The sequence below is a fragment of the Meles meles genome, chromosome X (genome assembly GCF_922984935.1).
Source record: "Meles meles chromosome X, mMelMel3.1 paternal haplotype, whole genome shotgun sequence".
Lineage (NCBI taxonomy): Eukaryota > Metazoa > Chordata > Mammalia > Carnivora > Mustelidae > Meles > Meles meles.
The window spans coordinates 127,923,670-127,992,573 of record NC_060087.1 but is presented as its reverse complement, the minus strand read 5'-3'; the positions used below and the strand labels follow the sequence as shown (position 1 = coordinate 127,992,573).

Sequence of the window (68,904 nt, the reverse complement as noted above, 5' to 3'; positions counted from 1 at the left end):
GGGGCCATGCCCTCTGCTGTCCCGAGTCCTTTCCTCTCTGACCTCCCCACACATCCCTGAGATCCACGGCCAAATGTGGGGGTGCGACTCAGGCAGACAGCTGCTCAAGGGCCTCCCTCAATGACTCTGTTCTGGGGTCCAGGTTCCCCTCACTTCTCCCTGAGGGTCCTCACCTTGACTCCAGCAGGTTCTGAGACTTCCCTGCTGCTGACCTGAGGTTGTGCCTCCCACCCCAACCCCAAGCCTCTCTGAGACGTGGATGTGGAATTCTGGACACGCCACTTACCTCCTCCTGCTCAGGGGCCTCCCAGGACCGATTCCCTTGGGTCTGGGGGCCCTCGGTCCTCCCTCTAGTGCTCACCTTGAATCCTGGCAGAACCCGGGCCCTCCCCTGCTGAACTGAAGCCCTGCTCCTTACACTAGGCCTCCTGACCCTCTGAGACCCAGAACCTGAAGTCCGGTCTCGCTACGCAGTCCCATGCCCCCCAGATACCCTCCTGGACTGACATTATGGCCCAACCCCTGTGAGGCCTCCTCTGTCCTCCTCAGAGTTCACACCTTGACTCGGATTACTGCTTGGGCCCTCTCTGCCCATCTGACCGAGGCCCTTCTCCTTCTACCAAGACCCCCAATCTTTCCAGAGACCAGGATGGGGCAATCCAACGGCACTGGGCTTGAGTCCCCTCCCCGCCCAGGGGGGCCTCCCTAGACTGACATCAGAGGGGGGCTTCTGCCAGGGTCTCCTCTGTCATCCCTCATGTTTCATGCCTGGTCTTTCCTCCCAGGCTCACCGGGACCAAACCCTCTGCCACCGGAGGGTGGCCCTGCTCCTTCCATCGGGCCCTCAGTCTCTCAGAGACCCGAATGCAGAAATCCCGATTCGCCCCGTGCTCCCATCCCCCTCAGGGACCTTCCCTGACTGACTCTGGGCTGGGCTCCAGAGTCCACCGTGAAGCCCAGCATGAAGCCCAGCATGACCTGTGCCCTCCCCTCTGCCCACCAGAGGGAGGCCCTTTTCCTTCTACCATAGTCCCCAGTCACTAGAGAAACCCGGATACGTGAGTCCCAGCCTAGGGGACAGGAGACCCCATCCCGTCCAGATGCCTTTCTAAACTGACCCTGGGGCCAGAATTCTGTGAGGTCCTCTCTGTCCTCCCTCAAGGTTCATACTGCGACTCCCACTCGCCCCTGAGCCCTCCCCCTGACGACCTGAGATGGGGTCCTTACACCAGGCCCTTCTTCACTCAGAGACCCGATGCAGAAGTCCGGACTCGCCACGTGCTCCCATCCCCCACCACGAACCTTCCCGGACTGACTCTGGGCTGGGCTCCAGGGTCCCTCAGTCCTCCCTCTGCACCCTCACCGTGAAGCAAAGCAGGACCTGCGCCGGCCCCGCTGCCGACCTGAGGGAGACCCTGCTCCTTCCGCTAAGGCCGCCAGTCCTCTGAGACTCAGAGGCGCCAGTCCCGCCACACTGGCCACGTGTCTCCATCCGCCCGGGGGGCCTTTCCAGACTGACCACGGGGTCCGACCTCGGTGACGTTCCTCTGTCCTGGCTCAGGGTTCATACCTTGATTCCCATTTGCACCTGATCCCTCCCCTCTGACGACCTGAGATGGGCTCCCTACACCAGGCCGTTCCTCACTCAGAGACCCGGATGCGGAAGTCCAGACTCGCCACGTGCTCCCATCCCCCACCACGGACCTTCCCTGACTGACTCTGGGCTGGGGTCCTGGGTTCCTCAATCCTCCTCCATCCTCACCATGAAACACAGCAGGACCTGCGCCCGCCCCTCTACCCCACCGAGGGACGTCCCACTCCTTCTGCCAAGGCCCCCAGTGTTTCTGAGACCCAGATGCGGCAGTCCCGCCCCAGGAGCTACGAGTCTCCATCCCGCTCAGGTGCCTTTCTAGACTGACACTAGGGCCCCATTGCTGTGAGGGCACCTCTGTCCTACCTCAGGGTTCAAACCTTGAATCACATTCGCGCCTGAGGCCTCCCCTCTGAGGACCTGAGATCGGCTCCTTACTCCAAGCCCTTCTTCACTCAGAGACCCGGATGCGGAAGTCCGGACTCGCCACGTGCTCCCATCCCCCACCACGGACCTTCCCGGACTGACTCTGGGCTGGGCTCCAGGGTCCCTCAGTCCTCTCTCCGCATCCTCACCGTGAAGCCCAGCAGGTCCTGCGCCCACCCCTCTGTCCACCTGAGGGAGGCCCTGCTCCTTCCGCTATGGCCCCCAGTGTCTCAGAGACCCAGAAGCGCCAGTCCCGACACACTGGCCACGTTTCTCCATCCCGCCCGGGGCCTGCCCGGACTGACCCTGTGTACGACCTCATATTCCACCCCTGTGTCCTGGGCTCCCGACTCCCTAGATCCTGACCCCGCTCGGGCCCGACCCGGTGCCCCCTGGACTCCCTGGGCCTCCCTCGGCCGCGGCCTTCCTGACCCGACTACCTTGCCCTTCCGCCAAGGTCCTCAGCCCCGTCGGACCCCCGAGGCTCCTCTCAGCCTACGCCCCCTGTGGCGACCCACCCCAGGGCCCCCCAGGGCCGGTCCGTGGCAGGGCCCGAGGGGCTGCACCAGCGCGGGGAAAGCTGGGCCCCACCAATCTCCCTCATTTGCCCACACCTGCTCCAGGGAGGGCCTGCACCCGTCCATCTGGGGACCCGTGTCCCCTGCCTTCGCCCCGGCGGGAATGGCTCAGCCGGACGGCGCTGCCCCAGGCCCGGGGTCTCTCGGGGCTGGCGCAAGGGGCCCCCTGGCTCCCGCGGGTTGCCCCAAACCACCCCCCCCCCCCCCCCACCGCTCGGGGCATCCTCAGGGGAGGGTCTACCTGCACGCCTTGCTGCCGCGCTCCTGCCCTCAGCTAACCTGAATCTGGCTTCCCACACACAGGGCCTCGCTTTTCTCATGCCTCAGAGGCGGAAGTCAGCGCTCGTCACATCCGGAACCCAGAGGAAGGGCTCCTCTAGGGCTGACAGCACCTCGGGCTGCGTGGTTCCCGGGTGGGTGAGGTGAGAGCAGGGGAGCGGGGAGGAGGGTCCCTCGGTCCCCCCTGGGCTCCTCGCATGCCCTCTGGCAGCGCTGGGTCCCCATTGACCGCAGACCTGAGCCCCAGCGGGATGGTTTGTGGGGCTTGTGCCGCACCTGCTCAAGGGGCCTGGGGTGTCTCAGGGCTGCTGGCAGGGACCCAGTGCGGTCATGGGACAGATGCCTGATGTGGACCTGCAGCGCCCGTGACCCTGGGGCAGGGTCGGAGGAGAAGCGCTCCTTCCAAGGGGTCCCTTCGCCAGCGGCCAGACTTCCGGAACAGTCTGAAGATTTAGTAAAAACATTTAGTGCCGAGGCTGAGCAGCTGCAGGAGGTTTGGGGTTCAGTCCCAGGGTTTTAGGGTTATCCACTGTTGCAGGGCCCGCTGCAGTGAGTTTTCCTTTCTCGTGCTCCTTCATTGGAAGAAACACACCGTCCGCCTCTACCCGGTGTGTGTACTACATATGTTTGTATAGACTGCGTGTACGTTGTATGTGTTTAGGTCCACATGCATGTATATATCACATATGTGTGGACATCGACAGACACGTGTGCACGTACGGTCTTGCTACAGATGCATTTTTATAGGTATGTATGTATATATGTGTAGACTGTGTGTATATGTCTTTTATGAAAGACTAACTTCTCATACTATATGTCGTTTGCTTTGATACTCACGTCTGTTTCTGGTCTAGTCTTTATATCCTCTTCCAGCAATTTTTTGAAAAGGCTGTCCTCACCTCGTAAGGTGATTTCAGATAGCTAAAGCCAAGAATCCAGACCCTTCTGCCTCTGTCAATGCCGTGTTCTCTGCTGTCCTGATAGTTCCCCAGAGCGACGGGCACGTATCCTCTGAGGTCCTGCATCAGATTTGTGCAAGGAAGCAGGGGCAGAAGTTGAAAACCATTCCCATTACCCATGCTTTCATTGGCATCCAGGCAGTCCACATTCCCTCCTGACATCCCGCTACTCCCCACGTCCTCGCCCCCGACAGCACACTGAAGTGTCACCCTAGGGCTTTCTCCTATTCTCTTGTTCAGGTATTGCTGTTCACATTGTATGTCTTTTAAAGGACTTACATTTTGTGGGGCGCCTGGGTGGCTCAGTGGGTTAAGCCTCTGCCTTCAGCTCAGGTCATGGTCTCAGGGTCCTGGGATCCAGCCCCACCTCGGGCTCTCTGCTGAGCAGGGAGCTCGCCTCCCCCCTCTTTCTGCCTGCCTCTCTGCCTACTTGTGGTCTCTCTCCCTCTCTCTGTCAAATAAATAAATAATATCTTTTTTAAAATTTAAAAAAAAAATAAGGGAGTTTACATTTTGTAGAACACATTTAGGTGCACAGAGACAGAGAGGCAAGTCCACAGATTTCCCACTGATCCACTGCCGCACACCTACGGAGACTCCCATAATATCCACATCCCCCCCCAGAGTGAAACAATGGTCATCCCTGAGGAAGGTCCTCATCATAGTCATCCAAAGCCCGCCATCCAAAGTACCAAAGTATCCCCATAGCCAAAGTACCACTAACGTTCTCATCTGGTTTTCGTTTGCTGTGGGTTTGCACTAAAGTGGGATGACATGTATCCATCAGGATAGTACCACACAGAGCATATTCACGACTCTGCCGATTCATTCCTCCCCACACAGCCCCGGGCAACCAGTGATCGCTTTCCTGTCTCCATAAATGTCCCTTTCTAGAACGTCCTGGAATTGGAAACATACAAAATGGAGCCTTTCCACGTCGACCATTTCACTTTGCAATAGGCATTTCAGGTTTCTCCATATCTTTTCATGGTTTGATAATTCATTATTGAAATTCATTATTTCTCCATATCATTATGGCTTGATAATTCACTATTCCATTATCTGCGTGTCCTAGAGTGTATCCATCAACCTACTAAAGACGTCTTCGTTGCATCTATATTTAGGAAATTATGAGAAAGGCAGTTATAAACATCAATGTGTAGGTTCTTGTGTGGACATAGTTTTCAACTTCTTTGGGGAAATACTCCTATGGCTGCTGGATGATACCGCAGAATACATCTATATGTGTAAGAAACAACGTCAGTGTCTTAAACCTGGTCCAACAATTTTCATCCCAGTAAGTAAGGATGAGATTTTCTGCTGCCCAACATCACCCCCAGCATTTGGTCTGTCACAAGAGAAGTGACTGTTGCTGAAAGGCGACAGTGGGAGAGTATATGTACAAGTGAGCTAGTTAAAGCATGAGAATACAAAAAAGGATAATCTCCACGCACATGTGTGCACACGTGCGCTCGCACACACACACGCACACACACACACACACACACACACACACACACAAAATCTCCATGCATATACCTTTATAACACAAACACTCTACAAGCTGGGACACCTTGCCTCCTTGTCTGTGCTCTGGACCGAAATCACAGGGCATTGGCCTCAAGATGGGTTGGAAAGGTTAAAGAAGAGAGCAGCCAGGGGCAGGGGTCTGGAACCGGAGAAAGAAAAGTGTGTGGGCTCTTGTTTCTGATGCCTCACTGGCCACCACTGTACAAATGCCAGAGGCACACACATGGGTGCTCCTGCCTTGGCTTGATTCTTCAGGAAAGGAGGGGAAGCGTCCTCTCTGCACAGACAAAGCCCTGCTCACTGGCTCCTTGATTCCCAGACATGTGCAGAGGTCTGCTCTCTGGAAGGCCCTGTGGGTGAGCCGAGAGGACACTAGGAGAAGCAGGACGTGTCCCAGCCACAGGAGACTGTGTCTAGCAGCCCCAGTCCTGTTGGGAAGGTGGGTAAGGGTACCCTGAGAGCTGCAGAAGAAGCAGAAGAAGGAAGAAGGGGTGCCGGTCCTGGGAAGAGCACTGCTCTGGACCGCCCCGGCCAGGCCAAGATGGCTGGGGTAAACAGAGGGGCCCTGTGATGGCTTCAGTGCTGTGGGTCCCCGGAAAGCTGGGTGGTGACAGTGCCCAGACTCCACACTATGCCTCCACATCAGGGAACAGTGTGTGTGTGTGGAGAGTCCAGAAGGGGAGGTGCACGAGCACAGGATCAGCGGGGGACTGGGACGGGACCCCAACCCTGCCTGCTAGAGTCCAAGGGGGGAGGCTAGGAAGCCCCCAGGGAACCCGCCACCCACTCCCAGTCTACGATCCCTCCCTTCCCCCACGAATCCCACTTGGGACCCATCGCCGCCCGAGGTGCTGTCAGCCCTAGGGGACCCCTTCCTCTGGGCTCCGGATGTGACGAGAGCCGACTTCCGCCTCCGAGGTCTGAGAAAAGCGAGGCCCTGTGTGTGGGAAACCGGATTCAGGTTGGCGGAGAGCAGGAGCCCAGGCCTGGCAGGAAGGCATGCAGGTAGACCCTCCTCTGAGGGTGTCCCGAGCGGGGGGCATGAGGGGGACGGGAACTCCGGGAGCCACGGGGCACCTGGTGGCGGCCCCGAGAGACCCGGAGCCAGAGCAGCACCGTCCGGCTGAGCGGTTCCCGCCGGGGCCAGGGCAGGGGACACGGGTCCCCAGAGGGACGGGCGCAGGCCCTCCCTGGAGCAGGTGTGGGCACCTGAGGGAGATCGGTGGGACCCAGCCTTCCCCGCGCTGGTGCAGCCCCTAGGGCCCTGCCACGGACAGGCCCTGGGGGACCCTGGGGTGGGTCGCCACAGGGGCCGTCGGCTGAGAGGAGCCTCGGGGGTCCGAGGGAACTGAGGACCTTGGTCGAAGGGCAAAGAAGTCGGGTCAGGAAGGCCGCGCCCCAGGGAGGCCCAGCGAGTCCGGGTGGGGGGGCACCGGGTCGGGCCCGAGTGGGGACAGGAGCTAGGGAGTCGGGAGCCCAGGACACAGGGATGGAAACTGAGGTCGGGCCCCAGGGTTACTCCGGGCAGAAGCCGGGCGGGATAGGGACACGTGGCGTGGCCAGTGCGGCGGGACTGGCGCGTCTGGTCCTCAGAGACACTGGGGGCCATAGTGGAAGGAGAAGGGCCTCCCTCAGGTGGGCAGAGGGGTGGGCGCAGGACCTGCTGGGTTTGAATGCTGAGGCAGGACAGAGGTGACCTCACAGCAATGGGGCCCTAGTGTCAGTCTAGAAAAGCACCTGTGCTGGATGGGGACTCGTAGCCCCTGGGGCGGAACTGGTGCATCCGGGTCTCAGAGACACTGAGGGCCTTGGCAGAAGGAGCGGGGTGTCCCTCAGAGGGGTAGAGGGGCGGGCACAGGTCCTGCTGTGTTTCATGGTGAGGATGGAGGAGGATTGAGGGACCAAGCATCCCAGCCCAGAGTCAGTCAGGGAAGGTCCGTGGTGGGGGATGGGAGCACGTGGCGAGTCCAGACTTCCGCATCCGGGTCTCTGAGTGACGAAGGGCCTGGTGTAAGGAGCGGATCTCAGGTCGTCAGAGGGGAGGCCTCAGGCGCGAATGTGACTCAAGGTTTGAACCCTGAGGCAGGACAGAGGTGACCTCACAGCATTCGGTTCCCAGGGTCAGGCTAGAAAAGCACCTGAGTGGGATGGGGACTCGTAGCTCCTGGGGTGGAACTGGCGCATCCGGGTCTCAGAGACACTGGGAGCCTTGGCAGAAGGAGCGGAGCGTCCGTCAGTGGGGTAGAGGGGCGGGCAGAGGTCCTGCTTGGTTTCATGGTGAGGATGGAGGAGGATTGAGGGACCCTGGACCCCAGCTCAGAGTCAGTCAGGGAAGGTCCGTGGTGGGGGATGGGAGCACGTGGCGAGTCTGGGCTTCCGCATCCGGGTCTCTGAGTGAAGAAGGGCTTGGTGTTAAGGAGCCGATCTCAGGTCGTCAGAGGGGAGGGCTCAGGGGCGAATGGGAGTCACGGTATGAACCCTGAGGGAGGACAGAGGGGACCTCATGGAGGTCGGATCCCAAGGCCAGTCCTGGAAAGCCCTCGGGTGGGATGTGGACACATCGCCAGGGTGGCGGGACTGGCGCATCCGGGCCTCAGAGACATTGGGGGCCTTAGTGGAAGGAGCAGGGCCTCCCTCAGGTGGGCAGAGAGCGGGCGCTGGTCCTGCCGGGCTTCACGGGGAGGATGCAGAGGGAGGACTGAGGGACGCTGGACCCCAGCCCAGAGTCAGTCCGGGAAGGTCCGTGGTAGGGGATGGGAGCACGTGGCGAGTCCGGACTTCCGCATCCGGGTCTCTGAGTGACGAAGGACCTGGTGTAAGGGACAGATCTCAGGTCATCAAAGGGGAGGTCTCAGGCGCGAATGGGATTCAAGGTATGAACCCTGAGGCAGGACAGGGGTGACCTCACATCATTTGGTTCCCAGGGTCAGGTTAGAAAAGCACCTGTGCGGGATGGGGACTCCTAGCCCCTCAGTTGGAACTGGCGCATCCAGGTCTCGGCAAAGACCAGGGGACTTGGAAGAAGGAACAAGTACTCCCTAGGTGGACAGAGGGGCGGGCGCAGGTCCTGCAGGGCCACAGTGAGGATGCAGAGGGAGGACTGAGGGACACTGGATCCCAGCGCAGAGCCAGTCAGGGAAGGTTTGTCGGTCGGGAGGGGGTCAGAATGGGAGTAGGCGGTGAGTCCAGACTTTGCATTCTCAAGTCAAAGACACTGGGGAACTTGCCAGTAGGAGCTGATGCTCAGAGACCAGATTTGGTCCCAGGAGGCCCCGGGACAGATGATCACATAGGGCGAGCCCGGACTTGGCACCAAGTCTCCCAGAGACGGGGGTCTGGGTGGACGCATCAGGCTTCAAGACCTCCCGGGCGGACCGCGGGCCTGCTGTGATGGAAAGTGAGGACCAGAGGGAGGACTGAGGCATCCTGGTCCCCAGCACCTTCAATTCGGAGAGGGAGCCACAGTGTAGGAGGAGCACATGTCTGTCCTGATGTTCACATCTGGGTGTGAGAGACTGCGGGTTGTGGTGAGAAGGAATGGGGTCTGGGGTGTGGAGGGCATGTGCGTGCGTGCGTGTGTGTGTGTGTGTGTGTAGCATGGGGTGGGGAGGAGGGTCACAGGTCCTTCTGGGAGTGAGGATGAGGATCCTGGGGGAGGACTGGCCGTACCAGGTCCTCCCTTCTCAGCAAAGAAGCCAGTGCCCCAGAGTCTGGCCTTGCCCTGTTGGCAGCCCAAGGAGGATCGGTCAGCGGTGGCCCAAAGTGGCAGGCATGCACACTTGTCTCATGGGCTGGAAGGTGGGGAGACCTCAGGGAGTGAGGTCTCGGGCTGAGGGGCATATGGCCTCTATCTCAGGTTGGGGGCTGAGGGAAGGGCAGATCATGGCAGGAAGGAGGATTAGCCTCCCCGGAGCCTGAGCGCATCCCCATCCCAGGACAAAGGGGTCGGTCCCCACTGGCAGCCCTTTGGGATCTTGCTGGAAGCTGACTTTGGGGGACGGACCCGCGGACATGGACGTGCTGCCTCCTTACCCTTCTCGGGGAGCTGTCAGGGAGGCGAGGGCCTTGCTGGGAGAGGCCAGAATCCGGTCATCTGAGGAAGCGCACCTGGGAGACACACAGGAGGCCCTGGTCCTGCCAAGAGTCAATGTGGGGACCCCCGAAGCAGGAGTGAGTCGCTCCCAACCCACCCCTTGGGACAAGGAGGGGATGGCCCAGAAATTGGGCCAGTTCTATCTGATAGCCATGGGATCTCTGGCCGGGTCTGTCAGGCTGAACCCCTCCTTGTCTCCAGATCCCTGGTGTCAGGGAGTGGAGGGCCTGTGCCTGACGGTCTGGACTCAGGTCAGTGGAGGAGGCAGGGGCCCTGGCCCTGGCCCTAGCAGGGGTGGAGGTGAGAAATGAGGAGATGCCTCCCACAGCAGGTCCCTAGGGCCCAGGCCCGCCCTCACACTTCAGTCAGCCACGGGAAGACGGGGGATCTGTGGGCAGACTGATTTCTCCTCGCTTTTCCTTCTGGCTTCTCCGTGAGATGAGGCCTCGACCCCAGGAGGGTGGCCTCCAGTCAGCACAGGGAGTTTTCCCAGGCCTTCCTGGAGTCAAGGTATAGACAGAGGGTCTCACCCATCCAGTATAGACGGAACCCCACGATTGGCCATCCCTGGAGATCCGTGACGAGCCCTGTAGACCTAGGGCAGGCCGGTCCAGATGTGGGCCCCCTCGCTTTCCTTCCGTGGAGGCTCAGGGCTGCGTGGTCTTGCTGGGACCCTTTGGCCTCTGGGCCAAGTGGGGGTGGGGCTTAGGTCCTGGCAGGGGGAAGAAGTCCCCTGAGAGGCCAAGGAGGGGACCGCCGAGCCTGGAGGAGTGGCAAACTCAGTGAGTCCGACCCAGCCCTCCTGTGTGCCCTGGGCCCCGGGGCTGTGCTCGAAGTCTGTACCCTGAGGTGCCTCCTTTTCTCCCCCAGGGGCGTCTAGAATGGGCTGTTGAGCCCTCGGTGTGAGGCAGGAGTCCGTGAGGTCATGGCGCAGGTGAGTGCCAGTGGTGAAGGGAAGGTGCTTACTCTGAGCCTGGAGCCAGGGCCTCGCCCCTCCCCACCCAGTGGGGGGCCCTGGGCACCCGTGGCCCCTTGTCAGCTTGGGACTTCCGGGCCTCTGCTGGCTGGGCTGCACCTGAGGAGCCGCCCACATGTGCCTTCAGGTTCAGCCCGACACCGACGCCATGCCCCTGGGTCAGAGGAGTGAGCTGTGGAAGCTGGAGGAAGACCGAGGACCGGGACCAGGCCAGGGCCTGGAGGAGGCACAGCAGTGCGGGGCTGGGGGTGTGGAGGCCCTACCTCCCTCCTCCGCCTCTGCCTCCTCCCAGTCCACCGTCCCTTCCCTCTCCTGCTCTGCCCTGTCTCTGGGCCCCCTGGAGGAGGAGTCTGCTGCTGGGACCCCGAGTCCTCCCCAGAGCCCTCAGAGGGCCTGCCCCTCGCCCGTGGCCGTGGCAGCCACTGCCTGGAGCCAGCCCGACCAGGGCTCCAGCAGCTCAGATGAGGAGGGGTCCAGCACCCAGGAGGAGTCCGAAGAAGCCGAGCCCTGGCTCTCAGACATACAGCAGGAGAAGGTGGCTGACCTGGTGGGGTTCCTGCTCCTCAAGCATCTGACCAAGGAGCCGACCAGCCTGGCGGAGATGCTGGAGATCGTCGGCGAGGAGGAGCGGGACGCCTTCCCAGGGATCCTGGGCCAGGCGTCCGAGTGCATGCGGCTGGTGTTCGGCGTGGAGGTGAAGGAGGTGGACCCCAGCGAGCACTCCTACGTCCTGGTCACCGTCCTGGGCCTCACCTGCGATGCGATGCTGAGCGGTGACCAGGGCCCGCCCAAGACCGGCCTCCTGGTGGTGCTCCTGGGGATGATCCTCCTGGCGGGCGACCGTGCCCCCGAGGAGGTGGTGTGGGAAGCGCTGGGGGTCATGGGGGTGTATGCCGGCGAGGAGCACATCATCTACGGGGAGCCCCGGGGGCTCCTGACCAACGTCTGGGTGCAGGAAGGGTACCTGGAGTACCGGCAGGTGCCCGGCAGTGACCCTGCCCGCTACGAGTTCCTGTGGGGTCCCAGGGCCCATGCGGAAACCAGCAGGTTGCAAGTGCTGGAGTATTTGCTGAGGGTCCATCCCAGGCTGCCGGTTTCCACCCTGGCCCCGTCTGAAGAGGCTGTGAGCGATGAGGAAGAGGGGGCCTGAGCCCCAGGGGCGGCTGTGGTGCAGTCCCGGCTCTGGCGGGGTCGGCAGCTTGTCCTGCGGGGTGCTGGGCGTGAAGTGAGGCCGTTTCTTGGTTCTTCCCTGTTTGTGTGTGTGTGTGTGTGTGTGTGTATATGTGCGTGGGTGAAGAGAGAGTCCTGCGAGTTCTAAGCAGTGCAGGGCCAGGGAGGTTTGGAGGAAAATGCAGGACAAAGAGCCTCCTTTGGGAGTGTGGGAGGCGGTTCCCTGCGGTGCCTCCCACCTGCAGAGCTGGTGTCCCTGGGGAGCTCTCCAGGGGCTTTCCTTTGGGTAGGAGGTTTCATTTGCTTCAGTGGCTGAGTGTCTGAGTGACACCCCCCATAGCGTTTGTCCTTACCCAGTTCAAGAGTTAGGAGTTTTGTCATGCCCCGGGCTGTCTGGGGGGCTCCGTTTGTTAAACGTCTGCCTTTAGCTCTGGTCAGGAGCTCAGGATCTTGCGATCTAACCCCACATTGGGCTCCCTGCTCAGTGGGGCCTGTTTCTCCCTCTCCCTCTCTGTGTGCTCTGTTTCTTGAATAAATAAAATATCTTTAAGCAAAAAGGATTTTTGCCATGTCCTAGAAACCAGCCTAGACACCTTGCCTCCTTTTTTGGACTCTGGAGCAAAATCTCAGGGCTTGGCCTCGGGATGAGTTGGGAAGGTGAAAGAATGGAATAGGAAGGGGAAGGGGGTCGGGAATGGGGAAAGATAAGTGTGTGGCTTCTTGCCTCTGACGCCCCGCTGGCTGTCATGGTGTAAATGCCAGAGGCACACAGACGGGCTCCTGCCCTGGCTTGGTTCGTCAAGAAAGGAGGAGAAGCGTCCTCTCAGCACAGAGGGAGGTCTGATCACTGGCTCCTTGATTCCCAGACATGGGCTGAGTTCTACTTTCGGGAAAGCCCTGTGGGTGAGCGGGGAGGAAGCGAGAAGCAGGACACATCCCAGCCATAGGGGACTGTGTGTAGCAGCTCCAGTCCTGGCAGGAAGGTGGGCAGGTGTGCCCTGAGAGCTGCAGATGAAGCGGAAGCAGAGTGAGGGGGTGCGGCCGCCGAGGCGAGCACTGCCCTGGAAATGTCCCTGACCCAGCCCGGGTGGCAGGGCTGTGCCTCGAGGGGCCCCATGATTGCTTCTGTGCTGTTGGGTGGTGACAGTGGCCCTTCTTGGGAATCGGGTGCATTTGGGGCGGGAGAGACATCTTAAATGGATAAATGCTGGGAGCAGTTTGCATTGGGCTGTGGAGAAGGCCGAGTGTCCTGTGGCCTGAAGGTACAGCGTGCCGGGCCCTGTCCCAGGGTATTTGAACACAGTGAAGGTTCAGTGGCTTTATTCCTACGGTCTCCACGAACGTTCTGTGGACGACAGCGGGGAATGTGCAAGTCCCGGACAGCCCTGTTCCCCCTGGACTGGGGGAGCCCTCGCTGCCTCCTCGGCCAGGAGAAATTCTCAGGGCTCCCCGGAGCTGTGCGTGGCCAGTCCTGAAGAGTGGCTGGGTGTTTGTGGGGAGAAATGAAAGAAGCTCAGAGGTCTGAATGGAAGAGAAGCTGAAAAGAGGCATCGAGGTGGTCTCTTCCTGTTCCTGGGGGACCTTTGGGTTACTTGCACCGAGCTGCTCTAGAACCCCTGCCCCACCCTCACTCATTTGGGCATGATCTGTCCTCCCGGAGGTGCACAGGCAGAGAGCACGGTGTGCTTCGCTTCTCTGACGTTCCACTCGAACCCCACGTCTGTGATCTGTCAGGGCAACGGAAAATTTATAGAGGGGAAAGTGGTGCGGGAGGTCACAATAGCACCGGACAGCTGTCCCAAGCACCGCAGACCCTCAGACACAAGCGTGTACGTGTTCCAGCCTCTTCCAAAGTGGGACAGGAGCAGAGACTCACGGGTTAAAGAGGATTCGGACTGAGCATCCGAGGAAAGCGAACATTCTCAGCTCACTGAGATTTTGGAGGTTATGGCCGTGGGAAGTGCAGAAAGGGGTCGGGAGTGAGTAGGGCGATCAGCCCCACTGAGACGTCGTGAACAACCATAGCCACCTACGTGAGTGTGCCAACTCGTGAAAATTAGATGCGGTCCCGCACTTGAAGCCCCTGCCCCTTGGTGTATGGGTACATCCAAAGGCGGAGACTTTCAAGGCAAATTTGACTTTCTCAGGAACCCCTCCCAGAAATGGGGTTTTGCCTCAGCAAAGTAGAAAAGCCGCTTTGGGCTGAGAACGTAGTGCGCACGCGTGAATCAGAGCAATGTCCAGTGCTCGGGCCCCTCTTGTGCTCCTCCTGTCCCCAGGCTAAGGGGGAAACTGCATGGCCAGTCGTCTCACGCTTAGGAAGGCTTTGGTGGCAGAATCCTGTTTGTCACAGGCATTCCTATCGATGGCGCCCCGGGGACCAAGGATCAGTTCTTTGCGATGACAGCACAGAACAGAGAGCACGCTGCGTCCTCCGCCAGACACTCATGTCAGACCCATGGTCCCTTATGTGTGTGTGTCATGCCCGACGTGTGGGCCTTACTGCTCTGTGCAGGGCGGGCGGCCTTCCCCACAGGAGCCCCCGCTCGGGAAACGGGCTGTAGGGATGCTTCCTGTCCTTGCACTGCCTGGTCCATGAGCCTGTCTCCACCGTCTGTCCCCTCGGGGCCGTCATGAGTCTCTTATGGGAGCCGGGCAGCCAGCTGCATGTGGGCCTTGTTGGAATTGGGGGGTCCTCCTCCTGGGGCCCGGCCTGCAGCCCCCATCCCAGGCCGTCCTGATCCTGGCCTCAGTCTGCCATGTCTGGGGTCTCGTCCTCCAGTCACCCCGCTGCCAAGCCCTCACTCCCTGGTCCTCTCACAGTCATCTTTCCTCGGGAGGCCCCAGCCATGAATCCCACTCAGCGTGCCCGTGATTCCGCTAGAGCTGACTCGACACCCTGGTGGCGAGTGTGCCCGGGGCCCGTGAATGACAGTCATCGCCCCGTGACTGTGTGAGACCGTGTACAATGCTGTGTTATTTTCGGAGATCTCCTGTGTAACCCCAGCTGCTTCATGAAGCTGGTGGCCTTGTGCAGGTGACTCTGCCGCTTTGCTTCCTGAGGCTGAGCCAGAGAGGGCGCGTGTCCCCGTCAGCCATCCCCAGAGCCTGCTGGGACCCTGGTGTCTGCAGTCGGGCCGCTGGAGCAGAGGAGAGACTTGCAGGCGACGGCGTGGTCACCGCGATGCTCCCCCACTCACCCCAGACCCCCCCAGTCTCAAATGAGGACTTAGAGAGCAGCCATGGAGGAGGGGGTTTGGGTTCCCAGGCGGCAGGCTGTACAGAGGTCTGGCCGCCGCAGGAGAGGTGGAAAGAGGAGCCCCCCGCCGGCTCCATCTGGACTGCCCTGGGCTGAGCCGGGAAAGGGCCAGGGGAGCACAGAGGAGGCTGAGGTGAGCTGGAGCCTGGGTGACCTCGTGAACTGGGTGCTCTTGGCCCAAGTCCCAGGAGTGTCGCCCGTGGGGCAGTCCAGGATGGAAGCAGGGATACTGCGTCCCCTACTTGGAGGGAACCGATTTGGAGGATGTGGGATGGTGTTTGATCCAGATCGTCCTGGACGGCTTTGCTGTCCCACTCGGGACTCGCCAACTCCACCACGAGCGTCCCTCAGGAAGGCATTTCAGGGGTGCCAGGCTCTCAATCGTGTCGACACTAAAACACGTCACGCAGGTCCCTGGCAACTGTGGCCAGGGCTGGGCAGGGCAGGGACCGGCCCCCTTGCTCGTTGGCCGGACGACGTGACGATCTCTAGATGGTCTGACCCGTTCCCAGGAGGGGCTGGTGTGAGGTGTCTCAACCATGGTCCTGCTCCTCTCAGAAGCCCTCGTTACGCAGGCACAGCCTTGCCTCCCTGAAACCCCGCGCCTCGCCAGGCGTCTGACCTTCAGGCTGGCTCCCACCTACCTACCATCCTCTGGGACAAATACCGCTGTCCCAGGTCCTGGCGCCTTCACGAGCAAGCCTGGGGCCTCTCTGCCTGTACCGGACCTGAGCTAGGGCTGAGTACAGGGCACCGGCTGGGCCAGTGGCGGGAGGCAGGGTGTGAGACCAAGGGACAGCCACAAGACTGTGTGAAGGGCAATGCTGCATTTCCCAAGCCCCCAGACAGAGGATCTGGGCAGAGGTCCCCCGGACACTCACCCTTGGGCAGGCCGTGACAGTCCTTAGACCCGTGGGAGGGTGTTTTGAACTGCTGGCCCACTGCGTGTCTGATGCGTAGTCTGCCCAGGGGAGTGAGTCCGCTGGACAGGTTTGGACCACCCAGTCGGCTGGGAGAGAAGGGGACGGGACTGGGAAGGGGCGCGGCAGAGCAGTGGCCGTGCCTGAACCCAGAGCAGCCTTCGGTGGGCCGCGGCTCCTCCATTGCGTGCGGGTGGGATCTTGTCCTCCCACGATGCCCCATCCCCCACTGAGTTGTCCTGTCTTCCTAGGACTCCTCCTGGCTTTGGGAGTTCCCAGACTTTGTTGTCGATGACCGTGAGCTTTTGGAGAGGTCCTGGTCAGACGCACTGTAGGACGTCCGTCAACTGGGGTTTGTCGGGTAGATTCCTCCGGCGGAGACCCGGCCACAGGTTTCGGAGAGGAAGGCCACAGAGTAAAGAGACGCTCACCCCATCCTCTGGAGGGTGTCTACGGACGAGAAGTACGGGTAGTCACTGTTGATGCTGACCCTGAGCATGCGGCCGAGGTAGCGGCTGTCAGGGTCCCCAGTGGAAAGGGACCCTTTCATTGGCCTGTTCCACATAGTGCTGTTGTGGGGAGGCCACTGTGCCCAGCCCCTCCCTCTGGGCAGAAGGACTGCGCTCCTCTTCTCCGGGGCAGCGCTATCTACTTTGGTAGCTTGGGACTCGCCTGCGGGAGCCTCGTCCACTCTCGTGCTTTTGTTCCTTCACCATCCCGTCCTGTATTTTTCTCACTAGGGACTCGAGGAGGTTTTATTCTATCGTTTGGGTCACATCCCAGTATTGCTCGATTTGGTCGCTCACATTGTTCTAGCGTTGGTCGTCTGAAGGGGTCTCCGTCAGCTTCCGAGTCCCTTTGAGGTACAGAGTGGTTTCTTTTCATTTTTATTAGATTTTATTTTTAACGTGTCCCTACTTTCTGGCACTTTGAGATGCCCCAGGCTCCTTGTGACATAATAAGATACCGGTTTCTATACTTCTGTATCTGTATCTCTCTATTTTGTCTCTCTCTCTCTCTCTCTCTCTCTCTCATACAGGTCTCTGGCTCCGGTTCCCGACACGGGGCTCCTGAATCCCTTGTAAATAGGGGTGCTGGGAGGATCGCTTCTCCTGACACAGGGTCTCTGATCCCGTGTTTGACATGGGGCTCCTAAATAAAACCCTTGTCATTTCCCGAGAGGTAAGAGCCCTAGGAGCATCTTTTGTTCGAACCACCAATCCTAGCTGAGCTCCTGGGTGGCCCTGGAGGGGGCGACAGCTCACCAGAGAGACCAAGCCATGATTAGAAGCTTGGAGTGTTCATCCCTTTCGCCCCATTCTGCAGAGCGGGGAGTCCCGGGGGCTGGACCTGGCGTTAGGAATCAGTCGTGCCTGATTGTGAGGAAGCCTCCAGAAAACAGCCCAGGGGCTGGGGGAGCTTCCCGGCGGGTGAACACACCAACATTCCGGGAGAGTGGTGCCACCCAAGTCCACGGGGACCGATGACGATCCTGTGCCCGCGTGCCTCCCAGACCTCCCCTGATGGATGCCTTCATCGGGCCGTTCCTACCCTTTAACAAGGTGATAAACACCAGTGTCTCCCTGAGTTCTGTGAGCTGTTGTAGCAGACTCTCGACTCCACGGTGGGAGGGCCAAGGGAACCCCCGATGTGTAGCCCACTCCGAGCTGTGGGTAACGTGAGGACCTGTGTGACGGGCATCTAAGGTGGGAGGCCGTCCCGCGGGACAGAGCCCTGACTGACCTCGAGGGATCCGGTGCTGTCTGCGGGTAGAGGGGGTCGGAAGAGGATCATTAATTGAGTCAGGACACCCAGCTGGTGCGGGAGACTGCTTGCGGTGGGGCCGGGGGGAGCCCCCGAAGTGTCAGAAATGCTGTGAGTGTGGTAGCCGTGTGGGACTAAAGGACAGACACGTAGCACGAAGACTGAGCTTTTGTTCGTCGCTCAGGCTGCACATTTCCGGCCCCTGTCCTGGCGTCATCCTTACGCCTAAGGAGCCCTGCTTCCTTTCCTTGAGGAAGGAATTTAGAAACCAAGATCGGCGTGCCCGCTGAGCTCGTGCTATCGGGCTATTATTAGGTATAGGCCCTCTCTGCAGACAGAGCGAGGAAACATCCAGGTGCGCTCACGCCCGTGTGCACGTGTGTCTACGAGCATTTCCGTGTGTAATCATCTGCTCTGTGGGGAGCTAAACGTGGCCTCACGCTCCTGAGTCCAACTCTCATCTAGTACCTCCTGGATCATTCTAGCCTCCTGCCCTCGTTTATAAGGAAACGTCCCTTTCCACAGGGAGAGAACGGCTCCGCCCCGTGGCCATCCCTTTGCCTAGCCGTTCGGGCGGACCTTGGTGTCACGAGTGTCAGGAGGTTAAGCTGGGGACAGGGCCTCGGGACACAGCTCTGAGAACTAGAACGCGGGGGTTAGGTCGTCCCCTGGGCCTTTCGTGCTACCGACGCCCTCGCTTCCAGAGCAGTGTAGGTAGCACCTTCCCAGGCCCCCCCTCCAGGAAGGGCGTTTCATGCATCTGTCATACACTTGCCAGAGCTGGACTCCCCGGACAGGCTGCATTCCTCCCTGGGATTCCACGGGCCGCTGTGTGACTCTGTGCCTGCGTGCACTTGGCATACAGGAAGGCACACTCTTGTGCTGTAAGTTCAGTGCGTTTGACAAATGCATCGTACCGTCCAGCCACGGCGCCGGGAGGACACAGAATGCTGTCCTACGTCCTACGACGTGCCCTGGCTCCACCTAACCGGTCCTTCCTCCCGTCTCCCGAGCCCGGGGCGATCGTCGACCTTTTGACCCAGTTCTCCAAGCTTGCCTTTCCCAGACGCCGTAGGTCTGGAATCAGACGGTAAGCAGCCTTTAACAAGGCCCCGCGGTAACTGGGATCCTCTGTCTTTTTCTCTCGGTGAGTCAAGCTATAGGTTGGTCACTTCTCTTCATCTTTTCCAAGAACCGACTTTTGTTGGCATCGATTTCCTCCACTGCTCGTCTTTTTCCTCGGCAGGATTTCATCTGTAAGTAGCCTCTACCCCCAGAGCGGGGCCGGAACTCACGGCTCCGAGATCACCAGTCACATACTCCAACGACTGAGCCGGCCGGGCCCCGGTTGTGTGTCTGTCCTCCACTTCGTCTCCTCCTCGCACTCTGTTCTCTCTCGTTGTCTTCCTTGTGCTGGCTCTGGGTTCCCTTGGCTCTTTGGCCGGGGTGCTGACGTTGCAGGTTAGGTGTTGGGGCTTTTGGCCTGTGGGTTGGTTGGTTTTCACGTGGGCGTTTCCCGCTGTGAGTTTCTCGGGGCTCTTTGGCCCCGTCCCATGAGCTCTGGCGCCGCGTCTCTAGGGCTCGGGCATGGGAAAGCATTTTCCAGTCTCCCTTTGTTTCCCGCTGTGATGCGGTGGTGATTGTTATGGCCCGAGCTGCCGAACTGCCGTCTGCCCCCTTTTCATAGGGGGCCCCCATGCTCCCAGCCCCTCAGAGTGGGACTGTTGCTGGAGACAGGGCCTTTCAAGTGGTGACAGAGTTCAAAGGAAGCCGGCGACAATGAGCTCCATTCAATATGGCTGGTGTCCTCGGCAAAGGAGTGGAGGAGGACGCAGCAAAGGAGACAGCAGGGCCGGGGTTGCCTGCTCGCACGGGTGACCGTGGCAAGAGGCAGCAAGAGGGCAGCCACCTGCACGCCCAGGAGAGAGGCTGTCAGAAGAGCCCACGCCTGGCAGCACCTTGATCTTGGACTCCCTGTCTTCAGAACCGGGAGGGAATCGGCGTCTGTTGTGCAAGCCACGCAGTCTGGGGTCTGTGGATATGGCAGGCGTGGCCGACGGACACGGTTCTCTGGGGATGCGCTGCCTGACCTCCATCTGTTTGCGAGTTTCCCGCCCCACGCCCCGGGAGGGAGGACGGCTCTCCTTCCGTTTTGGCCCGAGGACATACCTTGTTGGGGGTCGGCCCTTTCGGTTCTGGAGGGATGGGCTGTGGTCAGGCGCGTGGGCTTTCTGGAGAAAGTGCACCGGAGAAGGGTATTTAGTCTGTGCTTGGGGGGTTCCCGTAGCTGCCCTTAGATCCCCTGGTCTTCAAGGGCCGGGGAGTCTTCCTTCCTGAGCTGCGGCGGCCCATTCTCTCCTTCACTGAGAGCGGGCTGTGCCCGCCGGCTCGGGCCACTTCACGAAATGCAGCCTCCTGGGCGGCTTCCCCAGCGGGCATTCGGCTTCTCACTGTTCTGGAAGCTAGTCGTCCAAGACCCAGGGGTCGCAAAGTTTGGTTTCCGGTGACAGGGAGCCTCTCTTCCTGGCTTGGAGAAGGCCGTCTTCTCACTGTTCCCCCCCCCACCCCATGGCCTCTTTTGTGTTCCCCGGCGGGGCGGGTCAGAGAGAGAGAGAGGGACCTCCGCCGTGTCTTCCTCTTCTGACAAGGACACTAGGGCTATCAGGTGAGGGCTTACGACCCTTAGGACCCCGTTCACCCTTCATGAACCGCCTAAGGGCCCTTCCTCCACATAGGGCCACTGGGGGGTGCGGTCAGCGCGGCTCGGATGAATTTGGCAGCGGACACGCACTTGCGTCCTCCCACTGCTGGCGCCTCCACGGCGTGCCCGGGGGCCTCGTTCCATCTTGCGTGAAAACCGCGGCCCCCAAGAGAAGCCTGACAGCGGCTGACAGAAAGGCCTGGCCCCCTGGGGCGGTCATCGGGGCAACACGCCCGCCTGTCTCCTGATCAGGTGGCTGCTGAGGGGATCACTCGACGGTCGTCACCCCAGCAAAGGAGCGGTTTTTTATGAGTGCGGCCCCCACCAGCCAGGAGTGAGTGCACGGGGACCCTCGCTCCTACTTAGGGCCACAAGAGCTGGGCCACATTTCAGGAGCGCCCACGCGAGACTTGCACAGCACTGGCTTCGGCGCGGCGCTCCCGGTGGGTACCGGCTTCTGCCGGACCCGAGAGCGCCAGTGCGGGCACGGCCGTCTGCTGTCTGTGGAGAAGCCGAGAGGCTGAGGGCGTCAGCTCCAGGTGGCCGGACAGGAGGCCCCCCTTGGGGGCAGAATCAGAGGCCTGCTGTCCCCAGAAGCTCAAGTCCATCCGCGCTCCCACACGTGACACTCCGAAACCTACTCCCCATTCCCGCCTCCCCAGGGCATCCCACGTCCCTCCCGGCCCCTCACAGGCACGGGGGCAGGAACAGGGTCCCTGATAGGTGACAGACGGGGTGGTCAGTGAGGGGCACGGTGGTCCAGGCCCACATGCGCCTGAGCCGGCAAGAGCACACCCAGAGGTGGCCCGAGCGCCCCGAGTGGCTCCTGCCTCTCTCCCTGTGCTTGGGAAGAAGGAAAGGCTGAGTCCCCTGAGCGCGTGTCTCCTAATGGTCTGGAGAGAGGGTTTTCCTGGCCCCTCTTGTCCATGATGGCTGGAGGGGGTCTCAGTCGTGGGCGCGGGGGTGTAAGGACAGGCGAGCGTCCTGGCGCCGCCTCCCCATTCGTCAGGCTCTCCTGATAGAGAAGGCAGGAGACCGAGGAGGTGGGCTCCTGGCTGCCCCGTGCCCATCCACAGGGAGGCTCCCGGGAGGCTGGGGCTCCGTGACGAGATCCGTGAGGAGCCCCGTGGGTCCCAGCCTCATGGTGGCCTGGGTGCCCACTTCCCTAGCTGGACCCCTGCGCCCCCTCTGGTGTCAGAGGTCCTGGGGAAGTAGCGGGGCTCCCCAGGAGCAGATTGGACTTCCTCGCCAAGACCGCTCTTGGGGGAAAGAGGGCCCTGGGCCAGGTGGGTGAGGAGGGTGTGTAAAAGGTCCCAGGGCCGGACCGGGGGGCGGGGCAGCACAGTGGGCCCGGACCTCTGAGGGCCTGTGTGCGGGATCCATCAGCGACAACGCAGACCCGCTCTGCCCATTTCTGAGGTTCTGCCCCGGGCCGAGGGCTGGAACCCGGGGCCCGGGGCCTGTCTCTGCTTCTTGTCACCACGGCCGAGCCCCTGGTTGTGTTGCAGGTGCGGACGAGACTCTGACTGTGGCCTCTCGTCAGCCTTACCTGCCGGTCCGTAGAGCAGGATTCATTGCCGTGTCTTTGCTTGGAAAGGTTCACGCCAATCCCCGGCAGCTGTCCTCCACCGAGGGCTCTGTGCCGAAGCCCCGGCCAGTGTCCCTCACAGCAGGCTAAGCCCCTGGGCCCACGAGGCTGACACGGCTGGACACTTGCAAATGCAGCTTTGAGACGTAGCTGAAGAAGGGAGAATGTCAGAGGATGAACCTCGAACCTCGGCGATTTAGCCAAGAAGACAGAAACCCTTTCTTACTGTTACGTAATGCCCTTGTGAATGTATGATCTTTGGAGAAACCCTGTAGTTTTACCTGCTGATGCTGTCTTGTTGGAGAATAAATTTTGGATGTTTTTTTTTCCCTTTCCCCCACCAAAAACAAACAAACAAAAAGACAGAAACCCAGGGTTCCCTGGCCTGTGGGATTCAGTGGGCTCCCAAGAGCTGCCGGGCGCCCCCACCTGGCAATAGCGGCCCCCACCTGGCAATAGCGGCCTCCTGCTTGGGAGGCACCTGGTAGGCCTTGCACATGGCTTTCCTAAGGGTGGCATCCCTTCTGTCGTCATGGCGACCTGCACTCTGCACACTTTACCCTGAGCTGTCATCGGGTGCAGCTGACCTTTTCCGTGGCCTGTGTTTTGGGGAAGGGGAGGGGGAAGTCCTTCCTCAGAATCCTGCCTTGCAGAATGAGGTCCTGAGCCTCAGGGTGTCTAGTGGAAGCAGGAGGCCATTGGGGGAGAGTGAGGGGGGCACACTCGGGGCCAGAGTCTGTGCTCCTGGGAACTATGGGCATTGGGGGGGCGGGACCACCTTTGTGCGGGCGGAGGGGGGGGGATGTACGAGCCACTGCAGGCCGTTCTGCCGCATCCCTCAGGAGCATCCCCCCCCACCCCTGCCCCACTCCCCAGTAGGGACCACAGGAGTCTCTCCAGCCTTTGTCACGTGTCCCCTGTGAAGGGATCGCCCTGGTGTGAGGGGGAGCCCTGGGTGAGAACTGTTCTTCTTGGGCACTGGGCTGCGCTTTCGAATGCTTTCCTGGGGCACGAGGTCTCCGCTCTTGGCTCCTCTCTCAGAAAGCCCTGTCGCGGGTCACTGCTTCAAGTGCTGTCCCAGAAACACGCGATAGGCCATGCCCTCCTTTGGGCCTCCTACCGAGGAGGTCTCTATGGCACTGGGCATTCGTGTTTCCTATGGTGAGTCTTGTGACAGGCGTGACCACAATCCTCCCCAAGCCCTCAAGGGCACCCAGAAGAGGCCCAGCGTGTTTCCACGGGACACGTGCCCGAGGACCCACGACGACGGCGCTTCTGTTTCCTTGGGGTGGCCATTCAGGGGGTGAAGGGCTCCGGCTCCTCTCCCCTCTCAGCTCTGTCACCGCTTGGCCCCTTCTGCAAAGAAGGGACAGAGAGCAAGGGAGCCTAGCGGAGACGGTGGGGGCCCACTGAGGAGCAGACCTGACCGCAGCCCAGCATGGAGGAGGCTTGGGCAACGCTCCGCGGGAAGAGAGTCCACGGCCGCCAAAGTCACCCGGCTCTCCCACGTGGGTATCAAACGTCCCGACTCTCGAACTTGGCAGCACACTGCCCACGGCCCTCCTTAGGCCACCCTTACTGTTCAAACTGCCCTTCCACCTTCCCAGACGGCCTCACCTAGGATGGTATCCTGGGAACCAAAGTAAGAGCCAGGGCGCCCAGGGTGCTCGGTGGATGGAGCGTCTGACTTCGGGTCTGAGCTCGGGCCATGATCGCGGGCTCCTGGCCTCTGCCTGTGTCTGGCTCCCCGCTCAGAATGGAGTCCGCTTGAGCTTCCTTCCCCTCGCTCTGCCTCCCCTTCTGCTCCTTCCCCAGCTCTGGCTTGCTCTCCCTCTAAGAAATAAGACCTTAAAAGAAAAGAGAGTAACACGCAGCATGGCCTCTCCTGTTCCCCCCGAGCACCGGTTGCCTCCAAGACCTCTGTGGCCGCCTCGGCTCAGCCCCCGGGAAGCTTTCGTGCCCAGCTCCCTCCCGGGTGAGCTCAGAGTGCCGTCCCCTGGCCCAGCGCAGGAGGGCTCCGGGCCAGCCAGGTTCCATCAGCAAAGGCTGTTAGGGTCAGCGCTCAAGCGGGACTGAGCGGTGGGAAGAAGTGTGGGATGGGTCTGGCCCCGAGGCCACGCCTTCTAGGTTGTGTCCATGCGACCACACCCTGTCTGAAGAGCAGAGGCCCCAGGTGACCACCGGGCCCTTCGGCCCCTTTGGCCCCTTTCTGTGGAGACGTGCATGTCATCAGGCTTCCCGCGGGTGGAGGTTTATAGGGGGTTGGGGTTCAGAACGCCGTGTGGTTCGGGATCCGGAGCCCCGTGCGAGTCCAAGGCAGGGAGGAAGAGACAAGTGCGCCTCCCAAGAGCTAAGGCATTCCCAGGTCAAGACCTCTCTGGAAAGGGGTTGAGGACCCACTGGTGAGCGTCAGTTCCCAAGGGAGCAGCCTGGGACAGGCTAGACGGGCCAAGGTCAGGGCCGCTCTAGCCTCGGGGTGACGGGGGCCCCTGTTTGCCGTTGCCATGTGTCCATTCGCTTATGGGCTCTTCCCCTGCTCAGGGGGTCTCCCTACCCCTGCCCAGTGGAGAAAGTAAGGACAGAGGTGTCTCTCGGTTCTGGGGATGGTTGCTTTTCCCCCTCTCTCCCTCTGCCTGGTTCCAGAGCCCATCTGGTATGGTCTATGGCCCGTGAGGGCCACGGTGGGAGCCTGGGTGCCCGTTGCCTGTGCTCCTTGAGACAATCGGTCTTTGAGGAGGCTCACGGTGCAGAGTGCGCGTTCTCGAGGCGCTGCGCGCCCTGGGAGCCAGAGGTGGTTTCCTCCCCAGTGGGAGCATGACGCGCGCGACGTGTTGAGTTCAGAAGAGAAAGAGGATGGGGAGCAAAGGGCAAAAGTCACCAGCTCCTCCGACAGGAGCAGGAAGAGCCACCCATGCATCCTGTCCTCCAGACACCAGCAGGCGCCCTCTGCACTGCAAACCCGCAGCACTCGGAGGCGACGGTCCCCACCCGCCTCTGGGTGCTGCAGGACTGTCGGGCCACCTTTTCCCCCTCCTATGAGGTGCGACCTGACCTCTCCTCGTGGGTCAAGGGAAGGTCCTGTCATACAAGGGCCCCGGCACGACGGGGAAGGGCGCCTGCTCGGCCAGGAAAACGCTGCCGCGGTGAGCCCTCGGCCCCCGATGCCAGCTTCTCGGACCCGTCAGGCGCTGCACGGAGGCCTTTCTCAGGAGCGGTGGCGGAAACCCGAGGGGCCTGACCGAGGGTCCCCTGGGCCCCTTCATCCACCAGGAGGGGCGTCGTGCCAAATTCTCGACTGCGCAAGCAGAAAGCTGAGGCCTAGCCCGCTGCTAAGAAGGAAACATCGCAGAGGCCAAGAGCACTGGGGTTCATCCGAAAGGGGCTCCCTTTCTGACACATTTTATTAACCTGCCTGATTCCCGACAAGCAGACGGCCCCTAGCTGCGGTGGTGTGCGCAGCGGGGGTAATCGGGGGGCCCAGCGGTCGGTGGCAGGTACTCCGGGATACAGCGGCTGTCCGGACAGCAGTGGAAGGGGCTCGGGGGGTGAATAAGCACGGTCACGGGGGCGACGGGTCCAGCAGCCACACCAGGCACGGCGGCCACGCCGTGGACCCAGGGCTGGTAAAGCGGCAGCAGCCCAGCCATGGGGAGCTGCACGGTGGGCACGGGGAGGAGCACGGGGAGCCCGGGGGCAAGGCCCAGAACCGAAGCGTAAGGGTGTATCTGTGCGGGAGGCAGGGTGACACAGACCCAGGGGGAGGTCGCGGGCTGGGCCACATACGTCATGAGGGGGATGGGCGCCTGGGCGCCCTGGAGCTGGCCGTCCACGGCCCGGCCTGCTGCGGCGTGGGTGTCGGGCACGGTGGTCCTGGCCGCCGCGCCGAGCATGGCAGGAGGGGCCGAGTCGCTCCTGACCCGGATGGTGGGGCCGTCGCCCTGTGGGCTGCTCTCTGGCTGCGGCGGGTCCCCGGCAGAGGACAGGACTCCCTCGTGTCGCAGGCCGGGTGTCGGTGCCGCTGGGGGGACGCCCAGGGCGTCGGGCTCGGGCTCGCTTTCCATTTGCCTTAGTGTGGATTTCACGGCCACCCTCCTCTTCATCCTCAGGAGCAGGTGAGGACAGTCTCTCTGGAAGAAGGGGCTCCTGTAGAACTGTAACTGCGGGGCAAACGGAAAGAGGACAAGAGAGTCCGTGTCACAACAGAGTTGATCGCAAGCGGCAGCCGGATCGGGGCCGCTCTGTGGTCAGAGGCAGCGGTAGGCCCTGAGGCCTCTTGGGGAAAGGTCCCGGTCTGGGCGGGAAGCCGTGTGCTCGCTTTCCCGTCGTCCGCCCTCGCTCACTTAGGACACCCACGTCACCTGGGGCCAAGACTCCAAGTGGCCTACTGGGTCAGCATCCACGTCCAAAGGAGGGGGGCTTGGAGTCCAAGGAAGGGAGCCTCGGAATTGGCAGACGGGGGCGGGAGACCGGGCGGCTGTCCGAGCCCAGGTCCGCTGGCCGCAGAAGCACGCCCTGGCCGGGAGTCCCCGGCTCTGGGCGTCCAGGGGCCCGCTGGGCTTGGGAAGCGCGCCCGCTCGTTCAGCCTCCACAGGCTTCCAAAGGGCTTTGGGGCAGCACAGCCCCCAGACGCCCAGGGGACACCGCTAGTTCACGAAAGGGGCCCGTCCACCCGCCTCGGCGACGGCTGAGAGCTGCGGGAGCCCCACGCGGGCACACTCACGGTCCCTGGGGACGTGGGGGTCCCCCCGCCCCCCGAGCATCAGGGCGGGACGATCCAGTGTTTGCGGAGGGTTCGGGCATGGGCAGGACAGGCAGCGCGCCGTTGCGGGCGCCCAGAGCGACGACTTCCCTCACGTGTGGGCATCCCCCGATGCCCATCGCCTCACAGTCACACCCAGCCAAAAGACACAAACTTAGAGAAAGGGGAAACGCGGCGGGCTGGGGGGAGGGTCGCAGAAGAAAGGGGAAAAAGGAGAGACCGTTTCTCCCTTGTGAGCAGAGCTCTGAGCGTCTGCTCTCTTACCTATTCCCAGTGCCCTCCACTGAGTGTCCGCCGGGTCGGCGGCGGGCCCATCGCGCGGGCCCTTGAAGAAGGCACCCCGACACCCTCGGCCCCATCCTGGGCACTTTCCCCACATTGGGTCTCGGTCGCCGACCCCACCGCCCAGAGGGAGACCCGGGCCCCCGATGCCCAGGAGGCGGTCCCGGGGGGCTGTCTCCCCGCCGACCCCAGCACCCCGGAGCCTGGCGGCTCGGCCCCCGTTACCTTGCTCAGGACGTGGACAGGGGCCCCTCCGGTGAGAAAGCTGGTGAGGCAGATGGATGTGTGGACGTCCCGGCGCAGTTTGCTGAATCCATACAGGTTGAGCTGGCGGACGAAACTCTTCATACAGTCCGTTTCGAACACTTTGTCCGGACCCTCCCTCTCCAAAACCTCCTTCTGAAACAGCTTCTCGTTGATGCCTATGCAGGTGCCATCCTTGGCCCACCAAATGGACGCAAACTGGGCGCTGTTGACGACGGCCCACAGCTTCTTGGGAAAGGGCAGGCAGAGGAGGCTTCCTTCTCCCACCGACAGGGCGTCCCGGGAGGTGCGTGGCCTTTTCAGCAGAGGCTCTTGGGTCAAGGCCTGGAAAGCGTTTTCCTCCAGCAGCAGCCTGAAGCCAGGGTCCCCAGGGGACATCGGCTGCGCCAGGGTGAGAGGAGGCTGTGCTGGAGGAGCGCTGCTCTCCGAGCCCACGGCGGCAGGAGCAGGGGCAGGAGCCCCCGCTTCTGGAGGGGAGGGCGGCGGCCCCGAGCCCCGCGCCGGGCCCGGCGGACCCCGCTTCTCCTTGCTGGACATACTCCGCTCCGGCGCGTCCCTCCTTCCTGTAGACCTGCAGTGCGGCGTGGCCGGCAGCACCCCTTGATAACAGGGCGGCCCGGGGACATCACAAAGGGGCTCTGGCTACTTGGGGGTGACATCACAAGCTAGCCAGCCAGTGACCTGATAAAGGGCCAGCCACACGAGTGACCTGTCAGCACGCTGACATTCTGGTCACACCCGGTCCTTCCCTGGGCAAGGGGACCCTCGTCTACGGCTTTAAAGTAACGCACCCAACATCCGGGGCCAACCCCAAACCGTCCTTCCATCCCGCACCTGTCTCCCCGGGTGCCGGCTGACCTCCACTGGCCTGCGTCCCCCGAGAGGTCAGACGTTGTTCTCTGGGCCCGGGGGCCTCGAGAGCCCCTAATGAGATGCACGCTTTCAAGCAGGGGGCAGAGGCTGGGGCGGGTGTCCACGGTCAAGGGTGCGGTCTACGCGGGCCTTTTAGCATCGTCCCAACAGGGGGCTGAGGTCCTCCTCGGAGACCCTCCTAGTCCACCCACGCCATGGGTCCCCAGAGGCCACATGGCCGATGGCTGCTTAGGTGAACGGGTTAGCCAGGTGTCCCACCACCACCCTGCAGATGGACGAGGAAGAAGAGGAGGAGGAGGAGGAGGAGGAGGGAGAGGAGGAGGAAGGAGGAGGAGGACGGAAGGAGGAGGCCTTCTCATTCCTTGCCTCTCCTCAGCCTGCACGCGCCCCCCTCCGCACCCTGCCACCACCTCCCAGGCAGACTGTGGGGCAGGCCCAGAGCTGCTGGCCTCACACCGGCTGGCTTCCTTTCCTTTCCTCCACTGACGATGGCAGGGACACCCGTCCTGGTTGGTGGCCAGGGTTTGAGCTCCGGGATCCTTTTCTGGGCTCTGGGGCCTGGAGGATCCAGAAGAGGAGGCCATGCAGAGAAGCCTTCTAGCACATTCTCCTCACGTGTAGGCCCACCTCCCCCCAGGCACTCCCTCCCTAACTCGATTGTGGGCATGGAACTCAGTGAGTTTCCAGAGATTTCCACGCAGCAGACACCTCCAGACTGGAGGCTATTTTGTCTAGCAGCAAATAGGAAATAGAGTCTGTGGCCTGGGGCTCCCCACGGGGCCTCACCCCATCTCCAGGAGGTACAAACCGCGGGCTGAAATGCCACCCTAGCTCAGTGCCCGGGAAAATGCCGAGACAGCTGGGGCTGCTGGACAGAGGTCCCAGGGCAACCGATGTAGGCGGGAGCAGCACCAGCGGCTGCCGTCACCGGGCGCTGCCTCGGGACCACGACAAGCGCACGTCACGGGTTCAGACTGGCCTGGGGCTTAAGAGTAGTGTCATGGGGCTCCTGAGCTGTCGTGGAGTCGGCAGGGGTGTCCTGGGCCACTGGTCGAGGCTCCAGGGCGTCCGTCTTTCCCTCCACAAGCTCCGTGTTCAGGCTGTCCCTGCACGTGCATTAGAGCTGTTCACCAGCCCCCCTGCACCCCGGCCCCCCTTAGCCACTAGAGGGTATTTTCCTGCGGGCTGAGAGCATCCCTGTGGCCTGAACCACCTCTAATGTCAGATGCACACGGTACCATGGAAAAGGAGGAACCAGTTTATTGAACAGCTGCAGGGAGGAAAAGTAGTGGATTGCGCTACATTTGTTCCACACAAGCAGGAAAGGCTTCGTCATCCCGAGCGTTCCCTCTACCCTAGGGACCGCAGGCTCGCGGGAGCCCGTGTGTCTCACACGTGTGTGTGTGCGTGCGCGCGCTTGTGTGTGTGCTGGACACCCGTTGAGCCGGGTTCAGCCACGGCAGCAGCTGCACACGTAAAATCCTTCCGTCTCGTCCTGGGTGAGATTGTTGGTGCTCCTTTCCCCTCCTGGAACAAAGGGCTGCTTGTTCTCCCTGAAGGCTCTTAGCCTGGAGGGCTGCTTGCTTCTGCCTTGACTCAGGGCTCCCCCTGCAACCTCGCCACCCTGGGAGCCACTGCTCTCCTCAAGAAAGGTCTGGGACCAGCAGGAAGGGCTTCTGTCAAGGGCAGACACAAGGCCTCAGACCTTAACAAATCCCCGCTTCCAATGGCTGTTCCTGGTCTCAGCTGTTCTGTCCTGCATTTCTCGTTTCAGGCGGCGCGTGATTGTTGTCTGACAGCCGGTGCTCCCAGCACGTAGGCGAAGCCCAGACCATTTCTTGCTTTTTGTGGCTGTTCTGGCGGCAGCAGCTACTGTACGGATTTCAAGGGGGAAATGATGATGTGCCCTGATGACATCACGCCCCCGGGCGGGACAGGTGTGCCAGCAACTTCTACTTCTGCAACAGGACACCTTATGTCTCCGATACAAGCTCGTAAAAAAATACTTTAACAGAATATACTGTACAGGACTAGGATTTGACACGGTATATTACAATGCTAAAATATTTGTATAAATACTATACAGGCACGGAGTCACTCCATTAGAAAGGGCTCAGCAATGGGGCCATTAAAAACTGCTGTCTGCGCTGCCCAGGGAGAAAGCGCCCCCTGCAGGAGCCACACAGAAAGGGTGCTGCGGGCGCAAGGGGCCCCCGGAACTTGGGTGACAGCGCCTGCTGACTGCACCCCAATGGCAGATGCGAAGCTATGTGGTGAGGCCAGCCTGGTTTAAAGAAACATTTTCAAAGAACACTTTTGATGGGAATTTTAGCACTTTGAAAACCAGTTCCTTCTCTGGCCTCATCAGCCATCCGTAACAGAGCCAAGCTAGCTCCTGAGGTGCCTGCCCAGAGGGGATCGCTTTCTCCTTCTCACCCGTGGTCCCTCCATCACACCCACAGCCGCCGACAACCCCTCCCAGCCCACACTGCGCGCGCCCGTCCCCTGCCCTGTGTGCGTCCCGTCACGGTGAGTCACTGGTAGGCATTGAGTGCAAACAAGGCATGAGATGGAAGTCCCTGGAGCCCCCGCTCCAGTTCCAGTTCTGGGTGGGGTAAACGGAGAGGCAGAGGAGGGTAGAAGACAGCGTGCGTCCCGGTCCACTTGCACTCTGTTCGAGGGAGTGTGTCTAATCTGGCATTTCGATATTTAATTTGGGAGGTGGGAGGACATACTTCCCAGGGCTCTGGGTGATGACCACCCTGGTCTTCTTCCGAAACATCGGAGCAATTTTAGGAGGTTCTGGAACTGGGGTTTCTTCCGTTTCCTCATTATCTTCATGATGGAGGTCGTAGGAAATGTTTCCATATTCTCTCAAAAATGGGAAGATTTCAAGCAGAAACTGACAGAAATCCTTGCGAATACCAAACCACCCTGAAAAGGAAAGATGCACTTTTTCAAACACTGGCCTCCACTGACTCTCGTGTCACTTTCCTTTCCTGAACGTGAAGTTTTGCTCATACAATGTAATGCTTTCTCCTGCTGCCTTAGCAACGATGATCGAGCGAAGCCTGAATGCCCACTGAGGGAAGAAGAAAGGCCTGTGGCTCCCTGGCTCTCTGAGTGGGCTTTCCACACGGGCCACGACCCCAGGGAGCACTGTGACCTTGCCAGAGATCAGGGGAGGCGGGTGCCCTCAGGCACAGGCCTCCCGGGCCCTCTGACGGGGGCGCCAGTGATGGGACGGCTCCAGCACATCTCGGATAGATACCTGCGGCAGCAAAACCACATCAGCCTCCTCTCGTCTTCCCCACACGGGACATGCTCACACAGGACAAAGCATGGCAAGAATGGCAACCAGAAAAGGGGCTTCTGTCGGCATCTGGCAGGCATGCTGGTCCAGGCCGGCAGGCAGCCTGAGCTCACAGGGCCCCGCAAAGCTCCCTCTCTGAGGCCTGCTCCTGCTCTACCACAGGACCATCAGCTCAGTGCCGGCTCTCCCAGGGCACAACCCCCATTCCAGCTCCCTGGCTTCCAGAATGGCATGCTCCGGGGCTACCTACAGTCTAGTGAGGAAGGAAGCGTTGTCAAAGATCACTTCAAAACCGAATGTGCCGTCACGCAGGTGGAGAGAAGAGAGGGCAAGCAGGGCACCGCTGACAAGCCATAGTGATGTCAATAATGTCCCTGGGGAGAGCCAGCAGGACACAGACCTTAAGAGCACTCCTGGGGTTCGGTGGGCAGTGTGGATTTTTATCTAATCCTTGGGAGCCCCCAGGAAGCAGGTGTCCTGACCCTCACACTGCAGCAGGGCGGACAGGGCCGGGCGGCCACCTGCCATGGTCAGCCCTACCTCAGATGGCAGAGTACGCCTCTAGGGAGGTCACAGTGCAGGGCAGGGAGAGTGAGGTTAACAGCTCACCCCTCCCTTGGAAGGTTCCAGAACTTCCTTGGGCAACCTCCTTAACTGGGACCCTCAGGCTCATCCTTTCATAGAGTGCGGCCACAGGCACACAGACACACACACAGACACAGACACACACATACACACACAGGTCAAGAGCTTCTGAAGTGCTGAGTACGTACAGTGGTTTCCTCCCTTCTGTCCAAATGTGGTTGCCATCAGAGTGATCAAGGAAAGCCAGAGAGGGACAAATATCGGGATACAAGAGAATGCGTTGTGGCCGTCCAGTTTGTGAACCAACAGGATCTAAGGAAAGAGAAATCGTTGAGGTTCTGTTGATAAGGCATCTGAGGACGGACAGCGTCTGAGGCCAGTCCACCCTTCCCTCTTCGGGTCTCATGAGAGGAAAGGTCGGTTCCACAGGAGACGAGAGAAACCCTCTATTCTGAGGGGAAGCACAAGACAAACTTATACCACTTCAGGATGAAGCAAAATCTGTGCACTGGGGAAGTTTCCAACACCAGGACTGTTACGGGAAGCTCCTGCTGGGTGGGGTTTGTTCTAGAGGCACCCGCGCCCAGTCTCTAGCGGGGAGCTCAGTACCAGAACCCAGCAAGTCCCTCCTCCCGGAGGCAAACCCGCCCACACAGGCTGCTGCAGGACAGCTACCAGACTACTTCTCACCCTGCCCCAAACAAGGCCGCTTAATTCTCCCTCACCCCCTCCACCCCTCCACCCCCTCCCGGGCTATGGCTCCCAGGCCCTGGGAAGGCCGTCGGGGAAGGGTGGGCTTCAGGGCCCGAAGAGCTCTGCTGCCGGAAGCTCACCTCAAACGTGAGGAGAGGCACGACGATGGTCATCCAGCTCAGTGCCATTGTTATGTGTGTCCTTCGCTGTTCTGCAATCACATCCATGGAGCGCAGGAACAGGACGGACCACACGATGTAATAGAGGACCACCAGGCACAGAAAGGACATGAGAATCCACAGAGGGACACACACGACCTGAGGGAAGGAGGAGAGAACCAAGTCTGAATGTTCTGTGCCCAGCACCTGAAGGCAGGCACAGCCACGCCCTCGGCAGATGCCTGCAGTTAAGACCGTGCCCGGGTGAACCGCCGCCAAGGATGGCCTGGGGCCACCGCCTGCTCCAGGGCACACACTGTTGTGGGCCACTCTCAGGATGAAGAGCCTGGCAGCTGTCCTCCTAGGACAGGAGCTCAGTCAGTCTGCACCTGGCTCTACCCCAAGGGAAATAGGGCGGCCTGACCCCCGCCCCGTGCACTCACCCCACCTTACCCTGACACCCCCTCTCGGTGGCCGTGGGCCCCCGCCCCGGCCGAGGCTGCCCTCCATTTACAGGTGCATGGACACCCCTAGGGCTCTGCCACCCGGTCCCAGCCACCGCGCCTGGGAGACTTCCACACCTGCTGCTGTTGCACCAGAAACGCCTTGCTTCACCCCCACACGAGCGCGCCGGAGAAGCCCTGGGGCCTCGCGGGCTCCCCTGTGTAATCTTTCTCCCTCTTGGGCTGCCCCATGGGTCTGTCCAGCATCCTTCTGTCTCGTTATCAAACAGTAAGCTGACTCTTCTCTTGGTGCACAGGCCTATGACCTCTCACACACGCATGTGCAGAGCGGTGTGTCCTCAGGCAGGATACGGGACAGTCGCTTCACCCACAGGACTCCCTTGTGCCGTCTGTCGGCCTCATCCCCTCACCCCAACCCCAACGCCTGGCACCCACTGACCCTCTCACTACGCTGTGCTGTCCCCAGAGCATTGCACGGCGCTGCCTCCTGAGACGGCCCGCTCTTGCCCACAGAGCCTGTGAAGTCCCTCCCTTCTGTTGCGTGCGGCCGCAGGCTGCTTCTCTTGACCGCCCCACCACCGCGTTCCAGAGGGTGGGGGCGCCACTGCCTGTGTGTCCAGTACCCGCGGAAGGAAATCTGGGTGCTTTCCCGCTTTGGGCTGTCCCAACTGAAGCTGCCACCAACACTCAAGCGTGGGTTTTCATGTGGCCGGACAGCGTCATTCCTCTAGGGGACACACCCCGGACTGGCACTGCGAAATCCTATGTCCACTCTGTGCTTAACTTCACATGAAATGGCCAAACTATTTCTCCAAGTGCCTCTCCAACTCGGCATCCCCACCAGCGATGTGCGTGTCCCCATCCCTCCCCCACTCCTCTGTGCCCTGCATCCTGTTTAAGCTCCGCCCTTCCGATGAGCATCTCGCAGGACCTCCTGACCTTGATGTGCCTTTCCCTGCTGGGTAATGAGGTCCTGTCCGTCCGCTTATCTGCCATATGTCCATCCTCTTTGTGAATTGTCTTTTCAAGTCTTCTGTCAATTTTAAAATTAGGTTGTTTGTTTTTTGAGAGTTTAGATGTTTTGGATACAAGTCCTCATTTGGACATGTGCTTTGCAAATATTTTCTCTTACTCTGTGGCCTGTCTTTTCACTCATTTCATTTCAATTCTGAGCTTCTTTAATGGACCTTATTGTCAGTGCCACTTGTAGTGATTTCTCATCTAACCCCAGGTTCCCAAAGATTTTCTCCTATATTTTCTTCAGCCAGTTCTTTGGTTTTCCATTTTGTTTTTAGACCTATGACTTGAGTTGGTGTGTGCCTGTTAATCCTCCCGAGTAGCTGGAGTTCCTGATGGTAGGTTTTGCTGTACAGTCTACAGAGGGCTCTTCCCTGTGCCCCTTTGCTCGCTTAGCGCACCCCCCCCCCCGCCCCGATCATAGTGGCCTCTCTCGGTCTCTCCTGATCACTGCAAGAAGCATGCCACCAGACTGTTCCATCTGCTGGGGCCTGCCCAGGACTGGGGCTGGAAAAATCTCTCTGCACACCTACAGAAAACATTCATAATTCCTCATCTTTTTTTTTTTTCTGATTGCACCTTACACTAAAATGTTGGTCTTACTCAGATTAGTTTCCTTCATATCACAACAGAAAATCCTGTACCCAATTACCCCTCTCCAGATACAGCACCCTAAAGATGGAGGGCAGGTACCCAAACATTTCGTATTACAGCTGTTTTATCAAAGTCTTTGGGAAGAGGTGATGAGTTCTACCTTTATTTATTATGGCGGTGACTATGTTCCTTTATTTTCTTCCCCGTCACCAAATGAGGATCTTCTATTTTTGCTATACTTGGTACTTTTTTTTAAGGGGTAAACCATGTTCATAACAGAAAATGTCTTATATGCAAAAGTACATATCAAGCAGCAGGGGGGAAAACCCGAACCGCAACACGACCCCCCCGAGAGCCCACGCGCCTCCTCTGTGTTGGTTCTCACCTGCCTTCTAGGCATTTGTGGCAGAAGTGCAAGGGCTGCTGGCTTCTCTGGCCACAGCCTGCCGTGTACGTACCTCCAGCCACCCCCCCACTTCTATCCATCTACACAGGCAACTTCGACCAAATGCCCAGGAACTGAAGCCACAGGCTCTGAGCAGGACTTAGACCTCGCCCTCTGCATGAGGGTACAGTGGCACAACTATCTTAGAAAGCAAGTTGGGAGTGCAGTCTGTCTTTCAAAATCTCAAAAAGTTCCCACCCTCTGGCCCAGTAATACTGTCTCTGGAGTCTTTCCTGAGAAAACAATGAAAAAAATCAGGCAAAGATTTTTAGGCACAAAAATATATGTAACATCATGATTTATAATTACACTAGTTCAACTTCAATATTCAGAAGGGGACGGCTTGGTAAACGCATTGGAAAAATATTGCATCAATTAAACCTTAAAAATTATGCTTATAAAGACCTTTTGTTGCCAGGGGAAGCGGCTCACGATGTGTCAGGATGCGAGAGCTGCACCCATAACGGTGCGTGACGGCGGGGGCTCAGCTGCCCTCCGGAAGTGGTAACGTCCGGCACAGGGAACCCCGCACACTAGCCGCGCTCTCTCCCCATGGGTTATGGGGGATTATCATTCCGTTACCCAAGCCTGTCTTTCCCAAGTTTTCTACAATGAACACAAATTACTTTTATAATTAAAAAAAAAGTTTATTTAAGGATTTAAAAGGTTACATACAAGCCAGGGCCAGTGGATGATCTTGTCCAGTCTTAAGGCAATGAATATAAACTGCAGGATGTTGACAGAACACAGTATTTCTAACTAAAAATGAAGAGAAGAATCAGTTAAACAAAGTCAAAGTTGTATTCAATACTGCAATAATTTGGCGCTAACACACTAAGAGGCAATGCACATTATAATACGGTAAAAGTCCTATGAAGCTATACTGGGACCTCCTGATTTTCCACGCCAGAGGAGTGAAGCGATGCAGCGGCAGCAAGAAGCCTGCCAGCCGGTCTCCCGCCTCGTCCCCTCTGCCTCGCGGCTGCGCTGCCCCTCATGCTCTCCTGAACAATAACCTCGTTTCTGGGCTGGCCGGTAGAGGCAATCCGCGGCAGACGCAGGCAGTGTCCTTCCTGCCCCTCCCCACAGCCATCCCTGTTCCGTACCTGCACTTCTTTCTCGTACCCCCGGCTCAGCTCTCCACGCCTTCCTGTCTGGCTCCTCGAGGACCCGAGGACCATGTCCCATCGAGACATCAATTATGGATTCTTTATTGCATCGTTAACCCCTCCTGTTCCACCGATCCCTCCCAGAAGCACAGAAACAAGTTCAACTCTATTCCCATTAAACACAAAGAACCCCAAGACCAAATAAGCCCATCCCTCGCTGGAGCGGACGGCCCCTCCTGGCCCTAGCACTCTGCTGCCATCAAGCTCCACGACACAGCGTGGATGCACCAGCCTCCGCGGCCTCCCCTGGCATTCCGCGCTCCCAGCACCCCGATCCGGCCTCCGGCCCCGACCACGAGCAACTGCTCTGTCAAGGTTGACAGTAACCTCTACGGCACAGACCACCTGTGTCAGGTCGCCCTACGGGGCACCCACACGGCATCTCTGGCCAGGAGCCCCGCACGGTCTCGTCTCCTCCTGCTGCTCTTGTGGCTCCTCTTCAGTCTCCTCTCTTTGAACCCAGGCCCCCCAGGGCCTTCAACTTGGTCTTCTGTCCCCGCTAGAGAGACACGGATGCAAACACATAGGCCTTCACTTGGTCGCCCTGAGCCCACGGCCCTGGCTCGGGTGAGCTCCTGCGGGCTCTGACCCAGCTGTCCTAGACGCGCATCAGCCAGAGCTGGTCCCAGACTGAGCCCATCAGCCCCTCACACCTTTACCCTGCACCCCTCCCTTCAGAGCCTCCCACCTTGCTGTCAGGCACCGTGGCAGCCCAGGACCCAAGCCGCACGGCCGGGAGCACCCTGTACTCCTTTTCCACTGCTACATGCTCAGCCACCACGGCCTGTCCTCTCTACCACTCCGGCGACAGCTGCCTCATCAGGCCTTTCTCCTCACCACCCCACACGACGCCTCCAACGCCCCCCCGACGAGCCTCCCAGCCTCCACTCTGGAAGGCTCCCTGCTCCCAAACACCCCCGGCCGGCTTGCTTCTGGTGGCAGCACTCGCTGCTCTTCCCTGGGCTGCCACTGCCTATGAACCGAAAATCACAGGAAGCCATCTCGTCTGGCCCAGAGCTTCCCCGAAGCGCTGCATTCACAGGGCATTTCTGTGAGGGAGCAATTCTTTCCTAGGGCTCTGGGCTGAAAGAAATCCTTAACAGTTCCATTGGGTCAAGCAATTAGATTGAAACTTAGTATTTATGCCCTAAGTAGCCATCTAAAAAAATAGCAACTCCCATAAATCAAAAGAAAAGTAAGATTTTTATTTCATTCCTAAATAACCATACCTAATTCCTCCAAGGACGTGTGTGCCTGTTGGGTGCTGCACCATTTCTTAAGACACCATCTCCCTTGGGACGCCTGGGTGGCTCAGTGGGTTAAGCCTCTGCGTTCAGCTGGGTTCATGATCCCAGGGTCCTCGGATCCAGTCCCACATCAGGGACTCCCGCTGAGCAGGGAGCCTGCTTCTCCCTCTGCCTCTGCCTGCCACTCTGCCTGCTTGTGTTTTCTCCCTCTCTCTGACAGATAAATAAATAAATAAATAAAAAAGTCTTTGGGGCAAAAAAAGACACCACCACCCTGGGGAGCTGTTCTCCAGACAGGCTCTTGCAGAGCACTACCTCCTCCTCACTGCAACTGCCAACAGCCCCGCTGCTCTCCACTGTCACCGAAACTAATGGAGGGCGACTGAATAATAAAACTGTCAACTACTTGGAGGTATCCCCACTGCCGGTTGGTATCACAGCTTTTCCCTCAAAAATGTCCAGTATCCCACAGTGCCCTGGGAGGGTACTATGTCGCCCTGGGGCAGCTCAGCACATGCTCTGAGGAGTGAGGATGTGGCCCCTACTCGGCCCAGCTCCTCTCTACAGCCCTCCTTTCCCCTGGCTCCCACCACTCTCTCCTTTCCCCTTCATGCTCCAGGCAATTTTTTTTTTATTGTGGTAAAATACATACAGGGGAAAACTTAGAGTCTAAACCATCTTTAGCTGGACAGGTCAGCAGCACTAAGTACATTCATACTGGTGTGCAACTGTCACCAACATCCATTTCTAGAAGTCTCTGCATCTTGCAAAACCGTGCTCCAGTCACACTGAGGTAACCAGAGTTCACTCAGCGTGACACGGATTTTCTTCCGCCTCTATGCCCTTATATGCGTGAGTCCCTCTCCCTGGAAAATACCATCCCCTTCCCCACCTGCAGAGGGCGCCCTGGCAAGCCCCACTCTTCCTTCACATCTCTGCGCAGGCCCATCCCCCAGCCTCCCCCAGCCACCCCCTAGCGAACAGCGCTCTTCCTCCTGGGACACAAGCACCAAGGGGGAGCTCAACTCCCGACCTGACGCTGCTTCCTCTGGGTAGGAACACCCAGCATGACCACATGAACAACTTACATTTTGTAACTCCATACTAGGAAAAGATGGTTTCATGCTCAGTGGCGTCCTAGCACTTGCGTACACTTTAACATCCTAAGAAACAAAGTTCCACATTTTTACATGTACCTGAAACTTCCTCCTGGGTCCCTATCCAACCGCACTTAGATGGCTCTCTCGGAGCTTTGCGACCGGGGCGACACTGCTCGCACCCCGGCAAGAGGCCAGGAATGGCACAGCAGTGCCCTGGGTCTCTCACACGCCTGTGGGGAGAGCCCCTCCACCAGCATGTAGTCGGCAGAGGTCAGGCAGAAGCACCCAGCCATGCACGAGCCAGTCCTGTTGAACAAAACGTTTCCTATCAAAGAGGCACATGTCCCTCCCTCACTGAGAAACGCTGAGCCAAATAGGGAGTATGTGGAATGTGTGATCGCTGTGATCCTGCTTAATGTAAGCTTCTGCAAAGGATTTTTAAAGCTTGGTTTTTCTTCATGGGCACAGGTGCTAGAGAAACCACGCAGAGCAACAGGGGCATAAAGGAGAACAGTGAGGGGGCGCCCAGGTGGCTCGGTGGGTTAAAGCCTCTGCCTTCGGCTCAGGTCATGATCTCAGGGTCCTGGGATCGAGCCCCGCATCGGGCTCTCTGCTCCGTGGGGAGCTGCTTCCTCCTCTCTCTCTGCCTGCCTGTCTAGTTGTGATTTCTGTCAAATAAAAAAAAAAAAAAGGAGAACAGTGAGGGTGACTGGGTGGAAATGGTGCCTTTGCCCTGCACAGAGATACAGATTCAGGTGACGCTGGAGGCGTCTGGAGCTGACACGGAAATCTGCGTTCGACCGCAGACGGGAGACGACAGCACGGAAGTGGCGGCCGAGACAGGAAGTCAGCAACACCACGTGCAGTGTGGCTCCCAGACGTGCACAGCGAGGACAGAAAACCCAAGCCTAGAATCCTCAGCAGCAACAACAGAGCCAAAGCAGAGGGTGCCGGTCTAGTGAAAGGCCCAGCAGTGTCAGAAGCCACAGCATGGCTGGTGGCCCGAGAAAGCGGACTGAGAGGGCCTGCTGGATCTGGCCAGCGTCCGGCAGGTAGGAGGCTGATCAGGGCGCCCGAGGTCAGATGGGCTCTGCTGGAGGGAGCCTTTCTTAAACGACGAGAAAGGCACAAGAGCCAAACAGAGGACCGAGAAGCTTTTGCTGCTGTCATTTTGCTTTCTCTTTCAGATGAGAGAGCCCAAGCTACAGGAGGGGCACAGGAGCAAATGCCGAGGAACAGGAAGGGACGAGGGTCTGCCTGAAGCGGGGAGGAGCACCGGGCAGAGGCTGAACAGGTACCAAGTTGCTCAGGCGGCAAGGAGGGTCTCTGTGCTTCCCCACCTTGCTCTCCTGACTGTCACCCAGGGAATCCTCCAGACAGCTTTTTTCTTAACTGTACTCCTTCATGACAGTGTTCCTCCCACTGGCAAGCAGCCAGAGGGGGCTTGCAGACAGGTGGCCGGGGTGTGGACGGCTGGGGGAAAGGCAGGGAGGGGAGAGTGGGCCCTCAGACGGCAGCAGAGCAGCCACACCACCCCCAGGCCCGTGCCCTCTCCCCGGTGAAGACCAAGCGTCCTGCGCTCAGGCTCCTGTTCCCATGGGTTCCCACAGAGCCTTGCTCTCTCACGCGCCCTCTATCCAGGAGCCTTCCAGCCCCACAGCCATTCTCCTTCCTCCGCTTGTCACTCACCCAGCTGAGAACAAAGCCTCCCTAGCATCTGGGTCTCCCCTCGCCCCATCTGGAGAGGGCTTTGGGCCCTCAGCTTCCGTGCGGTTCAGCGGGCAGGCTCCGGAGTCAAGTTGACGGACACGGGGTCCTGGCCCCGGTCCTGCCCCTGAACGAATGGCCAGGAACAGATCCCTTCCCCGTCACAAAACAGGGGCGGCCGCTGCACCTGCTTCGAGGGGTGGTGGTGCCCCTCTACGAAGGCCCTGCCGAGCGGGAAGGGACCAGCCAGGCGCCTGGTGCACAGTGAGTGCTCGGCCAATGTGACCTGCGCTCATTTCCGATCCTAGTATTAAGGCTGCTTGCGCGGCTTTTGTATTCAGCCGTGTCTGCCCTATGTCGGGCTTGAAGCCACGGAGCGAGCAGACGAAGCGCCAGACCCCGGGCTCTGCGGGGGCCCAGTGACTGGGCCCACACAGGACCGCTTCCCGCATCAGGCAGGAGTCTAGGTACTGCAGCAGAAGGACTGCCTTCCAGTAAAGGTCACCCTCGGTACTCCGGGTGGTTTCATCAAATGAGTTAGAGGGCCTGAGGCTTCCTGGAGACTCTGTCTCAGGACGGCAGCACCAACTCAGGCCGCGTCTCCTGCCGGCTGGTCCGCCCCCTGAATTTCAGGCCTGTCAGCCCCACAAGTGTGTGAGCCAAGCTCCACAGAAGTAATCAGTCGTGCTCTCCCTCCCCTCTTTCTCTTCCTTTCTCCCTCCCTTCTCCCATTCCCCACCTCTCCCATTGGCTCTGTTTCTCAGGAGAAGCCTGACCCACACAGGTGGCCAGGGGAAGCCACCGGGCGGGGCCGGATGGAGCCTGAGGGCTTGGGCGAAAAGCCTGCGTCCTAAGTCAAAAAAGAGAACCATGATTATACGCATCAGCTTTTGTTTCCCTACACACCATAATCTGGAGTTAATGACTTATCTCTTCCCAAGGAAGGACAAGAAATCTACATTTCAATAACAGACCAAAAGATTTTACTTTTTAAAACATTCTTAAATATATGAAATCTCACCTCCAGTGACCTGTCATGTCGAAAGCCCCAGACACAAGCTGCCACGGACACCGGGGAGACGAAGAACAGCGGCATGAAGACCAGAAGCCAGAAATGGCTTCCTCTCTCAATCCTGTCACATACCAGAACTTCGAACATCAACAGGAGCAAGTGGATGCCCACGGCAATTAACATGGCTTTAAACTCCACACATGTTTCTCCTTCTGCTCTGAAAAGGGACATTAGAAGAAGAAGAAAAATACTCAGTTCAGCATCTCCAAAACAGGAAGGCAGTCCAGGGCAAATACCAGCTTCTGGATGCTATAAGTGGTATTTATCAATTCGACATAAAGCAAAGGAAGTTAGGTAGAAAGCAAACTTAAACTTAATTTTTAATGGGCAATCTTTCAAATGCCCCAAATTACCACGTGACGGTAAAGGAACATTACAGCCAAACCACAGTTTTAACTGGATAACGATATTCTCAGAAGTAAGAGCCAGAGTTATTCCTTCCCTGACAGTAAATGTAAATGCTTTTATTCATAACTTTAAATTCAACTACTTCCAAGATGATTCAAGCTGATGGCTTCTACTACTAAAAACAGACAAATATCCCTTAAATCTCGAGATCCTCATCTCTTAATAAATTAAAAACCATGTAAATCACATTCCATGCAATACTATAAAAGTAACTGGCTTTTTTTAAATAAGCTGTGGGTTATATTTCAAGAATATATAGTAACTATTGTTAGGTGCTATTTAAAAATACTGATGAGATTATGAACATCTTTTTACTTTCCTTTCTATTCCTTTCTATTTATTTCCTTTCTATTCCTTTCTATTCCATCTTTTTATTTTCCTTTCTATTCCATGAAGATGAATTAACACCTGCAGATTAAAGAGAAGGAAGAGCAGTTAAAACTGTTTTTAAACAAAATCAGTTTAATTAGCTATTTAAGTATCATGCAGGAACTTATCAGATTAACAACTGAAAAATTAGGCCGTTAATCAGGAATATGCTTAAAAATGCATTTGGATGGCTATCAGACACATGAAAAAATGTTCACCATCACTAGCCATCAGGAAGATTCAAATTAAAACTACATTGAGATACCACCTGACACCAGTTAGAATGGCCAAAATTAGCAAGACAGGAAACAACATGTGTTGGAGAGGATGTGGAGAAAGGGGAACCCTCTTACACTGTTGGTGGGAATGCAAGTTAGTGCAGCCACTTTGGAGAACAGTGTGGAGATTCCTGAAGAAATTAAGAATAGAGCTTCCCTATGACCCTGCAATTGCACTGCTGGGTATTTACCCCAAAGATACAGGTGTCGTGAAAAGAAGGGCCATCTGTACCCCAATGTTTATTGCAGCAATGGCCACGGTCGCCAAACTGTGGAAAGAACCAAGATGCCCTTCAACGGATGAATGGATAAGGAAGATGTGGTCCATATACACAATGGAGTATTATGCCTCCATCAGAAAGGATGAATACCCAACTTTTGTAGCAACATGGATGGGACTGGAAGAAATTATGCTGAGTGAAATAAGTCAAGCAGAGAGAGTCAAGTATCATATGGTCTCACTTATTTGTGGAGCATAACAAATAACATGGAGGACATGGGGAGATGGAGAGGAGAGGGAGTTGAGGGAAACTGGAAGGGGAGATGAACCATGAGAGACTATGGACTCTGAAAAACAACCAGAGGGTTTTGAAGGGGTGGGGGGGGTGGGAGGTTGAGGAACTAGGTGGTGGGTAATAGGGAGGGCACGTACTGCATGGAGCACTCGGTGTGATGCCAAAACAATGAACACTGTGATGCTGTAAATAAACAAACAAAAAAAAACTGTAAAACTTAAAAAAAATGCATTTGGAAGGTCTACAGTGCTTCATTCGAAATACAGGTAAACATTTTATGATGTATATTCCTGATGATAAATACACCCGAGGTTAGGACACAGAGAAAATGAAACCAGTGGTCACCCGTACAGGACCTAGCAACGGTCCACCGGGGAGTGTGAACACCAAATGATCACACCTCCACACTCACTACGTTCAATGACACACACATAGCGCCTTTCCTCGCTCTAAAAAATCTTAACTTAAACCAATATGGCAAAGCTCAAATAGGTTCTTCGTATCAATTAGTGGACCCTAAACGGTTTATTTAACTTTTCATTCTTTGAGTCAAAAATATTAGATATCTGAAAATATTTTATAAAAAAGAAAAGATTTGTCAGCTACACAGGTAATCTTAAAAAAGAAAAAGGAAAGTCTAAGGACTTTAAAACAGCTACACACAAATGTCCCCCATCTGCCAAGGCTCTCTGTTGGGACTATTTTAAAGTTCTTAGATACGCATGTGGCTATGTATGTGACACGGGCTAACTCTTATTTCTAAAGCAGTCAAGACCGAAACATCTGCACTTCCTCCACATGAGCAGCTGCATGTGTCCCGCCTGCCCACCAGGCACTCCTCCCCTCCCCGTCTTCCTGCTGAACGCTGAGGACAGCCCCTCAAGGTTCCCTTTTCCCTTTCTGAAGTGCCAGCCTCTGCGAGGGGGCAGAGACTCTTCGGGCCCCAGCAGTACTAGGCTGTATTCCAGAGCTGAGCCAACTCTAGGAACTTGAACGAGCTGAGGCAGCCGAGAAGAAAGGCACAGGGTGTTAAAGGTAAAGTTTACCCCTCTGCCCAGCCCGCAAAGGCTCTGTTCTCCTTCACAGCGTCTGGGCTTCCTCTTTTCCTGGCTCACTGACTCACTGTTTCCTAGCCAAGCTACCCCCCAACATACATACCGCTAACAGTCCTAAAACCCCAGGACTAGGAGATTGGGACAAGGGAAACCCCAATTCCAGGACAAAACAGGAGACAGATAGATCCCTGATGACCAAAGCCAGGCTTCTGTTTTATAGGATTGCTCCTGAAAACACGATACTTTTATGCTTCCTAGCCTAGCATGGTGCAACAGTTCGACATTTTGGATGTATTTTAGATTACGCTGGCTTCTGTGGGCTGGCTAGGATCTTAAGTACCCCAGATGACACAGCTTTTATTTAAAAATGCATATCAAACCCCTAATTTTGAAAAAACTTAGAACAGAACCCAGTTTGCTTGTATTATAGTTCCTATAAAACCCCAGACAGGCAGGAAAAAAATAGTCCTTACTTAATCAAAAGTGAAAAACAAGACACTGTTCCCTTGGGGTGGAGATCAATGAGTTACATAAAGCAGTATTACCGATATTGGGGATTTCGTGCCCAGACTCCGGTTCCAACTGAGGCTCCAACAATGACCATCAACTTCCACAGCCATATTGGAGCAAAGACGGCCCAGTAACTCCACTGAATGATGCCATCCAGACGAAGGGCCAGCAGCACAGAGAACAGCAGGAGACAGGCGTAGATGAGGAATTTACTAGGAGAAAAGTAAAATGATTAAAGACTCACTTTTACAAATATGTGATACTAGAATGGAGAGTCATAACAGCAGTATTGTTGACAAGTGTGAAGAGTCACTAATTCAACATCATGTATTAAAAAGTTCTATGTCATAGACATACTATGTTAGGGGATTAGCGAAACATAAAGGAGACTAAAATAAGTTCCCTGCTTTCCAGGGCTTCCTGGTAGGAGGGCGGCCACACAGAATCACAGAATTGTAATACAGCCTGGTATGTGCTGGAATAGAGCAAGGACGGAGTGGGATGGGAACCCAGAAGAAATCTGGATTCTGTCTGGGGACTTGAAGAAGCAGGTCAAGTGATGGCCCCGGAGCTGGTTCCGGAAGATATGTGGAAAGATATGTGCAAAGCTGCTGGGCAGGAAAGACTGTGAGAGGAGGGAGCATTCCAAGCAGAAGGAACTAGATGTACTAAAACACGGAGACTGAAAAAGGCTCACATGTTTAAGATATGGTCAAGTTTTGTCACCAGCTAATTATTTTATTTTTAAAAAGGTATAGCATTTTTATTTATTTTTTAAAGATTTTATTTATTTGACAGACAGAGCTCACAAGTGGGCACAGAGGCAGGCAGAGAGAGAGCAGGGAAGCAGGCTCCCCACGGAGCAGAGAGCCCAATGCAGGACTCGATCCCAAGACCCTGAGATCATGACCCAAACCGAAGGCAGAGGCTTTAACCCACTGAGCCACCCAGGTGCCCCAGTATGGCATTTTTAATCTGCCGTGTTCAGATACAGTAACATTTTAGTACCTATATTATACTTTCTGTGACTGAACAGATTATACATACACACTCACATTTCACATAAAAGGGACTTCCTGGGGCGCCTGGGTGGCTTAGTGGGTTAAAGCCTCTGACTTCGGCTCGGGTCGTGATCCCAGGGTCCTGGGATCGAGTCCTGCATCGGGCTCTCTGCTCAACAGGGAGCCTGCTTCCCTTCCTCTCTCTCTCTGCCTACCTGTGATCTCTGCCTGTCAAATAAATAAATAAAATCTTTAAAAAAAAAAGAAACACACTTCATCTATCTATACAATCACAGATTAAAACTGAAAGGAGAGAAAAAGTTATAGCAAGCAAGCATCAACCAAAAGAAAGCTGGAGTGGCATATTAACATCTGTTCTAGTCCTCTATTGTTGCTCTAATGAATCACCACAGACTTCGCAGGTTAAAACAATATAAATTTATTATCTCACAATTGTATATGTTAGAAGTCCAGAAAAGCTTGGTTGGTTTGGCTGCTCAGATGCTTATACGGCTGAAACCAAGACGTCAGTCAGCTGGGCTCTTATCAAGGGATCCCGGGAAGAATCTGCTTCCAAGTTCATTCAGGTTGCCGGCAATTTGGTTTCTTGCGGCTGGAGGACTGAGGTCTCAGTTTCTTCACGCGCTGTCAGCTTGCAGCTGCTCTTGGACCCCTGAGACCCTCTCTGATCCCTGCGCATAAGCCTTTACATCTAAGAGCCAGCAACAGCATATGGAATCTTTCTCACACTTAGAGTTCTTCTGACTTCTGCTTCTGCCACATCGCTCCTGCTTCTAGTGAAAGCTCTCTGCTTAGGAGCTCATGTGATAGACTGCATCCACCTGGGTAATCCAGGATATTGTTCCTATCAAGTGGCATAACCATGGTCGGCAGAATTCTAAAGGTGTTCCCCCAAATTCCTGTCTCCTGGCTAATCAAACACTAATCTAGGTACTAACATGAAAGGACTCTGTAGTTGGAATTAAGGTTACCAATCAGGTCACCTTAAAATAGGGGTATTAGTGTGTCGGGGTGGCTCAGTTGGTTAAGCATCTGCCTTCGGCTCTGGTTAAGATCCCAGGGTCCTGGGATCAAGTCCCACATCGGGCTCCCTGATTGGTGGGGGTCTGCTTCTCCTTCTCCCTCTGCCTGCCACTTCCCCTGCTTGTGCTCTCTCCCTCTTTTTCTCACTGCCTCTTTCTCAAAAATAAATAAAATCTTTTAAAAAATAGGGAGAGGATCCCAGATTATCCAGGTGAGCCCAATGTAATCATATGAATCCTTAAAAGCAGAAAAAGGAGGCCTACAAGAGAGTCAAGAGACCCAGCAGAAGAGGAGAGATGAAGCAAAAGGGGAAGTCAGAAAAATTCTAAACATGAGAAGGATTCAACCTGCTTTTGCTGGCTTTGAAGATGGAGGAAGGAAGCCATGAGCCAAGGAATGCAGGCAGATTCTAGAAGTTGAGAATGATTCCTGCCGACAGCCAGCAACAAAAATGGGGTTCTTAGCCCTCCAACTGTAAGGAACTAAATTCTGACAACAACCCAAAAGAGTCCGGAGCAGATTAATCCCCAGAGCCCCAGAAAGGAATGCGGCCCGGCCCACACCTTGAAAAGCAGAAAATTCAACTTAGCCCTGGTATACCCATACTTCTGACCCACAGAAATGTAAGATAGTAAGTTCTGTGTAGTTTTACAACACTAAATCTGTGGTAATTTGACATGGAAACAATAGAAAATAGTACTATAACCTTAGACACTTCTGCAAAGTCCCCCTACCAAGTCATACAACAGTCAGAGGTTCCAGGGCTTCGGGCCTGGATATCTTTGGGGGCCCACTCTGCCTGCCACAAAATAAGACAAGTTATGTTTTTGAACAAGAAATATCACCAGTGACAAATAGGGGCAGTTCATAATGATAAGAGGTTAATTTGTCAAAAAGCATCTAACAACTTAACATATTTGTGTACCTAATAACAAAACTTCACAATACATGTAGAAAATACTAAGGAAAAATGGAAAAATCCACAATTATTATTAACAATTAACACCTCTCAATAACTGATGGAACACACAAAAATTACTAAGGATACACAGTAACTCTATCAACACAGCCTCACTGATAATTAATAAAGCATTCCTCCTACAACAGCAAAATACAAATTCCTTTCAAATGCATATGGATATTCATCAAGACAGACTGAAATGTGGGTCATAAAACAAGACTCAACAAATTTAAAAGGATCGAAGTCACAGAAATTAAATCTCCATACACAATGAAATTAAACTAAATGTCAACAACAGAAAGATATCTGGAAAATTCTCAAAATGCCTGCATATTAAACAATACTGTTCTAAATAATCCATATGTAGAAAAAAAAAACACAAGGAGATTTTGAAAAATTCCAGACTAAATGAAAGTGGAAATACAGCCTACTAAAATTTACAGAGCTCCAGCTAAAGCAGTACTTAAGGGAACTTTATAGCATCAAATGTTTTCATTAGAAAAGATCTAAAGTCAATGATATAAGAGGCACCGTAAGAAACTAGGAAGAGGGGGCGCGCCTGGGTGACCCAATTAGTCGGGTGTTTGCCTTTCGCTCAGGTCATGATCCTAGGGTCCTGGGATTGAAACCCATGTTGGGAATCCCTTCTCAGCAGGGAGTCTGCTTCTCCCTCTCCCTCTTTCCCTGCTTGTGCTCTCTCTGGTTCCCGCTCTCTCAAATAAATAAATAAATAAATAAAATCTTTTTAAATAAAGGAAACTAGGACGAGAAGGAAATTTTAAAAAGCAGAAGAAAGGAAATGATATAAATACAAGTGCAGGAAAAAAAACAATGAAACTAAAACCTGGTTCTTTGAAAAGATCAAGAAAAGTAGTAATACTATAGCCAGAGTTATCAGAAAAAAAATAGCAGACAAAAATCATCAATATCAGAAATGAACGCAGGGACATCATTACAAATCTCACAAACATTACAGGGTTTAGAAGGGGATATTATGAACTGTATGCAAGTAAATTTCTTGAAAGAAAGACATTATCCAAGTTCACACAAAAAGAAATACCTTCACATCCCTATATCTATTAAATACATTAAAATTGTACTTAAAATCCTTCTCACAAAGAAAATGTTGGGCTCTGAAAAAATCTTTCAAATACATAATGGAAAAATAGTACCAACTCTGCATAAATTCTTATAGAAAAAAATGAGAGGGGGATATTTCCCAATTTATTTTATAGGGCCAGCACTACCCTGATACCAAAACCTGACCAAGAAAGCAAGCTATAAACCAATACTGTTCATGAACATAGATGCAAAAACTCTTTAAAAATTATCGAATTGAATCCAGCAATATATAAAAAGGATACTACAGAATGGCCAAGTGTGGCTTAATCAGGATTGCAAGCTTGGCTTAACACTTGAAACCAATAATGTAATTCACTGTATTATAACAGAATGAAAAAAAAACATGATTATCTCAACAGTTTCAGAAAAAGCATTTAACTTAACTCACTACCCATTCAAGACAAAAGCTGTACACACACTAGGAATAGAAGGGTATCTACGAAAATAATGTTTAATGGTGTAAGACTAAATACTTTCCCTATAGAGACAAGGCAAGTACCTCCACTTCAATAACATCTATTCAACATTGTTTTGGAGGTCCAAGCCCTAACAGTAACACCCAAAATAGAAATGAAAGCAATAAAGAATTGAAAGGAAGGAGTAAATCTGATTATTTGCAGACAACATGACTATCTGTGTAGAAAACCCTAGCTAATCTACCCCCAAAAACCCACTTCTAAACCAAATAAGTGAGTTAGGAAAGTTGCAGGATACAAGATACATGTACAAAAAAAAATTACTGTATTTCTTTATGCTAGCAATGAAAAACTGGACACTGAGTTTTTTTTTAAAAACTATCATTTACTGAAACTTTCCTATAGATCTAAAATTATTCCAAAATTAAAAGTTCGTGAAAAAAATGCCATTTACAAACATCAAAATATGAAATACTGAAATAAATGTAACAAAATATGTGCAACACTTATACACTGAAACCTACCAAACACTGCCGAGAAAAATTAAAGATCTAAATAAAGGGAGAGATATACCATGTTTATAGATTAGAAAATTAATATTGTTAAGATTTACATACTTTCTGTATTAATTTCCTATGGTTGCTGTAACAAATTACCACCAACTTGGTGGCTTAAAATAAAAGGCATTTATTCTCTTCTAATTCTGGAGGCCAGAGGTCCAAAACAGATTTCACTATTTTCACTAAGGTGTCAGCAGGGCCCACTCCCTCTGGAGACCTGGGGGAGAATTCATTCCCTACCTTTTTCAGTTTCTATAACTATATTCCTTGCACTCCTTAGGCCTCTTCCTCCATCACCAAAACCAGCAGTACAGCATCTTCAAATACTTTTCTATGCTCACATCACACTGCCTTCTTGTGTTAACAGTATGTCCTTCTGCCTCCTTCTTATATGGAAACCCACAATTGCATTTAGGACCCACTGAGATGATCCTAGATACTGTCTCCATCTCAAGATCTTTAACTTAATCACACATTTTATGACGTAAGCTAATATTTACCTTTTTACCACAGAAGGTAGTATTCACAAATTCCGTGGATTAGGAAGTGGTTATCTTTGACAGCCATTACTTGGCCTACCACATTCATCAAATTATTCTAAAGACTCAACACAATTCCAGGGAAAATCCCTCTGTAGAAACTGACATAGTGATTCTAAAAGTTATGTGAAAATGAAAGGACCCATAATGGGCAACATAACTGTGAGAAAAAACAAAGTTGGAGAATCTATACCACATGCTTTCAAGGCTTTATTATAAAGTTACAATAATCAAGACAATGTGGTATTAGCCACATTCTTTGGCTATTCTATGGCCCACCAATCCATGCCTTGGTATTTACTCAAGAAAACGAAAACTGTATGTCCACACAAAGACTTGTATTCAAATGTTCAAAGCAGCTTTATTTGTAATAGCTGCTGGCACCAACCCACATGTCCATCAGTTGGCGAACAATTAACCCAATGTGGTATACCCATTCGATGGAATACTAGTCAGCAGAGAAAAGGAGCGAAGTAGGGATGCATGCAACACGCACAAACTTCAAATGCACTATGCTAGGTTAGATAACAAACTGAAAACACAACATCCCGTAGGACTCCATATAGCTGATGGTCTAGAAAAGGCAAAGGTGTAGATACAGAAAATCTGTCAGTGTGGTTACCAGTGGCTGTGAGGGAGGAAAAAGTTGACTCTGAACGGACAGGAGGGAACTGTTTTGGCGGTGATGAACTGTGCTATCCTAGACCTTTGGGTGGTGCTTAACAAATAGATGGATTTATCAAAACGCAGAGGGAGGGACACCTGGGTGGCTCAGTCGTTTAAGCGTGCGCCTTCAGCTCAGGTGAAGGTCCAGGGTCCTGGGATTGAGTCCAGCATTGGGCTCCCTGCTCAGCGGGAAGTCTGCTTCTCCCTCTCCCACTCCCCCTGCTTGTGTTCCCTCTCTCAATGTCTCTCTCTCTCTCTGTGTCAAATAAATATATAAAATCTTTAAAAAAAACAAAACAAAACGCAGATGGCTGTGCACTAAAAAAGGGTAAATTTTACTGCATGTAAAATATACTTCAATATATTTGTGCATATGTACTGATCTACCTGTGTGTACACAACCACCTCAGTAGCTGGCATTTGCGGGATGTTTATGACATGTCAAGACTGCGCTGCTTTCCATGCACTCTCTCACTTCAGCCTCAGAACTGCCCTTGCAAAGGAGGCACCTTCACTATTCCCACTTTACGGATGAGGAACAAAGGCTTAGATGTTAAATAACTTGTCCAAGCAGCTAGCAGCACAGAGAGCTAGGATTCACACTAAGATCTATTTGACATTTGACATCAAAGTCCTTTTAATACCGGCATTATGTTGATAATTCAACCGTCCTGGAAAAGTATGTGGAGAGATACACGCTAGGAATTAACAACGATCTCCAGTGGGGACGATTAAGGACAGTCTACATTCTCATGAATGACTTTTTTTTAAGGTACACGTACTATACTTACATTATGAAAAACAATGTAAGAAACTTCAACTGGAAAAAGCGGGGAGACTGTAAGGAGATGGGACCTACAAAAGTCAGCTCAGAAGCAAACCACCAAGAAGGTAAACCATACTGGGAGGACCATCAGATTTGGAAAGGTTGCTAACTAGAATATATATACTGCCTTTTTGTGTTGTAGTATTGTCATCTATAAAATCAGGGTAATATGTAACTCATAAGTTGGGTGTGAGTACAAGATAATGAATATGGAAAGTGCTTTGTGCAGAGCACTACATTAGTGGTTCTCAAAATGTTTTGTATCAGAACTCCTTTATGCTATTAAAAATTACTAAGGAACTCAAAGAGTTTTGTTTATATGGGTTATACCTATTATTATTCACTGTATCAGATTCTGAAACTGTTTCTAAATACTTATTAATTCAAAAATAACAATAAAGTCACTATATGTTAACATAAGCAATGTAATTTTATTTTTTAAAAATTTTATTTATTTATTTGACAGACAGAGATCACAAGTAGGGAGACAGGCAGGCAGAGAGAGAGAGGAGGAAACAGGCTCCCCACTGAGCAGAGAGCCCGATGCGGGACTCGATCCCAGGACCCGGGGATCAGGACCTGAGCAGAAGGCAGAGGCTTTAACCCACTGAGCCACCCAGGCACCCAGCAACGTAATTTTAATGAGAAAATCATTTTCCAAAATACGTACAGTTTTGAAAATTTTTTAGATGTCTGGCTTCATAAAAGACTCCCAGGTTTTAATATCTACATCTGCATTCATTCTGCTGCAATATGTTGTTTTGGTTCAAGCATATGAAGAAAATCTGGCTTCACAGAGATTCGTAGTTGGAAAAGAACTGAGTATTTTAATAGCTCTTTCAGATAATGGCAGATAATGATGGATATTCTTCTTTGACAGGGTACTAAAAGTCAGCCAGTGGTAGTTTCCTAAAGGTTAACCATGATGTAGAACCTGAAACCCTATCACTGAACTTTTTGTTGTCTGCAACATTAAAATCCACTGGTCTCTCTGGCACTTTGAAGGAATGTTTTTTATCCCTGTGTAATTATAATACCATGTACGTTGACTGAAAATTATTAGTTCACTGAGTAACAAAGATCTTTCAAATGTTGACACATTTCACTATACAAAGGCAAAAAATCAAATTAGCTATTGTCACCCATTTCCTCAGAAATATGTAAGTATTGGGAGGCTGTCAAGTTCATGGGGGTAGACAAAACTTTTAAAAAATTCCGATTTTCCCTTGAAAGCTCAAATTTTACTGTTTGTAAAAACACCATCAGTTGTTTTTCTTGTTGAAAACATTGAAAGCACTCCAACAACAGTTTCTTACATTTTACGTTAGATTTGTGTTTATTGTGTGTCAGTACTGTTATTTCCAAGTTACAAGTTCACTTGGATTTGCAAGAAAAATGTCTGCCAAGTGCCCTAGTACAAACAGCCACAGTCTTGTCTGTGAGTTGTCCTCCCAGGTAAAAATGGTGTTCATGAAAAAAGGAAGCTTGCAGCCCACGCACAAAAGCAGGGTTTTGGTGGTTGCTGCTGCTGCTGAAGTACTCTGCACCCAGCATGGGGCCTGCACTTGTTACAACCCTGAGATCAAGAGTCAGCAGGCTCTACTGACTGAGCCAACCGGGTGCCCCCACTCCCGACCCCAGTGTTCTCCCTGGATCAACCGCTGTCCTTCCGTACACAGCAGACAGCCTCTCTGCATTCTTCCCGTTCTGTCACACAGACTATGAAAATGGATGTATACTCAAGGGTCAGTATTAGTGAGACCTTTTTTTTCTGCTTTATTAAGGACATCCTATGAGAAGCTGGCTTTTTTTTTTTTTTTCAGTCTGCAAGTGTACCGCAGCGAAGAATCCAGTACCTACCAGTACAGTTTCACGTCACGGGCTCGCTCTGTGCTCAGGCGGCCCCTCACTGCTTCTGTACCGTCAATGCAAATGGCAATGCAGAGAGAGGCAAAGAACGCTGTAGTGTTATGAAAACAGTCGTGGCCTCGCAGAGTCCTAGAAAGGTTCTCAAGCACCCCCAACAAGGGGTCTGTGAAAAATGGTTGATAACTGCTGCACTGCATACATGTTAGTTATGATGATTAATGCTCAAAACCAAGGGAGGCTTTTCGGAGCTGCTACAAAGACAAAGAGAGCTACCACTGCAAGAGGCCAAGGTAACAATGACCTCACCGCTAGACTCTGAAGAAGAAAAAGGCTTGAGGGGGACTCGTGAGCTGATAGAAATAGATCACCACAGAGAAAGGATTCAGCAGAAGCAACTTTTTCTCTTGGAAAGCCCAGGGGGATGCCTAGGGTGAAAACCAGAAAACCAGAACCAATCTGTCAACCAAAGCCCATGGCTACACATATCATTACCAGAAACAATAGACTTGAAAACAGACAATTTAAAAAAAAACTGCATCAGAACATTAACAAATGCAAGGACACTGGTAAACACAGGACTCATAGGTAAATTAAATAATACATAGAGATAAAATTTTTCTAAAGGATTTTTAAACTATAAACAAAAAATAGATAAGGTGCGGGGAGAGTAAACCCTCTGAGCTAAATTCAAGATCTTCCCTAAAGGAGAGGGTTTTTTAATTTAACTGAAGAAAATAGTAGATATAATGAAAACAGAAGTACTAAAACTTTTAAAATGTTGGAAAAGTGGTAACTTTATAATTTTTTATGTAATTTAAAAGGAAATTAAGAGTTCTGGGTCTATTACATGAAAAACGAAAAACAGAAATATGATGAACTTACAAGAAGACAGATAAAAATACAAAAATGTAATTCCTTCTTCAAATACTGGGGTTGAAAAATTATAAATAGGATGAAATGTTCTTGTATTACTCTCCTATTGCTTTCATACAAAGTTACCACCAACCTTGTGGCTTAAAAAGCATAAATTCATTATCTTTACTGTTCCAGACATCAAACATCTGAAGTGGTTTTCTTTTTTTTTTAATTAACATATAATGTACTATTTGCCCCAGGGGTACAGGTCTGTCAATCATCAGGCTTACACACTTCACAGCACTCACCATACAGCATTCACCCAATGTCCATCCCCCAGCCACCCTGTCCCTACCCTCCCACCGCGCAGCAACCCTCAGTTTGTTTCATGAGATTAAGAGTCTCTTATGGTTTGTCTCCACCCCGATCCCATTTTGTTTCATTTTTTTCCTTCCCTATCTCCACAACCCCCTGCCCTGCCTCTCAAATTCCTCATATCAGAGAGATCATATGCCAATGTCTTTCTCTGATTGACTTATTTCGCTCAGCATAATACCCTCTAGTTCCATCCATGTTGTTGCAAATGGCAAGATTTCATTTCTTTTGATGGACGCATAGTATTCCATTGTATATAGAGACCACAACTTCTTTATCCACTCATCTGTTTGAAACGGTTTTCTCACTGGGCTAAAATCAAGATGCCACCAGAGCTGAGATCCTTCCAGAGGCTCTAGGAGAGACTGTTTCCCTGCCTGACCAGCTTCTAGGGGCTGCCGTGTAGTCCCTTGGCTCATGGCTCCTTGCTACAGTTTCTAAGCCAGTAGGGGAGAGTCCAGTTCTCCTTATAGAGACTCACTCTGATCTCCTCTTCTACCCTCCTTCTTCTACATTTAAGACTTGTGATTATCAGCCTTGCCAGAGAATCCAGAATAATCTCCCTATTTTCAGGTCAGCTGATTAGCAACATTAATTCCATCTGCTACATGAATTCCTCTTTGCCATGTAATAGAATATATTCCTAGGTTCCTAGAATTAGGATGTAGGTATATTTGGGGGATCATTATTCTGCCTACCTATAATAAGAAAATTCTGCGACCTATAATAAGAAAGTTCACTTACTGGATTAAAAAATAAAATCTAAATCTGTTGCATTCAAGAGTCACATCTGCAATCGATATCAAGTCAAACCAACTACAAGAAAGTAGAGGACAAAGGTTTCATGTTTGGGTAAGGAAGAGAGAAGCAGTTTACTAGTACAGTAATTTGGTAGATTTCAAAGATAAACTATTAAAATACGAAAATGACTAACAATGGTACACAGTGAAAGACTAGCAACATGGCCATAGAAGACAGTAATAATCTGAGCATTTTTCTATCAAGAATACACAGAGATACTTTCACTGTGGGCTTCTACCTGCTACTATTAAATAATCACAGATAAAGCAGACAAAACCCCTAAGTAAACTATGGAAATGAACACTACAATAGACAAAAAATGGCATGGTTCTATAGCATCAACTAACAGGACAAAAATTATGCTTTCATTACATTCATACATCCAGATTTTTCCAGATGGGGAAGAAAACGAATCATGGGCACTGATAGAAAATAAACACAAATCTCAAGGGGCCCATGATGTAATGAGCACTGGGTGCGATATGCAGCTGATGAGCCACACTAAAGTCTACCCCTGAAACTAGTAATACACTCAATGTTAACCACCTTCAATTTAAATAAAATCTTTTTCAAGATTTTTTAAAAATTTATTTATTTGAGAGAGAGAGACAGTGAGAGAGAGTATGAGAGGTGAGAAGGTCGAAGGAAGAAGCAGACTCTCCATGGAGCAGGGACCCCCATGCGGCACTCGATCGCAGGACTCTGGGATCATGACCTGAGCTGAAGGCAGTTGCTTAACCAACTGAGCCACCCAGGTGCCCTAAATAAAATCTTTTAAAAATTAAATTAAATTAAATTAAATTAAAATACTGCGTGCCTTCAAAGTATGGAATGCATAAAAATGAGAAAGGAAGTCTCTGCCCCGAAGTTGCTCAAAGACTAACAGGAACAGAGGGAGGTGATCTATCAACATGTAACTATGTATCATCTACAACAGTACACGGAAAATTGGTGTCTCTGGGAGAGCTGGGAAGGGAGGTGGGATCTGGGCAGTAGGTTGGGGACAGGGAATTCCAGACAAAGGGATAAGATCGTTTAAAGTATGAAACAGCTTCACTGTACCCCAGAGGACTGGAACATGCAGAATGAATTCTATAAATCTTGGGGGGTGAGGAGCTAGGCAGACAGGAGGAAAGGCATCAGACAAATTCAGGGGAAAGTATGCTGCGGCAACAAGGTAGGGGGATTCGAATATTAAGATAAAGCCCTTGGAATTTATTAATAGGCAGTGGGGAGCCACTGAAGATTTTCTGAGCAAAAGAAAGGTATAGAAGGCACAGAAGAATGTGTAAGGTAGATTGTAACTGGCAGAGACTGGAAGCTGAAATTCTACGCAACTCATAATAAACTGACAACAATGGATTTAACATGGCCTAACCATATGGATCTTTCTCAATGTTCGCTTATGAAGCAGTGCAGCAGAGCGAAAGAGATCATTTGCGCAACTCTGAACTTTCTGTTCTTCGTGAGCAAAACGCAGATACTACTACCTCTACCACGTGGTGCTGAAGTAAGAATTAAATAACCTATCAGGCCCTATTGCAAGGCTTGGCGCCAAGCAGGTAACACTCAATAAATGTTCGTTTCCCTCCTTAAGTAATGACTAAATCATGATGAAACAGAAAACCATTGAAGAATATTTAAAATACTAGTAAAACCCAACTAAATATCAAAACTTCCAGGCTGCTGCCAAAGCAAGACTCAGAGAAAACCTATCCACTCCAAAAGTGGAACTAAAAGCAGAAAAGAAAAGAAAGAAAAAAGAGACAAAGGGAAAACTACTGAACTAAGTTTCTATCTAAGAAATTTAGGAGGAAAAAATACCAAAGGAGCCAAAATATGGAAATAGTAAAACTAGAAGCAGAAATACAGACACAAAAGCGGAACCAATCAGTAACACCAACAGCTGGTGCTCTGAGAAAATGAACAACTACAAAGTTGATCAAATAAATTAATACACTCAGAAATTTTAGAAGATTTATTTTATTTATTTGACAGAGAGATCACAAGTAGTCAGAGAGGCAGGCAGAGAGAGAGAGGAGGAAACAGGCTCTCTGCAGAGCAGAGCCCAATGTGGGACTCGATCCCAGGACTCTGAGATCATGACCTGAATCGAAGGCAGAGGCTTAACCCACTGAGCCGCCCAGGCGCCCTAGAAGATGTAATTTATACACACATTTGTAATTGGGGGAGAAGGAACAGTATGCCAACTACACCAACACATTTGAGAGCCAAGTAAAAAAGATGACCACAGGGGCGCCTGGGTGGCTCAGTGGATTAAGCCGCTGCCTTCGGCTCAGGTCATGATCTCAGGGTCCTGGGATCGAGCCCCGCATCGGGCTCTCTGCTCTGCAGGGAGACTGCTTCCTCCTCTCTCTCTGCCTGCCTCTCTGCCTACTTGTGATCTCTCTCTCTGTCAAATAAATAAATAAATCTTAAAAAAAAAAAAAAAAGACTTTAAAAAAAAAAAAAAAGATGACCACATATCAAAGCGGGAATTCCAAACCTGACTGGCAAGCAGAGAATATGATGCAGCCATAATACGGTGACAAGAAAGTTGATTTTTTAAAAAGCTGCAGTCAAACCCTAAACTACTTTGAGTCACTTTTCAAGAAACGCCTAGACCAGAGTCCAAGTATAAAAATAGACTTTACTTAATTCTCCACAAACCAGCAAATGGAGGTTCCGCTGGATGTTGTGGCATCAACCACTACTTCCTCGATTTCGCTTTTCCAATTACACCTTTAAAATGGATGTATTCCACTCTACGAATCTGCAATGCGGATACGCGATCACGAAATAGTGTCACAGGGGTCAGTCTACAAAGCTAGTGTCCTCCCTGAAATGTGTACGGAGCTTTCTTGCTTGAAGCTCAAATTCCCTTTCTCCGCTTTGCTGGGAGGGAAAGGGAAAGGGGTGGAGGGAGGGAGAGAACATACTGAGGAAAAGAGATGACCCTGATGTAAAAGTTCTAGTATCTGTCTTCTGCAAATCAAAAGAATGCAACTTGGGGCGACTGGGTGGCTCACTGGGTTTAGCTTCTGCCTTCCACTTAGGTCATGATCTCCAGATCCTGGGATCAAGCCCCACGTCTAGCTCCTTGCTAGGCAGTGAGTCTAATCCTCTCTCTTTCTCCCTCTGCCCCTCCTCTCTGCTCATTCTCTCTCTCTCTCTCAAATAAATAAAATCCTTAAAAACAAAAACAACAAAAAAAACCAATATAATGCAACTGGACTCAGTTTGGAGCCATCAGTCTTTTCCAGTTAAATGTGGCACGTACACATGCATGCACACGTGTGCACATATGTGTGGCATGCACACGCGCTGGGTGACACATCCCCGTGGGCACCTCTCTGTCTACGATTTCAGAGAACGGCTCCAACGGACGAACTGCTAACTGACACGCTCCCAAACTGTTAAAGGGGCTCTATCTCTTACGCTGAGCAGAGCCTTACTGACAAAATTTAAATTCCTTTAGTGGCAATTTAACTGGTTTTATTTCGATGAGAAATGTTTAAGAGTATCTAACCAGAAGATGTAAGAAAGCACAAAAGCCCAATAAAAACCAATCACTCTTAAGGAGGACCAGAATGAGGCCAGGCTAGAAGTTTCTCAGCTATGCAGTTGTGAGGGGAGGGGGCGTCACTCTCTCCCTAAGCCTACCTACTCCTGGGTCTGCTCACGTATTAATTCCCTAAGACTGGGGGATGCGCAAGCTCTGTGTAAATGATCAATTCTACCTATTTTTTGCTGCTACTAGTATTCTACAAGAGAAAAGCTGTAACAATCTCACATAGCAATCGTTTTTCTTACTACTAGGCCATAGCTGACAAAGTATGAATCATTAGATACGAAAGCCTATCTCAAGTTCCTTTCCAGGCTTGCATCTTGAATTCTAGAACAGGTACAACCTATGATCAGGCAAGGCAATTAGAAACCCCAAGCTCAGTACTGGGAAGCTTAACTCCTGGAGTCCTGGGAAGCCATCTAAAACTCCTCCCACCCGCTGTCTCTCACTCACAACAGAGTCTCCGATGGTACACGTCTATTTGTACTCAACATCCGCTCATTCAGCACATTTATTGAATGCCTCGACATCCGGGACTTCAAAGAGCTCACAGACAAGAAAAATATGTGTGTAATTATCAAGTAATGGGAATGATATTTTTAAAACCAGAAATTATGCATTCAAATGGGACTTTTCTCCTTTATACAGTCCCCCTGGGAGGCAATGAGCTAATTCCACTTCATCGCTCAAACCAGCTTTGGAGCTTTCCTCCTGGAATCGCCTCGAGAGCCTGCAGTCAGTCCTTCTGAATATCCTCAATGATGCCAACTCTTCACTGAGAGTGAATTCGATTTTTGGAAATGGCCTAAAGTCAGTCAGAGCCAAGTTTAGTGAATAAGATACATGATCAAACTAGGTGGCACTCTTTGGGTTCAAAAATGATCCATGATTATGACGCGATGAGACGGATTTCCTTGTATGGTTTGTAATCTGACTCCAAAGGAAACTTCAGATGAGTAACAAGGAATCTGAGTAGGTACACACATACTCCTCTTTTTCCTAAGTGACTTCTTTGAGGGGTAACACTCACTTGGATGTGTAAGCTCAGATACAAGGTTTGCTTTGTGTCATCACAACTCATAAACAGAAGGCTCCTTGGGATATTAGACCCACTGTGGGCCTGTCACTAAATTCGAGAGGTGCCATGGCATGCAGGAATGAACGCAGGCTTTAGGAGAGACCGGCTGACTCATGTTAGAATCCTGACCTGGCCCCTTGTCGCCTGTGGGACTTCAGGGAAGTCACAAACTCACTGAGACTCTGAGAAACAAGGCTGATCATCTAACGTGCAGGGTTGTGGCAAAGATCTGAGATAATGCTGAAAGCACTGCCACTGTGCCCAACCCATGCTAGGTGCCCCAGAAGTCACACCCATCTAATAACAACTTCAATAGAATCGAGAGGTTTTTCTTACTCTAGGTGACTTAAGATGACAGGACAACAGATAAACAGACATTCAGGGGGTGGGTGAGTAGTTCCTGAACAGTATCAACATACACTCTCTACCACTAGACCTGGAGCAGCTTTAAACAAAAACCCCAGTAATATGTAAATGATATCTGCAGTGATCACTCACACCACGGGACTATTTTTAAATCATATGACACGTGCCACCTGCAGCACCGCCACCACACTGACCTTTCCCCGCTGTCTGAGCACACCGGGCTCTCCCATGAACCCTGAGCCTCTCCATCCTCTGCCCCTCCTAACTCGCCTTTCCTGCCCTCTGGTCTGAGAAACCCTACAGTTATATTCTTCAAGACTGAGCTTCCCTGACTGCTGACACAATTGGCGGCTCTGCCCCTTGTGCTCCCACAGCATTTAGTTCCATTCTCTGGCACGTCTCTTCCTGTGTTGAATTTTAATTTCTCTTCCCATTTCTGCTTCTCCTGCCAGGCTTGAGCATGGAGGAGAATTATATCTCACTTATTTTTGTACTGAGAGCACCTAGCACATCGCTTGGCACACAGAAGGAACTCAGGAAATGCTGGATGAACTAATGCTTTCAATACAAATATTTTACAAATGACTGGTGAAGGCCAGGTAGCCGTCCTTTGCTAACAATTACCAGAAATCACAGGCATTTTTCCTAAAATCAAAGAAGAGACAACATAACTTATATAGAATGGTTTTAGAAGTTGCAGCACACGGAACTTTCTAAACGCTACTGACCTCCTTAGTACTCACTCCACGCTCACATGAACGAACACCCAGAGCAGCATCCCTCAGCCTTCGTCCCAGCCCAGCACACCTGTGGGATGCACCTCTGTCAGGGCTCACTGCAGATGACTCAGAGGGCCTAGGAGAGTTCTCACAGCTTGCAGCACTGCCTGGCTCCCAGGCCTGAAGGCCATCTCCAAGCCAGCAACTCAAGCAAGTTAGCAGAAAATCCCAAGGCTCCACGCTGTGGCCAGGGTGCTGGCTGAATGCCATCTCCTCCCAGATTCCCTACCTCCTACCTCAGAATCAGTCTGCCAGTTCTGTATACTGCTGAGAGTTGCCCACTCAGTGAATAAGGCTCCCTCGATGTTATGTTAGGAAGCCTCAGGCATTCAGAAGAGGACTTGGTGGGTCTAGTGTGCCTACTGCAGCGAGTCTCAACCTGTGCCACTAAAAAGTTCACGATCAACCAGTTCTGTGCCAGATGGAAATAGGCAGAGGGTCAACGGGCAGCCCTGTGCATCTGAGTGCTGCCATTTGTGAATCATTCTCTGTTACTGCAGTTTTCCAGACCTTTGGCAATACAGCAGTGGGTTCAGACCCACCAAGATCAAAAGGTTGGAAAGGAGAGCTGAAGCTATGGCCCATGCCTTGGGACTCACAAAACCATGATAGTGGCTATTTTTGTGACACACGGAATCCACAAAGTAAAGGCAGTCACATTCTGCCTCAGTGTCATGGTCTTTCCTGTCTCTCTAATGGAATGGCTGTATTCTGAAGGAGAGAAGATGAGAAGAAAGAGGACCAGGCACAGACCACCAGGAATGCAGTGATTGGAAGAAGCCATTATAGATTTCTCCTATAGGCTCTGGAGAGTCATTCATTCATTCATTCATTCATCCATCCATTCATTCCACAAATATTTAATGAGTCAGGCACCATTGCAGGTGCACAAGATACCATATTGGGCCGAATCATGGCCCTGGTCCCACAGAACTTATAGTTTAGTAGGGGAGACAGGCATTAATCAAATAAACACACAAACATAAGGGTACGAATAAGTGCTATGATGGAAGAATTCAGCCTGCTACAGAGATCGTATAAACAGGTATCAGTGGGCTCAGGCAAGTAGAAAGGCTCCTCTCGGCAAGTAACAAGTGAGCTGAGATTTCAAGGATAAATAAGAGTTAATTAATTAGGTCAGGAGGAGAGGAGAGGGAAACATTCCTGGCAATGACAACAGCATGTGTCAAGGTCCTGGGGTAGGAGATATTGAAGTGGTTCCAAATTAGAGGCAGGGAGAAAGGCAGCAGCACCAAGACTAGATGCCCTGGCACAAGGTATCTTCCTGTCTACACCCTCTGGTTTGCACTCTAGTTGTCTAGAAGGCCCTTCTCAGCATGGAACAAGACCAAAGAACGTCAAAAACTAGGTGTGCCCATGAGACATGACACATCGTTAGCTAAAAAGTCAGACTTGCCAATATTACCTGACCACTGTCTTAGCAGTCACCACCGTGAGGCAACACTGCTCACTTACACGGAAGCAACACTGTATCAGGACATTGGTGCCCTACAAAAGTGCTTTAGAGATGCATTTCAATTCCAGTAGAATTAAAGTGTTGACAAATATATTGATAATTACTATAAATCTGTTTAGATACCTAATATTTCATTGTAGTTTACATACACCAAATTTTAGGGAGTGGGGGAGAATCCACAGGAAAAGAAAATGGTTAAGGATGTTATCTGTGCAGCACTACGGTGCTTGGCCACTGTTAGCCAGTTAGAACACTTGAGACAGTTCTTGGATTCTGAATTATCTGTCACCTTGCAAAACTGTCCTGGAACCATCTATTTGCAAAGCACTATGCAATCAATCATGAATTTGGCTTCCCATCCTGCTGAGATTATACTCATTCTACAGATAAAACACATAAGCAAGTGGCCCAAGGATACAAAACAATTCAGATTTTACTTTTCTTCTTACCACCCTCACCAAACAATGTGGTCACACAAGGCTCTTCCAACTCCAGCACCAATCCTGCTACCCTGTAGGTCACTCCTCACCCCCTAGGAGTAGCAGAGGAAGGTGCTGCAGTCCCTCCTCCCTTACCTCCTCTCAACACGCTCCTGGATGCAGAACAGCTTCAAGGCCAACAGTGATAACGACTGCACTATGATTGGTACATTGGCACTCCAGACCAGAATAGGAACTCAGTAGTGCTAGAAGAGGAACAGAACACCTAGGAAGCCTCAATGACTTGTAACTTAAAATGTCACTGTCCTCAGGGAGACTGCGCTCCCAATACTCTCTCTCCATCTCTCCCAAGACTTCCCTTCATCACCCACAAGCAGTTCAGGCAGTGGTCTCCACAGGGTTCCCACAGTACAGCACTGCACAGTGCTATTAATCATCTATTTACAGGTCTTTCTCCATCCACAAGCTGGAACCTCCCAGCATCTGAAGCACCTTACATAGGACCTAGCATACAAAAGGTTGATTGAGGGCACGGATTCCCACCAGCAACTAAGGGAGACAGGTACTCCCTTCACAGACCAGTGGACTCAGAAGATCAATTAGGCCAACTCTTTATTTTTCAGATGAACTTAGAATATGTAACTCAGTCACATGGGGCCTGGTCCCTAATCCAGATCTTTGGGCTCAGTTTAGTCCCACAAACACTTTATAAGGGCCTGCTCTGTTTCAAACGCTGTGGGGGATGCTGGGGATAGTGAGAGGTGCAGGGCATGGTCTCTGCTTCAGGGCGCACACAGCATGGGGGAGGGAACAGAGTTACAGAACATTTAGGCAAGTGCAAGGGCAGGCGCTTGATTCCTGAATCAGTGTTCTCTCCACGCTGTCCACGGGATGGACCTCCCCAGCTGGGAAACAGGACAACAGTGTCTACTTCCTGCAAATAAACTTACAGTGAAGACTGAGGAGACACCGTGTATGGGAAACCGTCAGGTTCACCCCCAGAGGCATTATGTAAGGGACTGCCATACCCTGACACCGACTCCGAGGATTCAACGTCGTTTCAGATATCACTCGACAAAGCAGCAAACAAGCTAGGGGTGGGCATACATCCAAGGAAAACCTCAAGGGCTCAGAGGAACTGGAGGAAACAGCTGGGGTGTGTGTGTGGGGGGGGGGGGTAGGAGTGTTGGGTCAAGCGAAACGGGCCCGACGCTGGGAACAGAGGACAGGCGGCGGGGGGCGGGAAGGGGGCCCTGGGCCAGCAACCAGGGTGGGCTGGCCTGAAAGGAAAGGGGTTCCCGCGGGGTCGAGGGCGGAGGTGGGGGTGCTGAAGGCACCGGGAGCGGGAAGCACGGCCCGGAGAGCCGCTCGAGCCGCGGGGAGCTGCCCCGCCGCCCGCCGCAGCCTCACTCCCGCCGCGCCTCCCCCGGCCGTGCCTCACCTCGGGTTGAAGTCCTGGAAGAGGCCCCTCAGGTTCATGGCGGAGAACTTCGCCGCGGCGGCCTCCTCCTCCCCCCTCCCCCCGCGCCGCGCAGCCTGCGCGTTACAGCGGGTTCATGGTGCCGGCGCGAGCCGCGTCCCCACCGCCGCCGCCGCCGCCGCCGCCGCCGCCGCCGCCGCCGCCTCCACCGCCGCCACCGCCGCCCAGAGAAACCTGAGCCACCGCCTCCCGCCCCTCCTTCCAGGCTTCCGTACGGCGGCGGCGCATGCGCCCGAGCCCCGCCCCGCCGGCCGGGGAAGCGCCGCGAGCCGCTTGCGCTGCCGCCCACTTAGCTGGTGGCGACTGAGGGAGGTGGAGGCCCTGGTTTTTCCTGGGGCCCGCGGGGGGCGTGGAGGCTGGTAGAGACGGGGAGCCTGGAGGAGCCGGCGGAGGGCCGAGCGGGGAAGCCCCCTCGGCGCAGGCCTGCGGGAAGGGAGCGCGCCACCCGGAATCTCGCGGGGAGATCTTCGCGGACACCTGTCACCTCGCCCCGCGGTGCCTTCGGGAAATTTCGCCTGGGCGGGAAGGGGGATAGTGGCCACGGTGACTCGTTGCATTTTGGCGTTCTCATCCCAGGCTTCATCTGTTAGATCTGTCGGTGACTCCCAAGTCTGCGTCTCCATTTCTCTCCCAAGGCCCAGGCCAGCATATGGATACGTGCTGGTGGTCCCACACTCAGGTTACCCCGAGCCACAGTCACCTTTCCTCCCAACCGCCTTCCCCTCCTGGGTTGCCCTCTCCGTTGGCAGCACACCTATTCGTGGGGGCATCCAAACTGGAAATCTGGTAGTCATCCTTCTGTTTGCTGAGTTCAGAGACTCCTTGGCCTCTGCCTAGACTTTGTGGTCACTTCCCACCTGGCCTCTTCCTCCACTCCAGGCCATCTTACTTATAATTGCCAGGTTCATCTCCCTTGCACAGGTCAACATCTTTGGCCTTAATTTTTCTGCTCTGCAGAATGGAGATGATAAAACTGACTTCCTAAACTTGGATAAGAGAGCTACGTAACACTGCTTGGTTCACACCAAGTGCTCAGAGAATGTAGTTGCTCTCTCCTGCTCTTTCCAGTTCCTACCTCCTCAAAAGTCTGTTTACTTTTGGAATTAGCTGGACAAGTTCACAGCAGGTGACCTAGTCTACCTTCCTCACTTCCGGCTTATTTAAGACTTTTCCATGAGCACAGCAATACCTTAGACATGAGTCTAGTATCATTATGGATAATAGTTGCACTTTGTTACAATAACAGAGTTTCATGAATGGCAGTTTTTATGTGGGTTAGCCCTGGGGGCAGCTCCAGAAGATCACAATTATGATAGTCATACCTTGCCGTGATGTATCACCTTTCTTCCAAGAGACTGAAAACATTTCACAAGTGGTAATTAGGCTTCCCAAACCCACTGGCGAATGGATATTATTGTAGGAGCTGCTTTTAAGTATGAGTAACCTGAATCGGGTTTGTCAGCTACTGAAACACCGGAACCCAGTCCCAGAGTCTTTGGTCAGTTCCCTAGCCCATCCTCTGGGTAGAGTCCAGTGTCGACCCCTGAGGAGTTTCCCAGTGAACCTTGAAATACACAAGAGAAAGCTGAGGCGCAGAAAAGCTTGTCTGATGTGCCTTGAGCTACCCAGCTGGTGGAAGTACAGGAGCAAAGAGACAGCAGGGGGTCCTGCCGAAACTGCAGCCCGTACGAAGAAGAGGTAGTTGCCAGTGGCCAGACTGGCCAGCACCATCTTCATTAGCGGTGACCTCCTCATAAACAGGCATTAAGACTGAGATTGTTTGTCAGTTAAGATACTTAAACAGGAGATACTGTTGCCTTTTCAGAACTTCACCAGCAGAGACCAGGCAGGCTGCTCAGAGTCCAGAGTCTTGAGGGCCCCAGGGAGTCCCAGAGCTGACCCACTGCTCTGCAGCTCACAGTCCCCCAGACATGACCAGGTTGTGAGGGCTGCCCAGCCCAGGGAACAGAAAACTAATACACAGACCAGTTGTCAATGTATTCTTTTGTTCTGACAAGCCAGATTGCTGAGGGGAGCTTATAAACCTGTCCATGGGAATAGAAGAAAAGGCCTCGTATCACTAATCTTCATGAAGTGGCTGTACCTGGTCTGCCTCAGCCTCACTGGAGGTCCAGCCCTGTACTCTACCAGTACTCTCTTGGAAATAAAAATCAGAATATGTGTGGGCACTTGGATGGCTCAGTCAGTTGAGCGACTGCCTTCGGCTCAGGTCATGATCCTGGGATCCTGGGATTGAGCCTGCCTCGGGCTCCCTGTTCACTGGGGAGCCTGCTTCTCCCTCTCCCTCTGTCCCTCCCCCCTTTCTTTTGCTCACTCTCTCTCTCTCCCTCTCTCTCTCTCTGTCGAATAAATAAATAAATTCTGTAAAAAACATCAGAATATCTGGGTGTCCCTCTTGTCCTCTCTCCAGCAACTGCAAAAGACACTGCTGCCAATCTCCTGCCAAACTCAGACCCCTCACTCAGTGTCCCGCCCTGAGCGAGGGCCCAAAACGTCACTGGCCTGAGTGTACAGACGCATGGATGACCTGGACATTGAGGAAAGACTCTGGGCCATACACAGGTTGATGCCCTCATCATCTCCCCTAGCCGACTTTGACTTGCCACCAAGTTTCAGGGCCCTCTTACTACAGACTATCAACATTCCTTATATAAAGGCATGAAATGGCTCAGGATTGAAAAAGCATGACCCCAAATAAGCCAGAAAGCACACTCATGTGGCTTTGGGGTGGGTATATATTACAATGTCCCAGAAGCATCAGTGTATATCTGGATCATGGTTTTGAAGACTACCTTGGATTTGTAACACCCTTCTGTTAAGTTGGTGGCTTGTCCAATTAAACATTCACATTGGCTCCAGAATGATGGGGTGGAGGTCAGGCTTCTGAGGAACAGGGCTGTGAAGGAGAGAATCCTGGTACCTACAGACACTTTGGTCATGGAGGGCCTGGATTAGGGGATAGAAGTGGCTGTGGCCCAACTCTCACACCACTGGGGCTCCTCCCCTGGGCCGCAGCAGGGTGGGGAGAGCATGGAATTAGAAGACTCAGACCAGCTTCATCACTGCTGTCGTGGAAGGAGGGACAGCCGGGATCCAATCCTGGGGAAGGCTGGCCGGCCTACTAAACTTCCTGGGGGACCAGCTTGGCAACATATTCAGCCGGGAGATGCAAGCTGCTGGCTGAAGGCTAACCCTCTCTCAACCTGAAATTCTCCACTCTAAGTTCTCCAAAGTCCACACCCCGAATTTCACCAATTAGAAATCACTGGGGACTCCACTTGCGAAATGGACCCCTTGCTTCCTGAGAGGGCCCTTTGTTTCTAGCTACTTTAAGTTGGCCTAAGTGTGTAGTCTTTCTGTTCCTGAGATCTCCCTGGGAGGTGGTTGGAGTCTGGATGAGGGTACAGTAGAACACATAGCTGGATTTGGGGGCTCAAAGAACTTGGGGTGGAGGATGGGAGCAATGGAAGAGACCAAGAAGGTAATATGTATGGTTCTGCTTGGATTTATAGCTGCCTCTGTTCTTCTTCAAGAGCCCAGGAGTCCCTCTTCACCATAATGTGTCCCTGAGGACAAGTGGGTCAGCATCCTTTCTGGAGCAAGCTTCCCAGCGAAGGAAGCAGGGACTATTTCCTTTTGGAAAGTGGAGTGGGAAGACTGTGCCTGGGCCCACAAAGTCACCGTATGTCCCCGTGCTCTCCCCCCTGGACCCGTCCTGTCACCAGGGGCTCCAGGAAGGCTTCCCAGGTGGGGAAGGAGACTCCTGGGATCCTGTCCTCCAATGAGATGTGCCTGGAAAGCTGAGGTCAGGTACATGGGCCAGGCCTTTTGGGAAGGCAGGAAGAAACGTAGAGGTCGCCAACTACTTGCTCACACAAGTCCCTTCTCTCCTCGCCACTGTCCTGTTCTCATTCCTGTGTCTCCACTCCCTACTTGCCTTTTGCCCTTT

At 53.4% G+C, this 68,904-nt stretch overlaps 3 protein-coding genes across 5 annotated transcripts; 1 reads left to right on the top strand and 2 right to left on the bottom strand.

Moving 5' to 3' along the window:
* The first annotated feature begins 10,336 nt into the window (after positions 1-10,336).
* On the top strand, positions 10,337-11,582 carry LOC123934504 (melanoma-associated antigen 8-like). Its single transcript, XM_045994654.1, has 2 exons — positions 10,337-10,390; positions 10,560-11,582. Exons 1-2 carry the CDS (start codon positions 10,382-10,384, stop codon positions 11,580-11,582), a joined length of 1,032 nt encoding a protein of 343 aa, XP_045850610.1. The 5' UTR covers positions 10,337-10,381.
* A 13,674-nt stretch (positions 11,583-25,256) lies between these two features.
* On the bottom strand, positions 25,257-29,174 carry LOC123935147 (heat shock transcription factor, X-linked-like). The gene is made up of 2 exons (XM_045995639.1): positions 27,101-29,174; positions 25,257-25,991 (listed from the first exon to the last, which is right to left on the bottom strand). Exons 1-2 carry the CDS (start codon positions 27,674-27,676, stop codon positions 25,272-25,274), a joined length of 1,296 nt encoding a protein of 431 aa, XP_045851595.1. The 5' UTR covers positions 27,677-29,174; the 3' UTR covers positions 25,257-25,271.
* An 80-nt stretch (positions 29,175-29,254) lies between these two features.
* TMEM185A (transmembrane protein 185A) lies at positions 29,255-65,079 on the bottom strand. Of its 3 annotated transcripts, XM_045995641.1 has the most exons (9): positions 64,896-65,079; positions 44,747-44,923; positions 41,526-41,733; positions 35,957-36,040; positions 32,744-32,920; positions 32,099-32,222; positions 30,748-30,946; positions 29,718-29,884; positions 29,255-29,539 (listed from the first exon to the last, which is right to left on the bottom strand). In XM_045995641.1, the coding sequence occupies exons 1-8, from the start codon at positions 64,931-64,933 to the stop codon at positions 29,755-29,757; spliced, it is 1,137 nt and encodes a 378-aa protein (XP_045851597.1). In that variant the 5' UTR covers positions 64,934-65,079; the 3' UTR covers positions 29,255-29,539; positions 29,718-29,754. The 3 variants fall into 3 exon arrangements, with proteins under 3 accessions (XP_045851597.1, XP_045851596.1, XP_045851598.1); XM_045995640.1 differs by having other exon boundaries at positions 29,255-29,884; XM_045995642.1 differs by lacking the exon at positions 35,957-36,040 and having other exon boundaries at positions 29,255-29,884.
* Between the last annotated feature and the right edge of the window lie 3,825 nt (positions 65,080-68,904).

What these genes read in the sequence shown, in the direction of transcription:
- LOC123935147 (XM_045995639.1), bottom strand. Translation starts at nt 27,676, where the DNA reads ATGTCCAGCAAGGAGAAGCGGGGTCCGCCGGGCCCGGCGCGGGGCTCG. An exon ending in CTGTCCACGTCCTGAGCAAG is followed by an intron (nt 25,992 to 27,100) that starts GTAACGGGGGCC and finishes TTTGCCCCGCAG; the next exon opens with TTACAGTTCTACAGGAGCCC.
- TMEM185A (XM_045995640.1), bottom strand. Translation starts at nt 64,933, where the DNA reads ATGAACCTGAGGGGCCTCTTCCAGGACTTCAACCCGAG. An exon ending in TCATCCACTGGCCCTGGCTT is followed by an intron (nt 32,921 to 35,956) that starts GTATGTAACCTT and finishes TCCTTCCCTCAG; the next exon opens with GTCGTGTGTGTCCCTCTGTG. An exon ending in ACAGAAGGGAGGAAACCACT is followed by an intron (nt 30,947 to 32,098) that starts GTACGTACTCAG and finishes TTTCCTTTTCAG; the next exon opens with GGTGGTTTGGTATTCGCAAG.